We start from the raw sequence: 72089 nt of genomic DNA, 5'->3' as shown, positions 1-72089 counted from the left end.
TGAAGTTACAATAGAAGTCTGGTAATCAACTAATGCCTTGATGTCAGTGGTATCTGTATTACTGTTGATGCTCTGTTTATAAAACTTACTAACATGCATGATTAACTATTTGTGCAGAAAACTGAACACGAGAAGTTGCAGAAGCTTGCAGCAAGGTATGCAAACATACAGTTCCTTGAACCATTGAACTGTGTAGTGTCTATTGATGTTTTATTTACACAAGTCCTCTCAGAGGCTACCATTATGTGTACCAAGTACCTGTTTTTGATGGAGTTGCAACTTTGGGTCTAATAGTACTCTGGAAACCACATGGCGGTCAGTGCTGCGAATGTTTCATTCTACTGGTCAATATTTTGTTGTTGTTTTACATCAGTTTATTAAAACACACGCTTCGTGATTGCCTAACATCTCAAGCAAGAACTTGGTTTAGAAAGTTATGCGCATCTCAAATGTAGTCCCATACTCCTATGTAATGTTTTTTTGCACTGGTCCACTCACGGTCATACCTCGGGATATAATACTTGCTTGCACTTCATGCAAATAGATTTGAATTGTTGTACTTTTCTATGTTTGCTCCCAGATTTTTGTTCAAAAACACCACATTTCTTTGAAAATTGGAGCCTCAACTAATCTCATCTTCCTGCATCACCAATAGTCTATTTTACATGCTACAGTACATGTTAGATGTCTTATTTCATTTCTTCTTTAGTAGGTGTTTTCCCCTTCAAATGATCAGTCTTTTAAAGAGCAACATCAATATCCTGATGCTTCGTGTTTACTGCTTGCTTGTTGAAGCTTGTACATCATTGCTACTGAGGTTTTTTCATTGGACTGAACAGCGTGCAGGTAAAGGTTCTAGGAACTAATGGTTGGGAGATTGTACACAACTGCATTTGCTGGGAGAGACATGTATGAAAGTTGTGATGTGTTTACATGGATGATGCGTGTATGTAATGATGGTGTTCGTAATGGTGGAGTTATATTTTATGTTACTCCAATGTTGTGAATCAAACATTTGATGTTATTCAGGTCTTATGCCGTTTCATAGAAAAATGCATGGACACTACTGTTATTTAATATATGTGTAGATATGTTATTGGGCTTCACTAAAAAGGTTGTGGCCCAAATAATTCTCGACATGGATACAAGATAAAAGCTTATACTAATAAAGAGGCTGAAGCCCAAAAAAATAAATGGATGGCAAAGCTGCCATGGCCCAAAAATCAAAAAACACTAAAATTTTGGACTTGGCCCACATCTTGATGACCAAAACCGACAAAGAAAAAACTACATAGGACGAATAGTTGGGCTTGGCCCATGTATAACATTGAACTGGACTGGGCTGATTTTGATCCACGACCATTCGGTTTGGTCACATATCTGCCACGTAGGATTCACCACATCAGACCTGAGGTGGACAGTGAAGATTGCCAGTGACTAATACTTTGGTCATAGAATCTATGACCATCAATATTGGTCATTACCCTGTATGACCATTAGAAAAAAGGTCGTTGTGATCCGTCAATGACGCTCAACTGGCGACCAATAGTTATTGTTCACATCGTGGTCATAGATGGTGCACCAATATGGAGGGTCGCAAGTCACCATATTTCTTGTAGTGTGTGGGGCCAGCCATGTCCGGCTGCTCCCAATGGCGCGTCGCCGCCCTTCGGCCGACCCCATGCTCGTCGGCAGCCGTCTGCTCCGTCTGCACCCCGCTTTCCAACAGCTGCTCCGGCGCCATGTCATCCGACTGCTGCTCCGGCTCTGCCTCGGCCTCCTCCTGGATTTGGGGTGCGACCTCCTACACCACATGCCGCCGCCGGTGCGCGGCCTCCTCCTCCGACGAGCCCGCTTGCTTCCACCCCATTGTAAGCAGTCTCTATCCCTTCCTCATCTGATTGATGTGAATGTACATCGGATTGATCACAATGTAGATCCGATTGATGTCAATGTAGAACCGATTGATGTCAAAGCAGATAAGATTGATGTCAATGTGTGTTTCATGTTTGTCATAAGCATGTCAACGATGAGTAGGGTGATCTTGAGCTTGACATTGCCATGATGGACTTGAGCTTGCCATGGCCATGATGGACTTGACATTGTCATGGCCATGATTATCGTGTGATTGTCATGGCCATGATGGACTTGAGCTTGCCATGGACATGATGGACTTGAGATTGTCATTGCCATTGGAGCTGACCAGCGCAAGTATCGCTCACTCTTGTCATTCTCACTGCATCTGCAGAACTGGCTCTTCCTGGAAACCTTCCCGGAAGGGCCCATAGGGGAGGCACGGGACATTATCATCCGGGTGAAGCTTCGGGACGCGAGTGAAGGGTTCATGGAAGCCCACCGGTAGATCACCGCGCATAGGGTTCACGCCGGGTGTCCTGCTGTGCATTGGTTGTTAGAGTTGTTCGTGCAGCTGGAGAGCCAGGACCTCACTTCCCTCGCCCTGCCGCCCTACATGGAGCAGCACCTGATCAGGAAGTACAAGCTGGAGAACAATGGACCACCGGTGAAGGTGGCCTTGTACATGGTCCAACGCTGCGAGTGGAGGGTACAGATCTAGTGGAGGGCCGAGCGCGTCGGCTTCATCAAGTCATGGAGCGATTTCGCCGCCAGGTCTGACTTCCGCGTCGATGACACGATCGTCTTCACCCCTAAGGACGACAACTTCCAAGTCGACGTCTCCAGGAAGGACAATTCATGCTCCAGTATCTTCGGTTGCAGGAGGCATCGTGAGGGCCCTTATGTTGATCCTCCCTATTAAGGTAATGTGCTTGTTCTCTGTCTCTGCTGCTGTGAAGTTGTTAGTTCTTGTGCTGGCCTCAAGAGGCTGTTAAACACTTGCTATGCATATGTGCACGTAATGTCGGCCTCTACAGGTTGTTGAACATTGCTTTTGGACATGGGTAATCTGCCCCCAGGTTTAAGTAGGCGTCTTACCACTCTGATGCTAGGATTAGGTACTAAGTACTATGTTCCAAGTGTATATAATTGTGTGTTGTGCTAATAATCGTCTTTGTGCTCTTGTGTGCCGTTATGTGATGGTAAGGTCATGATGGTGCTTATCGTTACGCCGACTTCAAAATGTTGGGGACCACAAGAGGAAGGTATGATGAGCACAGTAGCAAGTTTCCCCTCAGTAAGAAACCAAGGTTTAGTCGACCAGTAGGAGAAAGGTGTGACTTCTCAAGGTGTTGCTGGCTGACTAGTGGCAGGACGCACTACCGGCGTCAGCAACAATGTAAAACCTGCACACAACACAACCACAGTACTCTGCCCCAACTTACAGTGAGGTTGTCAATCTCACTAGTTTGCTGAACACAAAGGGTTAGACGTATCGAGTGGAAAGAGATGTTTGCAGAAAGTAAATAGAACATGATTGCAGTAAAATTTATCAGTAAAGGAAACAAGACCGGGGTCCACAGTTCACTAGAGGGTGTCTCTCCATAAAGATAAATAGCATGTTGGGTGAACAAATTACAGCTGAGCAATTGACAGAATATCGACCATACATGACAAGATGATTACTATGAGATTTGATTGGGCATTACAACATAATACATAGACCGTAATCCAACTGCGTCTATTACTAATAATCCACATTCCGGTTATCGCCCGAACACCTTTCAGTATTAAGTTACAAGCAACCGATTATCGCATTAAGCAATGTGTGTAAAGTATACAATAGAATTATCCTCGGATAAAACATTTTTGTTTTCTCCCTAGTAGCAACAACACATCTACAATCTTAGGAGTTATTGTCCCTCTCCCAGAAAGCTAGAGGCATGAACCTACTATCGAGCATAAATACCCCCTCTTGGAGTCACAAGTGTCCACTTGGCCAGAGTTTCTACTAGCAACGGAGAACATGCAAGATCACAAATAACATATGACATGAATATATAATCAATCTCAACATAGTATACAATATTCATCGGATCCCAACAAACACAACATATATGATTACATAAAGATAATCTTGATCATGTAGGGCAGCTCACAAGATCTATACATGAAACACAAAGTAGAGAAGACAACCATCTAGCTACTGCTATGGATGAAGGAGATATGCCCTAGAGGCAATAATAAAGTGGTTATTATTTATATCTTTATGTTTATGATAAATGTTTATATATCATGCTAGAATTGTATTAACCGAAACATTAGTACATGTGTGATATGCAGACAAACAAGAAGTCCCTAGTATGCCTCTTAAACTAGCTTGTTGATTAATGGATGATTAGTTTCATAATCATGAACATTGGATGTTATTAATAACAAGGTTATGTCATTGTGTGAATGATGTAATGGACACACCCAATTAAGCGTAGCATAAGATCTCGTCATTAAGTTATTTGCTATAAGCTTTCGATACATAGTTACCTAGTCCTTATGACCATGAGATCATGTAAATCACTTATACCGGAAAGGTACTTTGATTACACCAAACACCACTGCGTAAATGGGTGGCTATAAAGGTGGGATTAAGTATCCGGAAAGTATGAGTTGAGGCATATGGATCAACAGTGGGATTTGTCCATCCCGATGACGGATAGATATACTCTGGGCCCTCTCGGTGGAATGTCGTCTAATGTCTTGCAAGCATATGAATGAGTTCATAAGAGACCACATACCACGGTACGAGTAAAGAGTACTTGTCAGGAGACGAGGTTGAACAAGGTATAGAGTGATACCGAAGATCAAACCTCGGACAAGTAAAATATCGCGAGACAAAGGGAATTGGTAATGTATGTGAATGGTTCATTCGATCACTAAAGTCATCGTTGAATATGTGGGAGCCATTATGGATCTCCAGATCCCGCTATTGGTTATTGGTCGGAGTGAGTACTCAACCATGTCCACATAGTTCTCGAACCGTAGGGTGACACACTTAAAGTTGGATGTTGAAATGGTAGTACTTGAATTATGGAATGGAGTTCGAATATTTGTTCGAGTCCCGGATGAGATCCCGGACATCACGAGGAGTTAGGAATGGTCCTGAGAATAAGATTCATATATAGGATGTCATTTTATGTGAAATAAAATGTCGCGGAAGGTTCTATGGAAGGTTCTAGAAAAGTCCGGAAGAAACCACCAAGGAAGGTGGAGTCCACAAGGGACTCCACCTCCATGGCCGGCCAGCCCTAGTGGGGGTGGAGTCCCAAGTGGACTCCACCATAGGGGGCCGGCCACCCCCCACATGGGAGGTGCGAACCCCACCTTTGGGTGGGAGTCCTAGTTGGGCTAGGTTTCCCCCTCCTATGGAAGGTTTTGGTTTCGGGTCTTATTCGAAGACTTGGACACCAACACTTGGGATCCACCTATATAATGAGGGGCCAAGGGAGGGGGCCGGCCACCCCAAGACCATAGCTTGGCCGCCCCCCTTGAGTGGCCGGCCACCCCCTCCCAAACCCTAGCTTTGCTCCTCCACTTCATATTTCCCGCGTAGCTTAGCGAAGCTCCGCCGGACTTCTACACCGCCACCGACACCACGCCGTCGTGCTGTCGGATTCAAGAGGAGCTACTACTTCCGCTGCCCGCTGGAACGGGGAGGTGGACGTCGTCTTCATCAACAACCGAACGTGTGACCGAGTACGGAGGTGCTGCCCGTTCGTGGCGCCGGGAACCGATCGTGATCAAGATCTTCTACGCGCTTTTGCAAGCGGCAAGTGATCGTCTACCACAGCAACAAGAGCCTCATCTTGTAGGCTTTGGAATCTCTTCAAGGGTGAGACTCGATACCCCCTCGTTGCTACCGTCTTCTAGATTGCATCTTGGCTTGGATTGCGTGTTCGCGGTAGGAAAATTTTTGTTTTCTATGCAACGTTATCCTACAGTGGTATCAGAGCCGTGTCTATGCATAGATGGTTGCACGAGTAGAACACAATGGTTTGTGGGCGTTGATGCTCTTGTTATCTTTAGTTTGAGTACTTTGCATCTTTATGGCATAGTGGGATGAAGCGGCTCGGACTAACTTTACATGACCGCGTTCATGAGACTTGTTCCTCGTTCGACATGCAACTTGTATTGCATAAGAGGCTTTATGGTGTCTGTCTCTCCTACTATAGTAAAGATTCAATTTACTCTTCTATTGACAACATTAGTATCAACGTTGTGGTTCATGTTCGTAGGTAGATTAGATCTATATCGAAACCCTAAACCACGTAAAATATGCAAACCAAATTAGAGAGCGTCTAACTTGTTTTTGCAGGGTTTGGTGATGTGATATGGCCATAATGTGATGATGAATATGTATGAGATGATCATTATTGTATTGTGGCAACCGGCAGGAGCCTTATGGTTGTCTTTAAATTTCATGTTGAGTAGTATTTCAAAGTAGTTGTAATAGTTGCTACATGGAGGACAATCATGAAGACGGCGCCATTGACCTTGACGCTACGCCGACGATGATGGAGATCATGCCCGAAGATGATGGAGATCATATCCGTGCTTTGGAGATGAAGATCAAAGGCGCAAGAACAAAAGGGCCATATCATATCACATATGAACTGCATGTGATGTTAATCCTTTTATGCATCTTATTTTGCTTAGATCGCGACGGTAGCATTATAAGATGATCTCTCACTAAAATCTCAAGATAATAAAGTGTTCATCCTTAGTAGCACCGTTATCAAGTCTTATCGTTTCAAGCATCTCGTGATGATCGGATGTGATAGATTCGATAAGTACATACAACGGGTGCAAGACAGCTTTGCACATGCGGATACTAAGGTGGCCTTGACGAGCCTAGCATGTACAGACATGGTCTCGGAACACGTGATACCGAAAGGTAGAGCATGAATCATATGGTTGATATGATGAACACTTTGAGTGTTCGCCATTGAAATCACACATTTTCTCGTGATGATCGGGTTTAGGTGCGGTGGATTTGGTTCGTGTGATCACTAAGACAATGCGAGGGATATTGTTTTGAGTGGGAGTTCACTTAGGTTTTTAATTATGTTGAATTAAAATTTGAACTCAATATGTCATAAACTTAGTCTAAACTATTGCAAATATATGTTGTAGAGATGGCGTCCCCAATCAATTTTAATCCGTTCCTAGAGAAAGAGAAACTTAAGAGCAACGGTAGCAACTTCACCGACTGGTTCCGTCATGTGAGGATCTTCCTCTCTGGCGGAAATCTGCAATTTGTGCTTGATGCACCGCTAGGTGACCCTCCTGCAGAAGATGAATCCGATGAAGTAAAAGCTGTTTACGCGACTCGGAAAACTCGGTACTCTCAAGTTCAGTGTGCCATCCTGTGCAGTCTGGAATCCGATCTTCAAAAACGTTTTGAGCACCATGATCCTCATGAGTTGATGAATGAGCTGAAAGCTATATTCGAGACTCATGCGGCCGTGGAATGCTATGAAGCATCGAAACATTTCTTCAGCTGTATGATGGAAGAAGGCAGCTCCGTTAGTGAGCACATGCTCGCCATGACCGGGCATGCGAAGAAACTCGGTGACTTGGGAATAGTGATTCCTAACAGATCGGGGATTAATCGTGTCCTTCAATCACTGCCACCAAGTTACAAGAACTTTGTGATGAACTACAATATGCAGAACATGAACAAGGAGTTACCTGAACTTTTTGGCATGCTAAAAGCTGCTGAGATTGAGATCAAGAAAGAGCACCAAGTGTTGATGGTCAACAAGACCACCAGTTTCAAGAAACAGGGCAAGTCTAAGGGAAAATTCAAGAAGGGTGGCAAGAAAGCTGCCACGCCTCCTATGAAACCTAAGAACGGCCCTAAGCCTGATGCTGAGTGCTATTACTGCAAGGAGAAGGGACACTGGAAGCGTAATTGCTCCAAGTATCTCGCTGATCTGAAGAGCGGCCTTGTCAAGAAGAAGAAAGAAGGTATATTTGATATACATGTTATAGATGTTCATTTCACTGGTTCTCGTTCTAGTACACAGGTATTTGATACTTGGTTCGGTTGCTCATATTTGTAACTCGAAACAGGAACTAAAGAATAAACGACAACCGCTGAAAGATGAAGTGACGATGCGCGTTGGAAACGGATCCAAGGTCAATGTGATCGCTTCGGCACACTTCCTCTACATCTACCTTCGGGATTAGTTTTAAGCCTAAATAATTGCTATTATGTACCTGCGTTGAGCATGAACATTATATCTGGATCTTGTTTAATGCAAGACGGTTATTCATTCAAGTCTGAGAATAATGGTTGTTCTATTTTTATGAATAATATCTTTTATGGTCGAGCACCACACAAGAATGGCTTATTTCTGTTAGATCTCGATAGTAGTGATACGCACATATAACATTGATGCTAAGCGAATTAAACTTAATGATAATTCTACTTATATGTGGCACTGTCGTCTTGGTCATATTGGAGTGAAACGCATGAAGAAACTCCATACTGATGGATTACTTGAATCACTTGACTTTGAGTCACTTGATAGATGCGAAGCATGTCTAATGGGAAAAATGACAAAGACTCCATTTTCTGGTATGATGGAGCGAGCTCCGGACGTCTTGGAAATCATACATACCGATGTATGTGGACCAATGAGCGTAGCATCGCGCGGTGGTTATCGTTATGTTCTAACCTTCACAGATGATCTGAGTAGATATGGGTATATCTATTTCATGAAACATAAATCCGAAACTTTCGAGAAGTTTAAGGAATTTCAAAGTGAAGTAGAAAATCAACGTAACAAGAAGATCAAATTTCTACGATCTGATCGTGGAGGTGAATATCTGAGTTATGAGTTTGGCATGCATTTAAAGAAATGCGGAATACTTTCACAATTGACACCGCCGGGAACACCTCAACGAAACGGTGTGTCCGAACGTCGTAATCGAACTCTCTTAGATATGGTTCGTAGTATGATGTCTCTTACTGATTTGCCGTTATCATTTTGGAGTTATGCATTAGAGACAGCCGCATTCACTTTAAATAGAGCACCATCAAAATCCGTAGAAACGACACCGTATGAATTATGGTTTAAAAAGAAACCTAAGCTGTCGTTCCTGAAAGTTTGGGGTTGCGAAGCCTATGTAAAGAAGTTACAACCGGACAAGCTAGAACCCAAAGCGGAGAAATGCTTCTTCATAGGTTACCCTAAGGAAACTATAGGGTACACTTTCTATCACAGATCCGAAGGCAAAATCTTTGTTGCTAAAAACGGAACCTTTCTTGAGAAAGAATTTCTCACTAAAGAAGTGACTGGAAGAAAAGTAGAACTCGATGAGATTGATGAATCTATACTCGTTGATCAGAGTAGCGCGATCGGAAGTTGTACCTGTACCGCCTACACCGGCAACAGAGGAAGCTAATGATAATGATCATGAAACTTCGAACGAGAAAACTACTGAACCTCGCAGATCGACAAGGGAACGTGCCACTCCTGATTGGTATGATCCTTGTCTAAATATCATGATTGTAGATAACAATGATGAGGACCCTGCGACGTATAAAGAAGCGATGATGAGCCCAGATTCCAACAAATGGCAAGAAGCCATGAAATCCGAAATGGGATCCATGTATGATAACAAAGTATGGACTTTGGTAGACTTACCTGATAGCCGAAAGGCTGTCGAGAATAAATGGATCTTCAAGAGAAAAACAGATGCTGATGGTAATATTATTGTCTATAAAGCTCGACTTGTCGCAAAGGGTTTCCGACAAATTCAAGGAGTTGACTACAATGAGACTTTCTCACCTGTAGCGAAGCTAAAATCTGTGAGGATTTTGTTAGCAATAGCTGCATTTTTCGATTATGAGATTTGGCAGATGGATGTCAAAACGGCGTTCCTTAATGGAGACATTGAGGAAGAGTTGTATATGGTACAACCCAAAGGTTTTGTCGATCCTAAAAATGCTGACAAAGTATGCAAACTTCAGCGTTCAATCTATGGACTGAAGCAAGCATCAAGAAGTTGGAACCGACGCTTTGATAAGGTGATCAAAGACTTCGGGTTTATACAGTGTCATGGAGAGGCCTGTATTTACAAGAAAGTGAGTGGGAGCTCTGTAGCATTCCTGATATTATATGTAGATGACATATTATTGATCGGGAATGATATAGAACTATTAAGCAGTGTTAAGGGATATTTGAATAATAGTTTTTCAATGAAAGACCTTGGTGAAGCATCATATATATTAGGCATCAAGATTTATAGAGATAGATCAAGACGCCTAATAGGGCTATCACAGAGTACATATCTGGACAAGATTCTAAAGAAGTTTAGAATGGACGAAAGTAAGAAAGGGTTCTTACCTATGTTACTGTGCAAGGTATTGAGTAAAACTCAAGGACCGGCTACGGCAGAAGAAAGAGAAAGGATGAGTAACATCCCCTATGCTTCGACGATGGGCTCTATTATGTATGCCATGCTATGTACAAGACCGGATATAGCACATGCTGTTAGTTTGACTAGCAGATATCAAAGTGATCCAGGAATGGAACACTGGACAGCGGTCAAGAATATCCTGAAGTACTTGAAAAGAACTAAGGATATGTTTCTTTGTTATGGAGGTGACCAAGAGCTCGTTGTAACAAGTTACACCGATGCAAGTTGGAACACCGATCCCGATGACTCTAAGTCACAATCTGGGTACGTGTTTATATTGAATGGTGCTGCAGTAGCTGGGCAAGCTCGAAGCGGTGCACGGTGGCGAAGTCTTCAACGGAATCGAGTACATAGCGGCTTCCGGAGGCTTCATCGAAGCGGTATGGATGAAGAGGTTCATTGTAGAGCTCGGTGTGGTTCCTAGTGCATTGGACCCATTAATCATTTCTTTGTGATAACATGGGTGCCATCGCCAATGCACAAGAGCCAAGGTCACACAAGAGGCTGAAGCATATCAAGCTGCGTTACCACTCGATTCGCGAGTACATCGAAGATGGAGAAGTAAAGATTTGCAAAGTACACACCGATCTGAATGTAGCAGATCCGTTGACTAAAGCTCTCCCTAGGGCAAAGCATGACCAACACCAAAATGCCATGGGTGTTAGGTATATTACAATGTAATCTAGATTATTGACTCTAGTGCAAGTGGGAGATCGAAGGAGATATGCCCTAGAGGCAATAATAAAGTGGTTATTATTTATATCTTTATGTTTATGATAAATGTTTATATATCATGCTAGAATTGTATTAACCGAAACATTAGTACATGTGTGATATGTAGACAAACAAGAAGTCCCTAGTATGCCTCTTAAACTAGCTTGTTGATTAATGGATGATTAGTTTCATAATCATGAACATTGGATGTTATTAATAACAAGGTTATGTCATTGTGTGAATGATGTAATGGACACACCCAATTAAGCGTAGCATAAGATCTCGTCATTAAGTTATTTGCTATAAGCTTTCGATACATAGTTACCTAGTCCTTATGACCATGAGATCATGTAAATCACTTATACCGGAAAGGTACTTTGATTACACCAAACACCACTTTGCGTAAATGGGTGGCTATAAAGGTGGGATTAAGTATCCGGAAAGTATGAGTTGAGGCATATGGATCAACGGTGGGATTTGTCCATCCCGATGACGGATAGATATACTCTGGGCCCTCTCGGTGGAATGTCGTCTAATGTCTTGCAAGCATATGAATGAGTTCATAAGAGACCACATACCACGGTACGAGTAAAGAGTACTTGTCGGAGACGAGGTTGAACAAGGTATAGAGTGATACCGAAGATCAAACCTCGGACAAGTAAAATATCGCGAGACAAAGGGAATTGGTAATGTATGTGAATGGTTCATTCGATCACTAAAGTCATCGTTGAATATGTGGGAGCCATTATGGATCTCCAGATCCCGCTATTGGTTATTGGTCGGAGTGAGTACTCAACCATGTCCACATAGTTCTCGAACCGTAGGGTGACACACTTAAAGTTGGATGTTGAAATGGTAGTACTTGAATTATGGAATGGAGTTCGAATATTTGTTCGGAGTCCCGGATGAGATCCCGGACATCACGAGGAGTTCGGAATGGTCCGGAGAATAAGATTCATATATAGGATGTCATTTTATGTGAAATAAAATGTCGCGGAAGGTTCTATGGAAGGTTCTAGAAGGTTCTAGAAAAGTCCGGAAGAAACCACCAAGGAAGGTGGAGTCCACAAGGGACTCCACCTCCATGGCCGGCCAGCCCTAGTGGGGGTGGAGTCCCAAGTGGACTCCACCATAGGGGGCCGGCCACCCCCCACATGGGAGGTGGGAATCCCACCTTTGGGTGGGAGTCCTAGTTGGGCTAGGTTTCCCCCTCCTATGGAAGGTTTTGGTTTCGGGTCTTATTCGAAGACTTGGACACCAACACTTGGGATCCACCTATATAATGAGGGGCCAAGGGAGGGGGCCGGCCACCCCAAGACCATAGCTTGGCCGCCCCCCTTGAGTGGCCGGCCACCCCCTCCCAAACCCTAGCTTTGCTCCTCCACTTCATATTTCCCGCGTAGCTTAGCGAAGCTCCGCCGGACTTCTACACCGCCACCGACACCACGCCGTCGTGCTGTCGGATTCAAGAGGAGCTACTACTTCCGCTGCCCGCTGGAACGGGGAGGTGGACGTCGTCTTCATCAACAACCGAACGTGTGACCGAGTACGGAGGTGCTGCCCGTTCGTGGCGCCGGAACCGATCGTGATCAAGATCTTCTACGCGCTTTTGCAAGCGGCAAGTGATCGTCTACCGCAGCAACAAGAGCCTCATCTTGTAGGCTTTGGAATCTCTTCAAGGGTGAGACTCGATACCCCCTCGTTGCTACCGTCTTCTAGATTGCATCTTGGCTTGGATTGCGTGTTCGCGGTAGGAAAATTTTTGTTTTCTATGCAACGTTATCCTACAATGGACCCATAGTATAGGGATGAACTACTCACGAATGGCGATGTAGATGACTCCGACGATGATTTCCCCCTCCGACAGGGTGCCGGGAAGAGGTTCAGAACCCCCCGAGATGGGTTCTGCGATGGCGGGCCGCGACAGAACTTTTCGTGAATGGAGGCTTGGGTATCCAGTGTTTTCCCGAGAAGATGTATAAATAGGCGGAGGATTTAGGTCGATGGGGTGCCTGGGGGCCCACACCCCCTTGGCGCGGGCTAAGGCCAGGCCGCGCCAAGGGTGGGTCTAGCCGCCCTGTGGCACCTCTTCGGCCCCCCCTCTGGACTTCGTCTTCGTTTCGGTAAAATATTGACTTCGGCTATTGTTTCGTCCAATTCCGAGAATATTTCCTGTATAACTTTTTTGAAATACAAAACAGCAGAAAACAGAGAATTGACACTGTGGCATCTTGTTAATAGATTAGTGCCGGAAATCATGGAAAAGTGCAACGAAGTGTAAGAAAAACATATATGAATTGATGTAAAATAAGCATGAAACATCAAAAATTATAGATACGTTTGAGACGTATCAAATCACCATATTTGAATATGGTGAGGAGAAGTACAACCTGGATGTCCAAAATGGCAACCAAACACATGTGTTGTGGCTGAACACAGATGACACACTTTCTCCAGACATCTAAATAACATGCACTTCTTTACGCAACACAGAAGACCAAACGATAGGCCGAATCTGGCCCGTGACCGGTCTACAACGCGCATGTACGTCCATCTTATTGCACGAGGTGCAAAAATTCGACCCATGCTACCAAACGCGCCCCTAGATATTTGTCACATTCTCTACTGTCCGGCCCACCAATAGATCTGAGAGGCAATGGAACCTAGCCGAAATTTCTATAAAAAGACTGATCTTTGAGAAGGGAAGGCAACACTCTCCGTACGCGACAAATGGCGCACTGTGGTGCTAGAAAAATTCTGGGAAGTGGTCTCCCTGCATGCTACGTGTCGCAAGAGGAAGGAAGGTGAGGACGAGGGAGGAGAGTGAAGGACAGAGAACGTGGGTTGTTTCAGTTATTCCCTTTATCTTTTAGATTCTTTTTTTAAATGAAATATCTTGAGAACCGTAAGTCCAAATTATGAACCGTTTTCAGTTTAGTGATCCTTGCGTCGAGATCTTCAAAAATAGATTCTATGTTAATAGGTTTCGAGATACTTTTTTGTACTTATAATACTAGTATGGTTATACTCGTGGTGTATACCTAATTATACTCGTGCTTGAATTTATAAGTACTTCTATTTTTAGTGTATTTGATGCAATTTTACCGTTACTCGGTAACTGTATTTGCTCTTGTGCGCGACTGTACATGTATTTGCTTGTGTGCACGATACCACTTCTCTACATGTATTTGCTCGTGTGCGTGATTGTACTTCTGTATCTGTACTTACTCGTGCGCGCGACTATACATGTGGTTGCTTGTATGTGCGATTGTACTTGTACTCGTTCATGTGTGCTGCTGAACTTGTACTTGCTCGTGTGGATAACTGTATTTGTGTTTAGTACGTAACTGTACTCGGGTTCAGTTAGTTGTGCTCCTTTTTCAATATACTTGTCACATGTATGTAACTGTACTTATGGTTTATACGTAACCGTCGTCCTTGAACATAAACTGAATTGTACTCTGATCTATATGTTGTAAAAGATCAGGTAGGTTTGATTCTACTCGGATAACCGAGATTGTATTTCTGTCTTGGTTTATATAGGAGTACAATGAGAGGGATAGAGAGAAGTCCTGGATACATACGAGTCTACAACAACCGACTCAAACTCTATTTCTAACACCCTCCCTTAATCACAACTTTCTTAAGTTGAGATTAAATCTAAACTCCTCAAAACTTCTTACAGGAAGCGGCTTTGTGAACCCATCAGCAACTTGATCTTTGGAAGGAATGAACCTTATGTCAAGCTGCTTCTTCATCACTCTTTCTCTAACAAAATGAAAATCAATCTCGATATGTTTAGCTCTTGCATGGAAAACTGGGTTTGCTGACAAATATGTGGCTCCTAAATTGTCACACCACAGACACGGCTTCTGAAACAACTTGATTCCAAGTTCTGCAAGAAGAGACTGTACCCAGATTATTTCAGCCGTTGCATTTGCCACAGACTTATATTCTGCCTCTGTACTTGACCTAGATACTGTAGCCTGTTTCTTAGCACTCCAAGAAATCAGATTTGGTCCAAAGTACATAGCAAACCCTCCAGTAGATCTTCGATCATCTATACAGCCAGCCCAGTCTGCATCTGAGAAAGCACTGACCAAAGTAGAACTAGACCGCATAAAAGTGAGACCCATGCTAAGTGTATGCTTTACATATCTCAATATACGCTTCGCAGCAGTCCAGTGCACAGTAGTAGGAGCATGCAAATACTGACATACCTTGTTGACAGCATAAGAAATATCAGGTCTAGTAAGAGTTAAGTACTGCAAAGCACCTACCATGCTGCGGTAGTTTGTGATATCTTCAGGTCCCAACATGTCTCCCTCCCTGGCTGTAATCTTCTCTGAAGAGGACAGAGGTGTAGGGGAACCTGAACAATGTGTCATGCCAACTCTACTGAGAACATCTTGAGCATACTTAGCTTGACTGAGTACAATGCCATCATCAACCTGATGAACTTCAATACCTAAGAAGTAATGAAGATTTCCAAGATCTTTTAACGCAAACTCGCCACTAAGAGCCTTCAGAAGTGCATCGGTAGCAGCAGAAGAAGAACTGGCCACTATAATATCATCCACATAGATCAACATATAGATGGTGACTCGAGACTTATGATAGATGAACAACGAAGTGTCTGACTTAGAAGCAACAAAACCATACTGAATAAGCTGAGAACTCAACCTAGAGTACCATGCTCTGGGTGCTTGCTTCAGTCCATACAACGCCTTGTCAAGTCTGCAGACATAGTTAAGTTTTCCTCGGTCTTCATAACCAGGTGGCTGTCGCATATAAACTTCCTCTTCAAGAACACCATGTAGAAACGCATTCTTGACGTCCAACTGTCGCAAACTCCATCCCCGAGATACAGCAATAGCAAGGACAAGTCTTACTGTGGCAATTTTAACAACTGGACTGAAAGTATCTTCATAGTCAATACCATATCGTTGTTTGAATCCCTTGGCAACAAGACGGGCTTTGTAACGATCAACAGACCCATCAGCTTTGCGCTTTACTTTGTAGACCCATCGACAGTCAATAACATTGGTGCCTACCCGCGGAGGAACAAGTCTCCATGTTTGATTATTCTGAAGAGCTCGAAATTCTTCATCCATGGCTGCTTTCCAGAGTGGATCATCCAGGGCAGCCTGCAAATTAACAGGTTCATCTGGAGTAGTGGACAGGAGCCATCGTACCGTGCCGTCAGTATACTGTTTAGGGCGACGAGGGCGCAGCGAAACACGTGTGGCAGGGGGACGCACAGGAGAAGGCGGCGCAGAAGATCCACTCTGGCCAGAATCGGATCCGGCCGCATGTGCTGCATCAGACGCAGCAGTTTCCGCATTTGATCCTGTAGGCGAATGTGTGCCAGACGTGGAGGAAGACGCCGGCACAGAAGATCCGGGCGACGACGCGCTGCTCCCGCTGGCGCTGGCAGTCGCAGCAGGCGACTGACGCACTGACGCAGGCGACGATTGGCGTGCAGAGCCTGGCGACGCCCGATCCGAGGGCGCAGGATCCGAGGAGGATCGCACCGATCCCGAGGAAGATCTTGTGCTGTTTGTCCCTGTGCCTGTTATTTCATGTGAAGAACCGTTTGAGCTGGTTTGAGCACCGTTTTCAGTCAAATTTTCTGGGGCATCCGAATTTGGACCTGTAGTAATCTGTGGAGCATCAAAAGGAACACTGGAACCAGGATTAGTAGTATGGTTATTATCATCATGGAGATCATCAATTGTAACGTTCCCATGCTCAAAATTATGCAAAGAAGGATCAAGTAAAAGGATGGCTTTGCGGAGCAGAGCTCCAGCATTTGGATGCAAATTCTGAAAAGGAAAAACTGCCTCGTCAAAGACAACATCTCTGGAAATATAGACACGGCCTGTGTTAACCTCAAGACATTTAACCCCTTTATGGCGAGGGCTATAACCAAGGAAGACACATTGTGTAGAACGAAAAGCGAGCTTGCGTTTATTGTAGGGACGCAAGTTGGGCCAACAAGCACAGCCAAACACACGAAGAGACTTGTAGTCTGGTTTTGTTCCTAAGAGGCGATGAACAGGTGTGTCATTGTTAATGACTTTGCTAGGCAGCATATTGATGAGATAGGTGGCAGTGAGAAAGGCTTCATCCCAAAATTTTAAGGGCATATGTGCATGAGCAAGAAGAGATAGACCAACTTCAACAATGTGACGATGCTTTCTTTCGGCAGCACCATTTTGTTGATGTGCATGAGGACAGGAGACATGGTGTGAGATGCCTTGGGATTGAAAAAGAGAATTTAACTTCTCATATTCTCCACCCCAATCTGACTGAACAGTAAGGATCTTGGTGTTAAGTTTGCGTTCAACAAGCTTTTGAAAGTTAACAAAGCCAGAATAGGCATCAGATTTTTTCTTAAGCAAATAAATCCACGTAAACTTGCTATAATCATCAATGAAGCTTACATAGTAATCATGGCGACCCACAGAGGTAGGCGCAGGACCCCATACATCAGTGAAAACTAACTGAAGGGGAGCAGTGGATACACTTGTGGATATAGGATATGGCAATTGATGACTTTTAGCTTGCTGACACGAATCACACACTGACTCTAAACTAGACTCCTTAACAATGTGAAGTTTATTCTTGCTAACAATCTGTCTAACTATGGCTAGAGACGGATGCCCTAGACGACTGTGCCACCTTGCTTGTGAGGGCTTGGCGGCAACACATGCATGCTTGGAGGATGAGGAAGACATCAATGAAGATATGAGTGGGTAAAGCCCACCCACACAGCGCCCTCTATGAAGAATTCTCCGCGTGACCTGATCCTTGATCAAAAAGAAGAAGGGGTGAAACTCAATGAACACACGATTGTCAAGGGTAAACCGATGGACAGACAAAAGATTTTTCGATGCATGTGGAACATGTAGAACATTGGTAAGATGAAAATTTTGTGCAGGGGTACGAACAATTGAATGACCAACATGTGAAATAGGCATACCATGACCACAGGCGGTGTTGACCCTATCAGTGCCACGATACTTGTCCCGGACTGTCATGTTGTTGAGTTCGCTGGTGATATGATGAGTGGCACCGCTGTCCTGGTACCAGTTGGTGTCCACACCATAGGAGGCGATATGAGCTTCCTTGTCATCGGAGTCGTCATCATCATCCTGAAAACGCCACCAGCAGTCTTTGGCGGCATGACCCTCTTTGTTGCAGATTTGACAGGTGGTGTTAACCCATGGCGTAGTGCGACGCCTTCCACGTCCACGGCCACGGCCCCCGCCAGGGGGTGCACGCCCGCCACCGCGTCCTTGACGCGGCTGTCGATCATCACGGCGATCGTCACGCCTATCCTCCCTGCGCGCGTTACGGCGATCGTAGTCACCACGATCACCGCCGTCACCGCGGTCACCATAGTCACCGCGAGATCTGTAGTTGTTGCGGCCGCGTCCGCCACGTTGAGTGTAGTTGGCAGAAGTCTCAAACTCAGAGGCAGCAGGACCACCGAGGAGCTCCTGGCGTTGATCATAAGCCCGAAGCTGGGCATAGAGCGAGGGGAGCGTGAGCGGCGTGGGGATCGGGCCGAGAGCTGCAACCAGCGCATTGTAAGGCGCTCCAAGGCCCGCCAGGATGAAGGAGATGTGCTCCCTGGTGCGGATGGGCTCGCCAGCAGCAGCAAGGGCATCAACGATGCGTTGAATCTTGGTGAGGAACGCATCAGTAGACATCTGTAATTTCTTGGTGTTTGCCAGTTCGATCCGTAAGTTCGTGACTTCGGTCTGACACTGCGAGGCAAACATCTCCTCAACCGCCTGCCAGACACCGGCGGCGGTCTCGATTCTCTGAACGTGAGGCAGAACCTCAGATCCAATCGACTGAAGGAGATACCCGAGCACAATCTGATCCCGTGAGATCCACGAGTCATAGGCCGGGTTGTTGATTTTCTTGGGAGTTTGATCCGTAGCTTCCTTGTCGGTGGGCGCGACCTCAAGCATCTCCGGCGGAGCAGCATCGCTGCCATCAAGGAGACCGAAGAGGCGAGCACCCCGGATCGGCGGAAGAACTTGGGCTCGCCACCCTATGGAGTTGGCGCGCGTCAGTTTGTCAGACGGCGGCTGTCCCAGATTGATGGATTGGGACGATGAGGACGACGCCATTGAGACGACGACCAGAGACGAGCAGGGCGGCGACGAGGTAGGGGATGGATCGTAGGGTTTTGGCGATCAGTTTCGTCGGCGAAGAGGCCGGCCTGATACCATGTAAAAGATCAGGTAGGTTTGATTCTACTCGGATAACCGAGATTGTATTTCTGTCTTGGTTTATATAGGAGTACAATGAGAGGGATAGAGAGAAGTCCTGGATACATACGAGTCTACAACAACCGACTCAAACTCTATTTCTAACATACGTAACTCGTAGTTCAAAGGTGTACTTATGCTGCGCATAGATTAATTAAACCAGAGTGAGGTAACTATGGCAATCAAGCGATGCTAGCTAATGCACTTCTGTGTATTCCCAGCGATGTCCACGAGCGAAACTAGCTAGCTGCAGTACATGTGCTGTTTGCTCACGAGAAGGAGCGCCGCATCCACACGACCGTATCCCGTTCAGAAGCGGGAGATGGTCTGTACGCGCGCAGGAAAAGTACGCAAGTGGTACCTGGGTGCGATACTGTACGCGTCGTGGAAGTCGCGCGCGGCTGTGTACGCCAGGGTCGCGAGAGAAGTATGCGTGCGGAAGCAATCCGGCTTCCTCGTTCCCTGGTTGATTTGTTCAGCGGCACGTGTCGCAAGCTGGTGTCTTGCGCGGACCTTCCTAAGGTCATATCCAACGGGGCCATGCTGAGCGACCGTTTGCGTTCCAGCGGGACGACGCATAGTGATTGGATCGTCCGCAGCGATGTAAATGTGGTCCAAATATACATCAAGTTTACGTCTCCGCGGATGCCGCAGCGGTGGTCCGCCCGGTCCTCGCACGGGCCCGCATGGCAGGGGCAGATGCTTCGTCTTTCGCAATATTACTTACGGGCGGCGCGCTACCAGGGCCACGTTAATGGCACGCCCCGGCTTCCGCGAGCGTGCGCTGCTGGGCGCCGTTGCAGTGTCAGGATATTGAAGGAGAGATGGTGTTCGAGCCTCTTAAAGGAACGCTGCCGGCGGCCATTTCCCCGACCACACCATTGCCAGAGCCCACCCTATCCACCCGATCGAAGCCATGGGGAAGAAATTCTGACCGTTCCGCAAAACCAAGAACGACCACGAGGCTAGCGGCCAGGAGCAGAGCTAGAATGAAACCATTGGTGTCAAATGACACCAATGGATTTCCAAATCCTCTTTAAAAATTAGAGAAAAAATCTTAGCAATAGGGAATGACACCAGTAGATTTTGAAGAATGACACAAATGGAGGATTTTCTTAGCTCCGCCCCTGCTAGCGGCTGACGGTCCGGTAAGAAGCCACGTGTCGGGCGGTACGTCCGCATCGAGCTCGTGTGCCGCCTTTCGAAGGAAAACCGGCCGGTGCCATGGCCGGACGCAAAGTTGCCTGGAGGAGGCTGGTACCTCAACTCCAGGCGCGTGCCGGTCCCCCCGTGCCGCGCGAGGACCGAGAGCGCCAGGACGAGGTGCGCCGCCGCCGAGCGATCTTGCCGCCGGATCTCCGAGAATATCCGGCGTACGCGCTTAACTCCTACAACTGGATCTCGTTCGGGACGTGGGAGTTCGACGCGCGCCACCGCGCTGGCTACCTCGGCGATGTCGAGTACTTCGACCGCGAGATCGCCGCGGAAGAAGAGGAGAACGACCACGAAAACACGGACGAGGACGAGGACGAGCATGCGGAGCGTGCAAACTACGACCACGACGACGGCGGGCCGGCGTGGGATCCGGAGACCCAGCCGCCGGACATTATCGAGGACGAGGCCATTGCCATAGCACTCGCCAATAGCGAGCTCGTGCCGCTAAAGCCAACCCTGATGTAAACGCGCGGTCGATTTTGACCATTTGAAACGACGCAAACAAACACGACCGTCCGTTTGCACGTCCGAAACCGTCGCCCCACTGGAGATGTCTAAAAGGTTGATCTTCAGGTAGTCGTACCCGAACCTGGCCGGCGGCATGCTGAGTTTTGTGTTGCCGGCGGCTGCAGTGTATGATATATACACGTAATCGATCACGATCTATGAGATACAACGTACTTTGATATAAGCGACTAACATGCATTTATCAAGGAACTGTAGTAATAGTAATTTTTGGCAGCCCATCACGACCATGAGACGCAACGTGTAGGGGTAGGAGAGGATGAACAATATGTTCGCGGACATGGTTGGAGAGGGAGAAGTGTCACTGTGTGTTAGCAGATTGATCCGATTACTTATGGAAAGCGGAATAGACCCGGAAGCAAAACTCTGTTGAGCACGTTGCTGATGCCGATCGGTTGGCCGCCGTCGTCCGCATTCGTGACCTGCACGCTTCCCCTACCTCCACCGCGGCCCCAGCCGCCGTCCCCATGCTTTCCTGGACCGACAACACCGAGTTCCAGCAATACAAGCCGAAGCATAAGCTCATGGCGAAACCTGATGCATTTTTCCCACCGTAGGAGAAGAAACCCACACAGATCAAACCAATAGACGGTTAACGAAAATCAGCAATGACACCCTCCAAAACTTCAAAAGTTTAATGATTTAATTCCGTGTGAAATCATATACTAATTTATTTTTAAGGTAAATCTGGAGTGGAGATTTGGTGCACACGGGCACGGGTGATCTTTTTATTCAAAAATAAAATAAAATATATTTCTAAGATTTTTAAAAATTCTGAAAAACAAAAAATGATGTACTAGCTAATAATGTATCTCACAAACATGCAAATTTTCAATTGGAATTAATATGTATTTTGGGCTACACAAAGATAACAAATATGTAGATCTAAGCATAGTGATTTCAGTCTCTAGAAAAACATCCTTTGTCATTTTTGTGTAGCGCAGAATAACAAACATTTGAAATTAATATTTTTCATGTTAGTGAGAAATATCATTAGCTAATTTTAGAATTTTATTTCATATTTTTTCAAAACTTGTAAATATAAATTTTTGAGTTTTTAATATGCCAAGAGCACTGGTTCTCGGGAGCCAAAATGACTTTCCCGTAAATCTGGTTTAATTCAAAATTGAACATGATACATAAAGTAAACTTCAATTATTGTTTGAAAACATACAAGGAGGTGCCCTAAAGGTGCTGAACCCCAAAATAATGCCAAACACGGGCCACATCCACCTAATACCAATGCTAGAGCCCACAAATTTGAGTCAAATTTGAACTCAACCTAGGGAAATTAAAAAAATCAAAGAAATGGAAAACTTATGCAGTGAGTCATAATATGTGTTGTAGTTCCCACGTAAAATACCAAACCATGTGTATCTATATTTTAGAAAGAAGTATTTCACATATTTTGGTATAATGTATGAGTCTGACCGGCTTTCAGCCCAAATGAGTATGATCATGCAAAATTCATATAGAAAAATAGTTATAATGACCCTATTTTTTGGAGACTTATGCATCTTGTCATGGAAAGCAACTATGCAAATAATAGTTTCTTTTGCAAAAAAATGATTTTTTTTATTTTATTAGGGCAAAACAAGGGCAAAGAGAGTGGATTTTTGTGAAGTGGCTACCATAAAAAGCGATCACCGCCACCATTGTATTCACATGTAGTAGACCTTGTAGGATGATCATCTCCAATGTTTCATGAGTTATCTTATTTTGCATACATATACTGACTTAGTTTTGAGAAAATCCTGCTAAATTCAAATTTAAAGGGTTACATAAACTACGAACGCTTTTACACTACCCCAAAATAACTATGGATCGTCCAATTATCCCGATCTAACGATTAATCTTACATGGTACTCCATCGTCTCCCTTCGGAGTACCACCTCACAAAACAGAGGAATACCTCGACGTTAGGGGTAAAACCATAATCAAGAACATCTTATTCTATGTGTTTCACCAATCTGTAATTTTGTTTCGAATTTATTCAAGGAAATACACGTATGGAGTCGCTGGGGGCCTGAGTTGTATATTCGCGTCAGAGCCATTGCATGTACTGTACATGGCCGGGCCGTTTCCCGGCCAGCCGCGACCTACTACATGGCTGGCCCGCTTGGAGGAGGCGATGACTACTCCAGCCAGCGGCAAGCCGCGCCGGAGAAGTCACGGCGACCATGAGCTAGGGAGTAGGAGATCATTGGCGTTCTACGTACTGCTGACATAGCTCATCACAATGGAGTTCAAATTCTTATTCGACACCTTTTTTTTATTAATGCTGATTATGTTCATTGCTAAAATTCTAGACTGACATACTCCATTGACATCTGAGTGAGGACTGGGAAAACTGTCTTGCGTTCCATGGGGTAGGACTGGGTGCGCTAGGGCATCGGGGAGCGACGGATACAGGGGTATGAGACAAAATGTCGGCGATGGCGAGTAACTACCATGCACGTCGATCAAACGATGGCGGCGGCCGGGGATGGCTTCGGGCCTTCAGCCCGATAAGTAGACCTAGTAGGATAGATAATTCTAAGATACGGAGAGCTATATATGCATTTATTTTCGAATGGTAGCCTATTAAATTCAAATTTGAATTGTAGCTAATGTTATTAATATTGGTGCCAAATTTTGGAAGAAAATATATGGAGGTGCCCTGAAAAGCGTGGTACTCAATCTTTTTTATCAATATTCAAAATTCCATCCACATTGTATGAACACCATAGTCGGCAAATATGAATTGATCCGGAGAAAACTCAAAAGAATCAAAAAGTGGAAAACTCTCACATGGAGTCATTAATTGTGATGTTATTGTAATGAAACTAACAAGCTAGACATATGGTATCATGTATGAGTTAACCTCCCTTTGTACCCAAGTGATCATGTTTCATGTAATGTCAATAAAGAACTGAGTGATAAATCACCCCATTGTTTGAACAATGTCCATCATCTCATTAGAAGCTTGTTTGCACATTGAAATAGAGTTTTCAATTTGTTTTCGTAAAGATGTTAGGTTCTTTTGTGAAGCGTATACAAAAAAAAAAAAAGCAGACTTTTATTTTGACATACGAACTGTACTACACTGATTCGAACTAGGACTAAGTTAACCTATGACACTGATAGGTCAATGGTAGGTAAGTCCTAAGCCGGTTCGGTCTCCATGTCGGTGACTCAATGCTACATGCGTGGTTCGTGTGCCACTATATTTCATCTCGTATACTTGACATCTTCTATGTTCAAATCTTTTGCAAATTTAAATGGGTACCAATTTAAATCCCAACATCAGGGAATCCCATATTCCATTCCCAATCTGAGCCCTGCTTCACGCATGATTTATTCCTATTGTATTCGTATGTTCTAGTATATTGATACATGTAAACTGCATCAATGAACTTGATATATTTGATAAGATGTTTTATGATATATGCATGATACGTGAGATTTCCTAGTTGTTTTATACATATTTATGGGGATTTGCAACATATTCTTATTTCACTGGTTTCTGACCTAACATCAGAAGAATCCCTTCTTTTGCGTATTTTTTTAAGTTTCAGGGACTTACGAATATCAAATTGAGTTAGAACTTTTGCAACTTAATATTTCGGAAATTATAAGATAAGCAAAGGAGATGGACCGGGAGGTGCATGAGCCAGGAGAAGGGGCCCGTCGCCGAGCCCACCCACTGGTCGCACCTTTGCAGCCCACCTCGGGCGTCGGGCACCCTTTTGCCTCAGTTTCAACTCCATCTGATGCGGTTTTCCATAAAAAAGCCTATATATATAATTCCATATGCGGACCCACGAGGGGTGGCCGTCAACAGAGAAAAACATAAAACAGAGAAGTTTTGCTAAAATTGAGAGGGGGAATACTGCCGGAGTTGCCCCATTCACTCCTCGTACTCCATCAACACCATCACACCTCCACCATGATGAAGAGGGAGTAGTTCACCTTGTGCTATGGGTTTGTGTTGTATCATCTCTCCCAATGTTCTTGAGTAATCAGTATCACATGAGCTTCCTACATGATTGTGACCATCTATATAAGTAATGTTTTGATAGTGGATGCAATGAAGTATTATATATTTAATGTATTGATAGATGCATATGTTATATCTTTCGTATATGCTATGTTCTGATTAAATTTGTAAGCAAAAATCTATTTGAGAGATGTGAGTATTATTGGAGTAACTTGGTGTTATGCCTGTGGAAGTGACACAAATGTATGTGCTAGTAAGATTTTTAACTTTCCATTAGTTACCTTAGTAGGATAAAAAAAAATAGTATCTATGCTATTTTTCATCTAGTGACATTTTAGGTGCCCTTCTTTGCATAAGATAGTTTTATTAAATCTTCTTCATGTCAAAATTCATAAGGAAATAATTGGTTTTGTCTTCAACTTGGTTCGAGAAGATCACTTTCGAATGGAATATTAGTGAGATGGATTGCATTATATCTATGTTATTATGTGATGCCATATTTATGTTTACAAATTACACAATTAAACTTACTATTACGTGTTGCTTGTTATTAAGTGATACTCGATACTCCCTCCGGATTGATTTACCAGGCGCACACACATTTAAAGACAACGTTTGACCATTAATTTAGTAAACAAAATATAATTATATATCTATAAAAGTATATACCATTAGGTCCGTATTTTAAAAGTTTTCCAACAATATAATTTTGATGACTCGTATTCCATAATATTTTATTGATTAAAATGATGGTCAAAATAAATAAAAAATTACGTGCACGCATGTTAAATCGGCCCAGAGAGAATATATTCCATCATATTTATGAGTAAGAGATCAAGTGAAACCTGTTAATTTGCTAGGGTTGGAACCGTACCCTCTTCCTGGGCCGGGGTGCGTGTTTATATCGGTGTGGAAAAGCCCCACACGTAGCGCTTACAAACTCTTATTACATGATGTTTAACACCCTCCCTTAATCTAAACCTCGAGAGAGGTTGAGATTACGCTTAAACTCATCTAAACTCTTAACAGCTAAAGCTTTAGTAAAACCATCAGCTACCTGATCCTTGGTGGAAATGAACTTTATGTCAAGAAGTTTTCTACTAACTCTCTCACGAACAAAATGATAGTCTATCTCTATGTGTTTGGTCCTGACATGAAAAATTGGATTTGCAGACAAATAAGTGGCACCAAGATTGTCACACCAAAGAACTGGTCTCTGATAGAATGTGACTCCCAACTCACGAGCCAAGACTTCCACCCAAATCAACTCAGTCGTTGCATTTGCAATAGCCTTATACTCTGCCTCAGTACTTGATCTTGACACAGTAGCTTGTTTCCGAGCACTCCATGATATCAAGTTAGGACCAAAGAAAATAGCAAACCCACCAGTAGATCTTCTATCATCAAGGCATCCTGCCCAGTCTGCATCTGAGAAAGCACTAAGAAGAGAGGATCTAGATCTCTGAAAAGTGAGTCCAACTTTCAGTGTACCTCGAATATACCTCAATATGCGTTTCACTGCTGTCCAATGCGCAGTAGTGGGAGCATGTAGATATTGGCATACTTTGTTCACTGAGAAAGCCAAATCTGGTCTTGTTAGTGTCAAGTACTGTAATGCTCCAACTATACTTCTATAATTAGTACTATCCTCTGTACCAAGTGGTTCTCCATCTATCAAGGACAATTTCTCTGTAATTGACAAAGGCGTAGTACAAATAGTACACTGTAGCATACCAACTTTCTTGAGTAGATCCATTGCATATTTCTCTTGAGTTAAGACAACACCACTAGAATTCCTCTTAACCTCAATACCCAGGAAGAAGTGCAAATCACCAAGATCCTTTAATGCAAAATCATGAGTTAACTTCCTTAGGAGAGCATCAGTCGCCGCATCAGAAGAGCTTGCCACAATGATATCATCAACATAAACAAGGATAAACATAGTGACATCTGATCTTCTGAACAGAAAAAGTGAAGTGTCTGCCTTTGATGCTATGAATCCAAGTTCTTGTAATTTGGCGCTTAAGCGAGAATACCAAGCTCGTGGAGCTTGTTTTAGACCATAAAGAGATTTATCAAGTTTGCAGATATAATGCGGAAAGCGAGAATCTTCATACCCAGGGGGTTGTTTCATATAGACTTCCTCCTCCAGAACGCCATGAAGAAACGCGTTCTTAACATCAAGCTGTCGAAGACTCCATCCCCTAGACACCGCAACAGAAAGAACAAGGCGAACTGTTGCAGCTTTAACAACTGGACTGAAGGTGTCTTCATAATCAAGACCATATCTCTGTTTAAAACCTTTTGCAACCAAACGAGCCTTGTACCTTTCAACTGTGCCATCTGCATGTCTCTTAATTCTATAAACCCACTTGCAATCAATAAGATTCTTAGTGGAGTTAGGAGGTACCAAATGCCAGGTTTTGTTCTGCATTAACGAGGTATGTTCTTCATTCATTGCTTGCCTCCATCTGTCATCTCCTAGTGCCTCTGTCAAATTATCAGGTTCACCTGTAGAAGAAAACAGACCATACCGAATAGTGCCGTCAGTATATGTACGAGGTTTGCGAATACCATCTTGAAGTCTGGTGCGAGGTGATGTCTACGTTCCCCCTCCTTTCCTGTAGACAGTGTTGGGCCTCCAAGAGCAGAGGTTTGTAGAACAGCAGCAAGTTTTCCCTTAAGTGGATACCCAAGGTTTATCGAACTCAGGGAGGAAGAGGTCAAAGATATCCCTCTCATGCAACCCTGCAACCACAAAGCAAGAAGTCTCTTGTGTCCCCAACACACCAAATAGGTGCACTAGTTCGGCGAAGAGATAGTGAAATACAGGTGGTATAAATATGTATGAGCAGTAGCAACGGTGCCAGAAAAGTGCTTGGCGCGTAGTTGATGGTGGTGGTATTGCAGCAGTAGTAACACAGTAAAATAGTAAACAAGTAGTAGTAACTCAGCAGTATTTAGGAACAAGGCCTAGGGATTACACTTTCACTAGTGGACACTCTCAACATTGATCACATAACAGAATAGATAAATGCATACTCTACACTTTTGTTGGATGATGAACACATTGCGTAGGATTACACGAACCCTCAATGCCGGAGTTAACAAGCTCCACAATAATGCTCATGTTTAAGTAACCTTAAGTGTAAGATAGATCAACAGACTAAACCGAGTACTAGCATAGCATGCACACTGTCACCTTCATGCATATGTAGGAGGAATAGATCACATCAATAATATCATAGCAATAGTTAACTCCATAATCTACAAGAGATCATGATCATAGCATAAACCAAGTACTAACACGGTGCACACACTGTCACCTTTACACACGTGCAGGAGGAATAGAACTACTTTAATAACACATCGCTAGAGTAGCACATAGATGAATTTGTAGGATAACGTTGCATAGAAAACAAAAATTTTCCTACCGCGAACACGCAATCCAAGCCAAGATGCAATCTAGAAGACGGTAGCAACGAGGGGGTATCGAGTCTCACCCTTGAAGAGATTCCAAAGCCTACAAGATGAGGCTCTTGTTGCTGCGGTAGACGATCACTTGCCGCTTGCAAAAGCGCGTAGAAGATCTTGATCACGATCGGTTCCGGCGCCACGAACGGGCAGCACCTCCGTACTCGGTCACACGTTCGGTTGTTGATGAAGACGACGTCCACCTCCCCGTTCCAGCGGGCAGCGGAAGTAGTAGCTCCTCTTGAATCCGACAGCACGACGGCGTGGTGTCGGTGGCGGTGTAGAAGTCCGGCGGAGCTTCGCTAAGCAAACCGGACAATATGAAGTGGAGGAGCAAAGCTAGGGTTTGGGAGGGGGTGGCCGGCCACTCAAGGGGGGCGGCCAAGCTATGGTCTTGGGGTGGCCGGCCCCCTCCCTTGGCCCCTCATTATATAGGTGGATCCCAAGTGTTGGTGTCCAAGTCTTCGAATAAGACCCGAAACCAAAACCTTCCATAGGAGGGGGCAAACCTAGCCCAACTAGGACTCCCACCCAAAGGTGGGATTCCCACCTCCCATGTGGGGGGTGGCCGGCCCCCTATGGTGGAGTCCTCTAGGGACTCCACCCCCACTAGGGCTGGCCGGCCATGGAGGTGGAGTCCCTTGTGGACTCCACCTTCCTTGGTGGTTTCTTCCGGACTTTTCTAGAACCTTCTAGAACCTTCCATAGAACCTTCCGCGACATTTTATTTCACATAAAATGACATCCTATATATGAATCTTATTCTCCGGACCATTCCGGAACTCCTCGTGATGTCCGGGATCTCATCCGGGACTCCGAACAAATATTCGAACTTCATTCCATAATTCAAGAACTACCATTTCAACATCCAACTTTAAGTGTGTCACCCTACGGTTCGAGAACTATGCGGACATGGTTGAGTACTCACTCCGACCAATAACCAATAGCGGGATCTGGAGATCCATAATGGCTCCCACATATTCAACGATGACTTTAGTGATCGAATGAACCATACACATATATTACCAATTCCCTTTGTCTCGCGATATTTTACTTGTCCGAGGTTTGATCTTCGGTATCACTCTATACCTTGTTCAACCTCGTCTCTGACAAGTACTCTTTACTCGTACCGTGGTATGTGGTCTCTTATGAACTCATTCATATGCTTGCAAGACATTAGACGACATTCCACCGAGAGGGCCCGTAGTATATCTATCCGTCATCGGGATGGACAAATCCCACTGTTGATCCATATGCCTCAACTAATACTTTCCTGATACTTTATCCCACCTTTATAGCCACCCATTTACGCAGTGGTGTTTGGTGTAATCAAAGTACCTTTCCGGTATAAGTGATTTACATGATCTCATGGTCATAAGGACTAGGTAACTATGTATCGAAAGCTTATAGCAAATAACTTAATGACGAGATCTTATGCTACGCTTAATTGGGTGTGTCCATTACATCATTCACACAATGACATAACCTTGTTATTAATAACATCCAATGTTCATGATTATGAAACTAATCATCCATTAATCAACAAGCTAGTTTAAGAGGCATACTAGGGACTTCTTGTTTGTCTACATATCACACATGTACTAATGTTTCGGTTAATACAATTCTAGCATGATATATAAACATTTATCATAAACATAAAGATATAAATAATAACCACTTTATTATTGCCTCTAGGGCATATCTCCTTCATCTCCCACTTGCACTAGAGTCAATAATCTAGATTACATTGTAATATACCTAACACCCATGGCATTCTGGTGTTGGTCATGCTTTGCCCTAGGGAGAGCTTTAGTCAACGGATCTGCTACATTCGGATCGGTGTGTACTTTGCAAATCTTTACTTCTGCATCTTCGATGTACTCGCGAATCGAGTGGTAACGCAGCTTGATATGCTTCAGCCTCTTGTGTGACCTTGGCTCTTGTGCATTGGCGATGGCACCCATGTTATCACAGAAAATGATTAATTGGTCAAATGCACTCGGAACCACACAGAGATCTAAAATGAACCTATTCATCCATACCGCTTCGATGAAGCCTCCGAAGCCGCTATGTACTCGATTCTGTTGAAGACTTCGCCACCGTGCACCGCTTCGAGCTTGCCCAGCTTCTGCAAGCACCATTCAATATAAACACGTACCCAGATTGTGACTTAGAGTCATCAGGATCAGTGTTCCAACTTGCATCGGTGTAACCGTTTACAACGAGCTCTTGGTCACCTCCATAACAAAGAAACATATCCTTAGTTCTTTTCAAGTACTTCAGGATATTCTTGACCGCTGTCCAGTGTTCCATTCCTGGATCACTTTGATATCTGCTAGTCAAACTAACAGCATGTGCTATATCCGGTCTAGTACATAGCTTGGCATACGTGAGAGATCCTACCGCCGAGGCATATGGGATGTTACACATCCTTTCTCTTTCTTCTGCCGTAGCCGGTCCTTGAGTTTTACTCAATACCTTGCCTGGTAACATAGGTAAGAACCCTTTCTTACTTTCGTCCATTCTAAACTTCTTTAGAATCTTGTCCAGATATGTACTCTGTGATAGCCCTATTAGACGTCTTGATCTATCTCTATAAATCTTGATGCCTAATATATACGATGCTTCACCAAGGTCTTTCATTGAAAAACTATTATTCAAATAACCCTTAACATCGCTTAATAGTTCTATATCATTCCCGATCAATAATATGTCATCTACATATAATATCAGGAATGCTACAGAGCTCCCACTCACTTTCTTGTAAATACAGGCCTCTCCATGACACTGTATAAACCCGAAGTCTTTGATCACCTTATCAAAGCGTCGGTTCCAACTTCTCGATGCTTGCTTCAGTCCATAGATTGAACGCTGAAGTTTGCATACTTTGTCAGCATTTTTAGGATCGACAAAACCTTTGGGTTGTACCATATACAACTCTTCCTCAATGTCTCCATTAAGGAACGCCGTTTTGACATCCATCTGCCAAATCTCATAATCGAAAAATGCAGCTATTGCTAACAAAATCCTCACAGATTTCAGCTTCGCTACAGTGAGAAAGTCTCATCGTAGTCAACTCCTTGAATTTGTCGGAAACCCTTTGCGACAAGTCGAGCTTTATAGACAGTAATATTACCATCAAGATCTGTTTTTCTCTTGAAGATCCATTTATTTTCGACAGCCTTTCGGCTATCGTAAGTCTACCAAAGTCCATACTTTGTTATCATACATGGATCCCATTTCGGATTTCATGGCTTCTTGCCATTTGTTGGAATCTGGGCTCATCATCGCTTCTTCATACGTCGCGGGGTCCTCATCATTGTTATCCACAATCATGACATTTAGACAAGGATCATACCAATCAGGAGTGGCACGTTCCCTTGTCGATCTGCGAGGTTCGGTAGTTTCCTCGTTCGAAGTTTCATGATCATTATCATTAGCTTCCTCTCGTTGCCGGTGTAGGCGGTACAGTACAACTTCCAGATCGCGCTACTCGATCAACGAGTATAGATTCATCAATCTCATCGAGTTCTACTTTTCTTCCAGTCACTTCTTTAGTGAGAAATTCTTTCTCAAGAAAGGTTCCGTTCTTAGCAACAAAGATTTTGCCTTCGGATCTGTGATAGAAAGTGTATCCTATAGTTTCCTTAGGATAACCTATGAAGACGCATTTCTCCGCTTTGGGTTCTAGCTTGTCCGGTTGTAACTTCTTTACATAGGCTTCGCAACCCCAAACTTTCAGGAACGACAGCTTAGGTTTCTTATTAAACCATAATTCATACGGTGTCGTTTCTACGGATTTTGATGGTGCTCTATTTAAAGTGAATGCGGCTGTCTCTAATGCATAACTCCAAAATGATAACGGCAAATCAGTAAGAGACATCATACTACGAACCATATCTAAGAGAGTTCGATTACGACGTTCGGACACACCGTTTCGTTGAGGTGTTCCCGGCGGTGTCAATTGTGAAAGTATTCCGCATTTCTTTAAATGCATGCCAAACTCATAACTCAGATATTCACCTCCACGATCAGATCGTAGAAATTTGATCTTCTTGTTACGTTGATTTTCTACTTCACTTTGAAATTCCTTAAACTTCTCGAAAGTTTCGGATTTATGTTTCATGAAATAGATATACCCATATCTACTCAGATCATCTGTGAAGGTTAGAACATAACGATAACCACCGCGCGATGCTACGCTCATTGGTCCACATACATCGGTATGTATGATTTCCAATAAGTCAGTAGCTCGCTCCATCATACCAGAGAATGGAGTCTTTGTCATTTTTCCCATTAGACATGCTTCGCATCTATCAAGTGACTCAAAGTCAAGTGATTCAAGTAATCCATCAGTATGGAGTTTCTTCATGCGTTTCACTCCACTATCACCAAGACAGCATTGCCACATATAAGTAGAATTATCATTTAGTTTAATTCGCTTAGCATCAATGTTATGTATATGTGTATCACTACTATCGAGATCTAACAGAAATAAGCCATTCTTTTGTGGTGCTCGACCATAAAAGATATTATTCATAAAAATAGAACAACCATTATTCTCAGACTTGAATGAATAACCGTCTTGCATTAAACAAGATCCAGATATAATGTTCATGCTCAACGCAGGTACATAATAACAATTATTTAGGCTTAAAACTAATCCCGAAGGTAGATGTAGAGGAAGTGTCCCGACTGCGATCACATTGACCTTGGATCCGTTTCCAACGCGCATCGTCACTTCATCTTTCAGCAGTTGTCGTTTACTTTTTAGTTCCTGTTTCGAGTTACAAATATGAGCAACCGAACCAGTATCAAATACCCAGGTACTAGAACGAGAACTAGTGAGATAAACATCTATAACATGTATATCAGATATACCTTCTTTCTTCTTCTTGACAAGGCCGCTCTTTAGATCAGCCGAGATACTTGGAGCAATTACGCTTCCGGTGTCCCTTCTCCTTGCGATAATAGCACTCAGCATCAGGCTTAGGGCCGTTCTTAGGTTTCATAGGAGGCGTGGCAGCTTTCTTGCCACCCTTCTTGAATTTTCCCTTAGACTTGCCCTGTTTCTTGAAACTGGTGGTCTTGTTGACCATCAACACTTGGTGCTCTTTCTTGATCTCAATCTCAGCAGCTTTTAGCATGCCAAAGAGTTCAGGTAACTCCTTGTTCATGTTCTGCATATTGTAGTTCATCACAAAGTTCTTGTAACTTGGTGGCAGTGATTGAAGGACACGATTAATCCCCAGTCTGTTAGGAATCACTATTCCCAAGTCATCGAGTTTCTTAGCATGCCCGGTCATGGCGAGCATGTGCTCACTAACGGAGCTGCCTTCTTCCATCATACAGCTGAAGAAATGTTTCGATGCTTCATAGCATTCCACTGCCGCATGAGTCTCGAATATAGCTTTCAGCTCATTCATCAACTCATGAGGATCATGGTGCTCAAAACGTTTTTGAAGATCGGATTCCAGACTGCACAGGATGGCACACTGAACTTGAGAGTACCGAGTTTTCCGAGTTGCGTAAACAGCTTTTACTTCATCGGATTCATCTTCTGCAGGAGGGTCACCTAGCGGTGCATCAAGCACAAATTGCAGATTTCCGCCAGAGAGGAAGATCCTCACATGACGGAACCAAATCGGTGAAGTTGCTACCGTTGCTCTTAAGTTTCTCTTTCCCTAGGAACTGATTAAAATTGATTGAGGACGCCATCTCTACAACATATATTTGCAATAGTTTAGACTAAGTTTATGACAAATTGAGTTCAAATTTTAATTCAACATAATTAAAAACCTAGGTGAACTCCCACTCAAAACAATATCCCTCGCATTGTCTTAGTGATCACACGAACCAAATCCACCGCACCTAAACCCGATCATCACGAGAAAAGGTGTGATTTCAATGGCGAACACTCATAGTGTTCATCATATCAACCATATGATTCATGCTCTACCTTTCGGTATCACGTGTTCCGAGACCATGTCTGTACATGCTAGGCTCGTCAAGGCCACCTTAGTATCCGCATGTGCAAAAACGTCTTGCACCCGTTGTATGTACTTATCGAATCTATCACACCCGATCATCACGAGATGCTTCGAAACGATAAGACTTAATAACGGTGCTACTAAGGATGAACACTTTATTATCTTGAGATTTTAGTGAGGGATCATCTTATAATGCTACCGTCGCGATCTAAGCAAAATAAGATGCATAAAAAGGATTAACATCACATGCGATTCATATGTGATATGATATGGCCCTTTTGTTCTTGTGCCTTTGATCTTCATCTCCAAAGCACGGATATGATCTCCATCATCTTCGGGCATGATCTCCATCATCGTCGGCGTAGCACCAAGGTCAATGGCACCGTCTTCATGTTTGTCCTCCATGTAGCAACTATTACAACTACTTTGAAATACTACTCAACATGAAATTTAAAGACAACCATAAGGCTCTGCCGGTTGCCACAATACAATAATGATCATCTCATACATATTCATCATCATATCATGGCCATATCATATCACCAAACCCTGCAAAAACAAGTTAGACGTCTCTAATTTGGTTTGCATATTTTACGTGGTTTAGGGTTTTCGAGAGAGATCTAATCTACCTACGAACATGAACCACAACGTTGATACTAATGTTTTCAATAGAAGAGTAAATTGAATCTTTACTATAGTAGGAGAGACAGACACCCGCAAAGCCTCTTATGCAATACAAGTTGCATGTCGAACGAGGAACAAGTCTCATGAACGCGGTCATGTAAAGTTAGTCCGAGCCGCTTCATCCCACTATGCCATAAAGATGCAAAGTACTCAAACTAAAGATAACAAGAGCATCAACGCCCACAAACCATTGTGTTCTACTCGTGCAACCATCTATGCATAGACACGGCTCGATACCACCGTAGGATAACGTTGCATAGAAAACAAAAATTTTCCTACCGCGAACACGCAATCCAAGCCAAGATGCAATCTAGAAGACGGTAGCAACGAGGGGGTATCGAGTCTCACCCTTGAAGAGATTCCAAAGCCTACAAGATGAGGCTCTTGTTGCTGCGGTAGACGATCACTTGCCGCTTGCAAAAGCGCGTAGAAGATCTTGATCACGATCGGTTCCGGCGCCACGAACGGGCAGCACCTCCGCACTCGGTCACACGTTCGGTTGTTGATGAAGACGACGTCCACCTCCCCGTTCCAGCGGGCAGCGGAAGTAGTAGCTCCTCTTGAATCCGACAGCACGACGGCGTGGTGTCGGTGGCGGTGTAGAAGTCCGGCGGAGCTTCGCTAAGCAAACCGGACAATATGAAGTGGAGGAGCAAAGCTAGGGTTTGGGAGGGTGGCCGGCCACTCAAGGGGGCGGCCAAGCTATGGTCTTGGGGTGGCCGGCCCCTCCCTTGGCCCCTCATTATATAGGTGGATCCCAAGTCTTGGAGTCCAAGTCTTCGAATAAGACCCGAAACCAAAACCTTCCATAGGAGGGGGCAAACCTAGCCCAACTAGGACTCCCACCCAAAGGTGGGATTCCCACCTCCCATGTGGGGCGTGGCCGGCCCCCTATGGTGGAGTCCACTTGGGACTCCACCCCCACTAGGGCTGGCCGGCCATGGAGGTGGAGTCCCTTGTGGACTCCACCTTCCTTGGTGGTTTCTTCCGGACTTTTCTAGAACCTTCTAGAACCTTCCATAGAACCTTCCGCGACATTTTATTTCACATAAAATGACATCCTATATATGAATCGTATTCTCCGACCATTCCGGAACTCCTCGTGATGTCCGGGATCTCATCCGGACTCCGAACAAATATTCGAACTTCATTCCATAATTCAAGAACTACCATTTCAACATCCAACTTTAAGTGTGTCACCCTACGGTTCGAGAACTATGCGGACATGGTTGAGTACTCACTCCGACCAATAACCAATAGCGGGATCTGGAGCTCCATAATGGCTCCCACATATTCAACGATGACTTTAGTGATCGAATGAACCATACACATATATTACCAATTCCCTTTGTCTCGCGATATTTTACTTGTCCGAGGTTTGATCTTCGGTATCACTCTATACCTTGTTCAACCTCGTCTCTGACAAGTACTCTTTACTCGTACCGTGGTATGTGGTCTCTTATGAACTCATTCATATGCTTGCAAGACATTAGACGACATTCCACCGAGAGGGCCCAGAGTATATCTATCCGTCATCGGGATGGACAAATCCCACTGTTGATCCATATGCCTCAACTAATACTTTCCGGATACTTAATCCCACCTTTATAGCCACCCATTTACGCAGTGGTGTTTGGTGTAATCAAAGTACCTTTCCGGTATAAGTGATTTACATGATCTCATGGTCATAAGGACTAGGTAACTATGTATCGAAAGCTTATAGCAAATAACTTAATGACGAGATCTTATGCTACGCTTAATTGGGTGTGTCCATTACATCATTCACACAATGACATAACCTTGTTATTAATAACATCCAATGTTCATGATTATGAAACTAATCATCCATTAATCAACAAGCTAGTTTAAGAGGCATACTAGGGACTTCTTGTTTGTCTACATATCACACATGTACTAATGTTTCGGTTAATACAATTCTAGCATGATATATAAACATTTATCATAAACATAAAGATATAAATAATAACCACTTTATTATTGCCTCTAGGGCATATCTCCTTCAGTCTCCCACTTGCACTAGAGTCAATAATCTAGATTACATTGTAATATACCTAACACCCATGGCATTCTGGTGTTGGTCATGCTTTGCCCTAGGGAGAGCTTTAGTCAACGGATCTGCTACATTCAGATCAGTGTGTACTTTGCAAATCTTTACTTCTCCATCTTCGATGTACTCGCGAATCGAGTGGTAACGCAGCTTGATATGCTTCAGCCTCTTGTGTGACCTTGGCTCTTGTGCATTGGCGATGGCACCCATGTTATCACAAGAAATGATTAATGGGTCCAATGCACTCGGAACCACACCGAGCTCTACAATGAACCTCTTCATCCATACCGCTTCGATGAAGCCTCTGAAGCCGCTATGTACTCGATTCTGTTGAAGACTTCGCCACCGTGCAATCGCTTCGAGCTTGCCCACCATCGCAGCACCATTCAATATAAACACGTACCCAGATTGTGACTTAGAGTCATCGGGATCAGTTGTTCCAACTTGCATCGGTGTAACCGTTTACAACGAGCTCTTGGTCACCTCCATAACAAAGAAACATATCCTTAGTTCTTTTCAAGTACTTCAGATATTCTTGACCGCTGTCCGATGTTCCATTCCTGGATCACTTTGATATCTCTGCTAGTCAAACTAACAAAGCATGTGCTATATCCGGTCTAGTACATAGCATGGCATACATGATAGATCCTACTGCCGAGGCATAGGGGATGTTACACATCCTTTCTCTTTCTTCTGCCGTAGCCGGTCCTTGAGTTTTACTCAATACCTTGCCTCAGTAACATAGGTAAGAACCCTTTCTTACTTTCGTCCATTCTAAACTTCTTTAGAATCTTGTCCAGATATGTACTCTGTGATAGCCCTATTAGACGTCTTGATCTATCTCTATAAATCTTGATGCCTAATATATACGATGCTTCACCAAGGTCTTTCATTGAAAAACTATTATTCAAATAACCCTTAACATTGCTTAATAGTTCTATATCATTCCCGATCAATAATATGTCATCTACATATAATATCAGGAATGCTACAGAGCTCCCACTCACTTTCTTGTAAATACAGGCCTCTCCATGACACTGTATAAACCCGAAGTCTTTGATCACCTTATCAAAGCGTCGGTTCCAACTTCTCGATGCTTGCTTCAGTCCATAGATTGAACGCTGAAGTTTGCATACTTTGCCAGCATTTTTAGGATCGACAAAACCTTTGGGTTGTACCATATACAACTCTTCCTCAATGTCTCCATTAAGGAACGCCGTTTTGACATCCATCCGCCAAATCTCATAATCGAAAAATGCAGCTATTGCTAACAAAATCCTCAGATTTCAGCTTCGCTACAGGTGAGAAAGTCTCATCGTAGTCAACTCCTTGAATTTGTCGGAAACCCTTTGCGACAAGTCGAGCTTTATAGACAGTAATATTACCATCGGCATCTGTTTTTCTCTTGAAGATCCATTTATTTTCGACAGCCTTTCGGCTATCAGGTAAGTCTACCAAAGTCCATACTTTGTTATCATACATGGATCCCATTTCGGATTTCATGGCTTCTTGCCATTTGTTGGAATCTGGGCTCATCATCGCTTCTTCATACGTCGCAGGGTCCTCATCATTGTTATCCACAATCATGACATTTAGACAAGGATCATACCAATCAGGAGTGGCACGTTCCCTTGTCGATCTGCGAGGTTCGATGGTTTCCTCGTTCGAAGTTTCATGATCATTATCATTAGCTTCCTCTCGTTGCAGTGTAGGCGGTACAGTACAACTTCCGGCACTGCGCTACTCTGATCAACGAGTATAGATTCATCAATCTCATCGAGTTCTACTTTTCTTCCAAATACTTCTTTAGTGAGAAATTCTTTCTCAAGAAAGGTTCCGTTCTTAGCAACAAAGATTTTGCCTTCGGATCTGTGATAGAAAGTGTATCCTATAGTTTCCTTAGGATAACCTATGAAGACGCATTTCTCCGCTTTGGGTTCTAGCTTGTCCGGTTGTAACTTCTTTACATAGGCTTCGCAACCCCAAACTTTCAGGAACGACAGCTTAGGTTTCTTATTAAACCATAATTCATACGGTGTCGTTTCTACGGATTTTGATGGTGCTCTATTTAAAGTGAATGCGGCTGTCTCTAATGCATAACTCCAAAATGATAACGGCAAATCAGTAAGAGACATCATACTACGAACCATATCTAAGAGAGTTCGATTACGACGTTCGGACACACCGTTTCGTTGAGGTGTTCCCGCGGTGTCAATTGTGAAAGTATTCCGCATTTCTTTAAATGCATGCCAAACTCATAACTCAGATATTCACCTCCACGATCAGATCGTAGAAATTTGATCTTCTTGTTACGTTGATTTTCTACTTCACTTTGAAATTCCTTAAACTTCTCGAAAGTTTCGGATTTATGTTTCATGAAATAGATATACCCATATCTACTCAGATCATCTGTGAAGGTTAGAACATAACGATAACCACTGCGCGATGCTACGCTCATTGGTCCACATACATCGGTATGTATGATTTCCAATAAGTCAGTAGCTCGCTCCATCATACCAGAGAATGGAGTCTTTGTCATTTTTCCCATTAGACATGCTTCGCATCTATCAAGTGACTCAAAGTCAAGTGATTCAAGTAATCCATCAGTATGGAGTTTCTTCATGCGTTTCACTCCAATATGACCAAGACGACAGTGCCACATATAAGTAGAATTATCATTTAGTTTAATTCGCTTAGCATCAATGTTATGTATATGTGTATCACTACTATCGAGATCTAACAGAAATAAGCCATTCTTTTGTGGTGCTCGACCATAAAAGATATTATTCATAAAAATAGAACAACCATTATTCTCAGACTTGAATGAATAACCGTCTTGCATTAAACAAGATCCAGATATAATGTTCATGCTCAACGCAGTACATAATAACAATTATTTAGGCTTAAAACTAATCCCGAAGGTAGATGTAGAGGAAGTGTCCCGACTGCGATCACATTGACCTTGGATCCGTTTCCAACGCGCATCGTCACTTCATCTTTCAGCAGTTGTCGTTTACTTTTTAGTTCCTGTTTCGAGTTACAAATATGAGCAACCGAACCAGTATCAAATACCAGTGTACTAGAACGAGAACTAGTGAGATAAACATCTATAACATGTATATCGGATATACCTTCTTTCTTCTTCTTGACAAGGCCGCTCTTTAGATCAGCCGCATACTTGGAGCAATTACGCTTCCGGTGTCCCTTCTCCTTGCAAAGAATAGCACTCAGCATCGTGCTTAGGGCCGTTCTTAGGTTTCATAGGAGGCGTGGCAGCTTTCTTGCCACCCTTCTTGAATTTTCCCTTAGACTTGCCCTGTTTCTTGAAACTGGTGGTCTTGTTGACCATCAACACTTGGTGCTCTTTCTTGATCTCAATCTCAGCAGCTTTTAGCATGCCAAAGAGTTCAGGTAACTCCTTGTTCATGTTCTGCATATTGTAGTTCATCACAAAGTTCTTGTAACTTGGTGGCAGTGATTGAAGGACACGATTAATCCCCAGTCTGTTAGGAATCACTATTCCCAAGTCACTGAGTTTCTTCGCATGCCCGGTCATGGCGAGCATGTGCTCACTAACGGAGCTGCCTTCTTCCATCATACAGCTGAAGAAATGTTTCGATGCTTCATAGCATTCCATCGCCGCATGAGTCTCGAATATAGCTTTCAGCTCATTCATCAACTCATGAGGATCATGGTGCTCAAAACGTTTTTGAAGATCGGATTCCAGACCGCACAGGATGGCACACTGAACTTGAGAGTACCGAGTTTTCCGAGTTGCGTAAACAGCTTTTACTTCATCGGATTCATCTTCTGCAGGAGGGTCACCTAGCGGTGCATCAAGCACAAATTGCAGATTTCCGCCAGAGAGGAAGATCCTCACATGACGGAACCAGTCGGTGAAGTTGCTACCGTTGCTCTTAAGTTTCTCTTTCCCTAGGAACTGATTAAAATTGATTGAGGACGCCATCTCTACAACATATATTTGCAATAGTTTAGACTAAGTTTATGACAAATTGAGTTCAAATTTTAATTCAACATAATTAAAAACCTAGGTGAACTCCCACTCAAAACAATATCCCTCGCATTGTCTTAGTGATCACACGAACCAAATCCACCGCACCTAAACCCGATCATCACGAGAAAAGGTGTGATTTCAATGGCGAACACTCATAGTGTTCATCATATCAACCATATGATTCATGCTCTACCTTTCGGTATCACGTGTTCCGAGACCATGTCTGTACATGCTAGGCTCGTCAAGGCCACCTTAGTATCCGCATGTGCAAAAACGTCTTGCACCCGTTGTATGTACTTATCGAATCTATCACACCCGATCATCACGAGATGCTTCGAAACGATAAGACTTAATAACGGTGCTACTAAGGATGAACACTTTATTATCTTGAGATTTTAGTGAGGGATCATCTTATAATGCTACCGTCGCGATCTAAGCAAAATAAGATGCATAAAAAGGATTAACATCACATGCAGTTCATATGTGATATGATATGGCCCTTTTGTTCTTGTGCCTTTGATCTTCATCTCCAAAGCACGGATATGATCTCCATCATCTTCGGGCATGATCTCCATCATCGTCGGCGTAGCACCAAGGTCAATGGCACCGTCTTCATGTTTGTCCTCCATGTAGCAACTATTACAACTACTTTGAAATACTACTCAACATGAAATTTAAAGACAACCATAAGGCTCCTGCCGGTTGCCACAATACAATAATGATCATCTCATACATATTCATCATCATATCATGGCCATATCATATCACCAAACCCTGCAAAAACAAGTTAGACGTCTCTAATTTGGTTTGCATATTTTACGTGGTTTAGGGTTTTCGAGAGAGATCTAATCTACCTACGAACATGAACCACAACGTTGATACTAATGTTTTCAATAGAAGAGTAAATTGAATCTTTACTATAGTAGGAGAGACAGACACCCGCAAAGCCTCTTATGCAATACAAGTTGCATGTCGAACGAGGAACAAGTCTCATGAACGCGGTCATGTAAAGTTAGTCCGAGCCGCTTCATCCCACTATGCCATAAAGATGCAAAGTACTCAAACTAAAGATAACAAGAGCATCAACGCCCACAAACCATTGTGTTCTACTCGTGCAACCATCTATGCATAGACACGGCTCGATACCACCAGTAGGATAACGTTGCATAGAAAACAAAAATTTTCCTACCGCGAACACGCAATCCAAGCCAAGATGCAATCTAGAAGACGGTAGCAACGAGGGGTATCGAGTCTCACCCTTGAAGAGATTCCAAAGCCTACAAGATGAGGCTCTTGTTGCTGCGGTAGACGATCACTTGCCGCTTGCAAAAGCGCGTAGAAGATCTTGATCACGATCGGTTCGGCGCCACGAACGGGCAGCACCTCCGTACTCGGTCACACGTTCGGTTGTTGATGAAGACGACGTCCACCTCCCGTTCCAGCGGGCAGCGGAAGTAGTAGCTCCTCTTGAATCCGACAGCACGACGGCGTGGTGTCGGTGGCGGTGTAGAAGTCCGGCGGAGCTTCGCTAAGCAAACCGGACAATATGAAGTGGAGGAGCAAAGCTAGGGTTTGGGAGGGGTGGCCGGCCACTCAAGGGGGCGGCCAAGCTATGGTCTTGGGGTGGCCGGCCCCTCCCTTGGCCCCTCATTATATAGGTGGATCCCAAGTGTTGGTGTCCAAGTCTTCGAATAAGACCCGAAACCAAAACCTTCCATAGGAGGGGGCAAACCTAGCCCAACTAGGACTCCCACCCAAAGGTGGGATTCCCACCTCCCATGTGGGGGTGGCCGGCCCCCTATGGTGGAGTCCACTTGGGACTCCACCCCCACTAGGGCTGGCCGGCCATGGAGGTGGAGTCCCTTGTGGACTCCACCTTCCTTGGTGGTTTCTTCCGGACTTTTCTAGAACCTTCTAGAACCTTCCATAGAACCTTCCGCGACATTTTATTTCACATAAAATGACATCCTATATATGAATCTTATTCTCCGGACCATTCCGGAACTCCTCGTGATGTCCGGGATCTCATCCGGGACTCCGAACAAATATTCGAACTTCATTCCATAATTCAAGAACTACCATTTCAACATCCAACTTTAAGTGTGTCACCCTACGGTTCGAGAACTATGCGGACATGGTTGAGTACTCACTCCGACCAATAACCAATAGCGGGATCTGGAGATCCATAATGGCTCCCACATATTCAACGATGACTTTAGTGATCGAATGAACCATACACATATATTACCAATTCCCTTTGTCTCGCGATATTTTACTTGTCCGAGGTTTGATCTTCGGTATCACTCTATACCTTGTTCAACCTCGTCTCCTGACAAGTACTCTTTACTCGTACCGTGGTATGTGGTCTCTTATGAACTCATTCATATGCTTGCAAGACATTAGACGACATTCCACCGAGAGGGCCCAGAGTATATCTATCCGTCATCGGGATGGACAAATCCCACTGTTGATCCATATGCCTCAACTAATACTTTCCGGATACTTAATCCCACCTTTATAGCCACCCATTTACGCAGTGGTGTTTGGTGTAATCAAAGTACCTTTCCGGTATAAGTGATTTACATGATCTCATGGTCATAAGGACTAGGTAACTATGTATCGAAAGCTTATAGCAAATAACTTAATGACGAGATCTTATGCTACGCTTAATTGGGTGTGTCCATTACATCATTCACACAATGACATAACCTTGTTATTAATAACATCCAATGTTCATGATTATGAAACTAATCATCCATTAATCAACAAGCTAGTTTAAGAGGCATACTAGGGACTTCTTGTTTGTCTACATATCACACATGTACTAATGTTTCGGTTAATACAATTCTAGCATGATATATAAACATTTATCATAAACATAAAGATATAAATAATAACCACTTTATTATTGCCTCTAGGGCATATCTCCTTCAGAATTGTGATACAAAACTCAGATGAATCTCAATCATGTAAAGCAGCTCATGAGATCATTGTATTGAAGTACATAGTAGAGAGATTAACCACATAGCTACCGGTACAGCCCCGAGCCTCGATGGAGAACTACTCCCTCCTCATGGGAGCAGCAGCGGTGATGAAGATGGCGGTGGAGATGGCAGCGGTGTCGATGGAGAAGCCTTCCGGGGTACTTCCCCGCTCCGGCAGTGGTGCCGGAACAGATCCTGTCCCCGCATCTTGGCTTCGCGATGGCGGCGGCTCTGGAAGGTTTTCGTGGGTTTCGTCAATCGGTGTAGGGTTTTCTGATCCAGGGGCTTTTTATAGGCGGAGAGGCGGCGCAGGAAGGTCGAAGGGGGGCCCACACCCTAGGGGGGCGCGCCCCCCCCCCTAGGCCGCGCCGGGGTGTGGTGTGGTGGCCCTGCCTCCCTTCTCTGGCAGTTCTCGTGTGTTCTGGATGCTTCCGGGTAAAATAGGAACCTGGGCGTTGATTTCGTCCGATTCCGAGAATATTTCGTTACTAGGATTTCTGAAACCAAAAACAGCAGAAAACAGGAACTGGCACTTCGGCATCTTGTTAATAGGTTAGTTCCAGAAAATGCACGAATATGACATAAAGTGTGCATAAAACATGTAGATAACATCAATAATGTGGCATGGAACATAAGAAATTATCGATACGTTGGAGACGTATCAGCATCCCCAAGCTTAGTTCTGCTCGTCCCGAGCAGGTAAAACGATAACAAAGATAATTTCTGGAGTGACATGCCATCATAAACTTGATCATACCATTGTAAAGCATATGAGATGAATGCAGCGATTCGAAACAATGTAAATGCAATGAGTAAACAATTGAATCATAAAGCAAAGACTTTTCATGAATAACACTTCAAGACAAGCATCAATAAGTCTTGCATAAGAGTTAACTTATAAAGCAATAATTCAAAGTAAAGGCATTGAAACAACACAAAAGAAGGTTAAGTTTCAGCGGTTGCTTTCAACTTGTAACATGTATATCTCATGGACAATTGTCAATGCAAAGCAATATAACAAATGCAATATGCAAATATGTAAGAATCAATGCACAGTTCACACAAGTGTTTGCTTCTTGAGGTGGAGAGAAATAGGTGAACTGACTCAACAATAAAAGTAAAAGAATGGTCCTTCAAAGAGGAAAGCATCGATTGCTATATTTGTGCTAGAGCTTTGGTTTTGAAAACATATAGAGAGCATAAAAAGTAAAGTTTTGAGAGGTGTTTGTTGTTGTCAACGAATGGTAATGGGTACACTAACCACCTCGCCAACCGGACTTCCAAGAGCGGCTCCCATGAATTATTTTATTTTTGGGTGGCACTCCTTCCAACCTTTCTTTCACAAACCATGGCTAACCGAATCCTCGGGTGCCTGCCAACAATCTCATACCATGAAGGAGTGCCTTTTTATTTTAGTTTTATTATGATGACACTCCTCCCAACCTTTGCTTACACAAGCCATGGCTAACCGAATCCTTCGGGTGCCGTCCAACAATCACATACCATGGAGGAGTGTCTATTTTTTGTTAATTAATTTGGGACTGGGAATCCCATTGCCAGCTCTTTTTGCAAAATTATTGGATAAGCGGATGTGCCACTAGTCCATATGAGAATCCGTCAAAAGTAAATGACAAGGTTGAAAGCTAAACACCACATACTTCCTCATGAGCTATAAAACATTGACACAAATCAGAGGTGATAAATTTTGAATTGTTTAAAGGTAGCACTCAAGCAATTTACTTTGGAATGGCAGGAAATACCACATAGTAGGTAGGTATGGTGGACACAAATGGCATAGTGTTGTTTGGCTCAGGATTTGGATGCATGAGAAGTATTCCCTCTCGATACAAGGTTTAGGCTAGCAAGGTTGTTTGAAGCAAACACAAGCACGAACTAGTACAGCAAAACTCACATAAAAGACATATTACAAGCATTATAAAACTATACATCGTCTTCCTTGTTGTTCAAACATCTTACTAGAAAATATCTAGACTCTAGAGAAACCACTCATGCAAACCAAATTTTAACAAGCTCTATGTATTTCTTCACTAATAAGTGTAAGGTATATGATGCAAGAGCTTAAACATGAGCACAACAATTGCCAAGTATCACATTACCCAAGACATTATAGCAATTACTACATGTAGCATTTTCCAATTCCAACCATATAACAATTTAACGAAGAGGAAACTTCGCCATGAATATCATGAGCTAAGAACACATGTGTTCATATGCAACAGCGGAGCGTGTCTCTCTCCCACACGAGCATGATGTAATCCAATTTATTCAAACAAAAACAAAAACAAAAGCACACAGACGCTCCAAGTAAAGCACATAAGATGTGACCGAATAAAAATATAGTTTCAAGAGAAGGAACCTGATAATTTATCGATGAAGAAGGGGATGCCTTGGGCATCCCCAAGCTTAGACGCTTGAGTCTTCTTGATATATGCAGGGGTGAACCACCGGGGCATCCCCAAGCTTAGAGCTTTCACTCTTCTTGATCATAGTATATCATCCTCCTCTCTTGACCCTTGAAAACTTCCTTCACACCAAACTTCTCATAAACTTCATTAGAGGGGTTAGTACATAATCAAAAACTCACATGTTCAGAGGTGACACAATCATTCTTAACACTTCTGGACATTGCTCAAAGCTACTGGAGTTTAATGGAACGAAGAAATCCATCCCACATAGCAAAAGAGGCAATGCGAAATAAAAGGTAGAATCTGTCAAAACAGAACAGTCCGTAAAGACGAATTTCTAATAAATACTTCCGTTGCTCAGATCGGAAAACTCAAAACTAATGAAAGTTGCGTACATATCTGAGGAACACGCACGTAAATTGGCATATTTTTCTGATTTTTCTACAGAGAGAAAATCCCAGATTCGTGACAGATAGAAATCTGTTTCTGTGCAGAAATCCAAATCTAGTATCAACCTTCGATTAGAGGCTTCACTTGGCACAACAAAACACAAAACTAAGATAAGGAGAGGTTGCTACAGTAGTAAACAACTTCCAAGACACAAATATAAAACAAAGTACTGTAGCAAAATAACACATGGGTTATCTCCCAAGAAGTTCTTTCTTTATAGACATTAAGATGGGCTCAGCAGTTTTAATAATCCATTCGTGGGAAATAGTATTTGAAGCAAAAGAGAGCTTCAAGAGGCAAATTCAAAACACATTTAAGTCTAACATGCTTCCTATGCAAAGGAATCTTGTAAATAAACAAGTTCATGAAGAGCAAAGTAACAAGCATAGGAAGATAAAACAAGTGTAGCTTCAAAAATTTCAGCACATAGAGAGGCATTTTAGTAACATGAAAATTTCTACAACCATATTTTCCTCTCTCATAATAACTTTCAGTAGTGTCATGAGAAAACTCAACAATATAACCATCACATAAAGCATTCTTATCATGAGTCTCATGCATAAAATAATTACTCTCCACATAAGCATAATCAATTTTATTAGTAATAGCGGGAGCAAATTCAACAAAGTAGCTATCATTATTATTCTCATTATCAAATATAGGATGCATATTGTAATCATAATCAAATTCACTCTCCATAGTAGGTGGCATCAAAAGACCACTATCATTATCATCATAAATAGGAGGCAAAGTATCATCAAAGAAAATTTTCTCCTCAATGCTTGGGGGACTAAAAATATCATGCAAACCAGCTTCCCCAAGCTTAGAACTTTCTATATCATTATCAACAATGGTGTTCAAAGCGTTCATACTAATATTACTACCAGCATGCAAACAAGATTTCATAGGTTTTTTAATTTTCGCATCAAACAATCCATGTTTTAAATCAGGAAATAGAATAAGAAGCTCACTGTTGTCCATTATGCCAAACTAGTGTAAACAAGAAACAACAAGATGCAATTGCAGGATCTAAAGGAAATAGCTTCGAGCACAAACACGACGGCGCCAGAAAAATACTTTACCTGGAACCGGAGTATGAGTGCCTTTTACCTTTCCTCCCCGGCAACGGCGCCAGAAAAGTGCTTGATGTCTACGTTCCCCCTCCTTTCCTGTAGACAGTGTTGGGCCTCCAAGAGCAGAGGTTTGTAGAACAGCAGCAAGTTTTCCCTTAAGTGGATACCCAAGGTTTATCGAACTCAGGGAGGAAGAGGTCAAAGATATCCCTCTCATGCAACCCTGCAACCACAAAGCAAGAAGTCTCTTGTGTCCCCAACACACCAAATAGGTGCACTAGTTCGGCGAAGAGATAGTGAAATACAGGTGGTATAAATATGTATGAGCAGTAGCAACGGTGCCAGAAAAGTGCTTGGCGCGTAGTTGATGGTGGTGGTATTGCAGCAGTAGTAACACAAGAAACAAAGAAACAAGTAGTAGTAACTCAGCAGTATTTAGGAACAAGGCCTAGGGATTACACTTTCACTAGTGGACACTCTCAACATTGATCACATAACAGAATAGATAAATGCATACTCTACACTTTTGTTGGATGATGAACACATTGCGTAGGATTACACGAACCCTCAATGCCGGAGTTAACAAGCTCCACAATAATGCTCATGTTTAAGTAACCTTAAGTGTAAGATAGATCAACAGACTAAACCGAGTACTAGCATAGCATGCACACTGTCACCTTCATGCATATGTAGGAGGAATAGATCACATCAATAATATCATAGCAATAGTTAACTCCATAATCTACAAGAGATCATGATCATAGCATAAACCAAGTACTAACACGGTGCACACACTGTCACCTTTACACACGTGCAGGAGGAATAGAACTACTTTAATAACACATCGCTAGAGTAGCACATAGATGAATTGTGATACAAAACTCAGATGAATCTCAATCATGTAAAGCAGCTCATGAGATCATTGTATTGAAGTACATAGTAGAGAGATTAACCACATAGCTACCGGTACAGCCCCGAGCCTCGATGGAGAACTACTCCCTCCTCATGGGAGCAGCAGCGGTGATGAAGATGGCGGTGGAGATGGCAGCGGTGTCGATGGAGAAGCCTTCCGGGGGCACTTCCCCGCTCCGGCAGGGTGCCGGAACAGAGATCCTGTCCCCCAGATCTTGGCTTCGCGATGGCGGCGGCTCTGGAAGGTTTTCGTGGGTTTCGTCAATCGGTGTAGGGTTTTCTGATCCAAGGGCTTTTTATAGGCGGAGAGGCGGCGCAGGAAGGTCGAAGGGGGGCCCACACCCTAGGGGGGCGCGCCCCCCCCCTAGGCCGCGCCGGGGTGTGGTGTGGTGGCCCTGCCTCCCTTCTCTGGCAGTTCTCGTGTGTTCTGGATGCTTCCGGGTAAAATAGGAACCTGGGCGTTGATTTCGTCCGATTCCGAGAATATTTCGTTACTAGGATTTCTGAAACCAAAAACAGCAGAAAACAGGAACTGGCACTTCGGCATCTTGTTAATAGGTTAGTTCCAGAAAATGCACGAATATGACATAAAGTGTGCATAAAACATGTAGATAACATCAATAATGTGGCATGGAACATAAGAAATTATCGATACGTTGGAGACGTATCACGAGGCCGTGGTAGTTCAGGTGTAGGAACAGGTGAAGAATCTCCATCAGAGTCAGAATTAGAGGCAACAGAAACAGCAGGAGAATCTCCAGCATAATCATCATGATCGTCAGCAGCATTATTTCCAGCATCATTGTTCTGATCAGCTGGGTTGTCTTCATGCACAGGTGGCGAGCCAGGAGAGGCCGGCGAAGATTCCTGGTCCTCCCTGACGCTGTCGGGTGCAGCACTGTCACTGTCAGGTGCAGCGGTCTCACGTGCGGGAGATACGCGCGCGCCAGGCGCAACGTCGGGTGCATGGGCGCGATTCCTTGCCCTGGCAGCTTCTGGCGGCGACGTGGCAGGCAAGGAGAGGCTGGATGTAGGCGCGCCAGACGAGGAGCTGGGCAACGGATCCAATACAGATCTTCTGGACAGAGAATCAGCACAGATATCTGTGCTAACAGGATTTGCACATAAATTTGTCATTTGCAAGTCAACTTGAGTAGAATTTTCACCGGGAGCTGCAGAAGTAGGACCTGCATGTTCTGTGATATCTCCAGACACTTGAAGAGCATCAGTAACAGGGACAATAGGCAAATGATCATCAACAGTTACTCCCTCATGTTCATGCAATGATGGCAAGGTTTCAGAGAACAAAAGATGTTCAGCTCTAAGGCGTGCACCGGTATTTGGATGAAGAGATTTAAATGGAAAAATGTTCTCATCAAACACTACATCACGAGAGATATAAATACGACCAGTGGAAACATCGAGACATTTAACACCTTTGTGGAGAGGACTATAGCCAAGAAAAACACATTGTTTGGATCGAAAAGAGAGTTTGTGTTTATTGTATGGGCGAAGGTTGGGCCAACAAGCACAACCAAAAACACGAAGAGCATCATAGTTTGGCTTGACACCAAGTAATTTTTCTGCAGGAGACATATGATCAAGAACTTTGGTGGGTAGCAAATTGATGAGAAAGGTAGCAGTGAGAAAGGCTTCATCCCAGAACTTAAGAGGCATAGAAGCATTGGCTAGGAGAGCAAGGCCAACCTCTACAATATGTCTATGCTTGCGTTCAGCTGACCCATTTTGTTGGTGAGCATGTGGACAAGATACATGATGAGTAATACCTACTTTTTGAAAGAAACCATGGATTTTTTCATATTCACCACCCCAATCAGTTTGCATAGTGACTATCTTTCTATTGAATTTGCGTTCAACAAGCTGCTGGAAGTTAAGGAAAACTTGATAAACATCACACCTCTTTTTCAGCAAATAGATCCATGTAAATTTACTATAATCATCAATAAAGCTTACATAGTACTGATGTTTTCCAACAGAGGCTGAAGCAGGACCCCATACATCAGAAAACACTTGTTCCAAAGGAACAGTAGACACGCTAGTGGACACAGGATATGGTAATTGATGACTTTTTGCTTGCTGACAAGGATCACACACATACGGAGTTATTTCAGGAGTGTAAGCTAAATTGTTTTTCCTAAGCACTTGTTGAACAATAAAAGAAGACGGACGCCCTAGACGACGATGCCATGTGGATGAAGACGGCTTGATGGTGATGAAGGCGTGCTTGTGGGGTTCGGCCAAGCTGGAGATGGGCACTAGAGGATAGAGACCGTCATGACAGGGACCTTTAAACAGAATTCTCTTGGTGGCCTGATCCTTGATCAAAAAGAAAAATGGGTGAATTTCAACAAAGGCATTGTTGTCTAGGGTAATTCTATGAGCTGACAACAGATTTTTAGTGGCACAAGGAACATGAAGAATATTATTCAGATGCAACAAACTATGAGGAGTATGTAATGTTGAATGACCAATATGCTGTATTGCCATACCTGTGCCACTTGCATTGTGGACTTGATCGCGGCCCTTGTAGTCATTATGAGTATGAAGCTTGTTTAACTGTCCTGTGATATGATCAGTGGCGCCAGTGTCCATATACCAATTTGTGTCCACTCCATACGCACCCTTCTCATTGCGAGATCGATCTTCATCCTCATCATCACGATCAGAGTAGCGCCACCAACAGTCGCGTGCAGGGTGGCCATATTTGGTGCAGATCTGACAGGTAGTGTCAACAAAATGAGTGGGTGTCCGTCCACGGCCACGGCCACGACCACCACCACGGCCACCTCCATCACGACGCTGCCCATCTCTATCATCTCGACGATTATATCCTCTATCATCACGACGATCTCGATACTGTCTATCATCCCTTCTGTCTCTGTCATCACGGCGGTAATTGCCACCACCGCCAAATCGATCATCGCGATGATTGTAACCATCGCGTTCATCACGCCGAGGATAATCATCTCGGCGAGGGGGTTGACTGTTGTCACGACGCTGAGAAGTATCGCCACCACCACGTGCAGCAGTATTGGCACTGCTCTGAAAAACAGTGTTACTCTGACCGGATTGAGACATAGAAGTTTGGCGATCATCAAACGCCTAAAGCTGTGAACACATATCAATACAGGTGGTGTTAGGATTGGCATTGATCGAAGTGACAAACGGTGTGTAGCGATCATCATCCAGACCGCCAAGGATGTAGCCTTTGAGTTCATCCTGATCCACTGTTTTCCCGGCAGCTGCTAGTTCTTGAACAAACCCCTGCATGGTGGCAATGTATTTCCGAGCTGTCATATCCTGCTTCTTCGTGTTGATCAACACACCACGCAGAAAATTTACGCGAGCTCGAGATTGGGAAGCAAAAAGACTCTGAATTGTTGACCATATCTCATGCGAGTGTTTCAGTCCAATCATCTGAGCCAAGAGATCTTGATCTAGAGACTTCACCAGATAACTCATCAGGGCCTGATCTCGCGCAAACCAGACAGCATAGGCTCGGCTTGGAACTTGAATCTTGTTTTTGTCCGTATCTTCTATCTCCTCGGTGGCAGGCGGTGCAGAATCGGCGCCATCCAGGAGGCCCATGGCCTGCGCACAATGAAAGGCCGGCAGAACCTGAGTCTTCCAGAAAAGATGGTTGTCCCGAGAGAGCTTCTCCGATGGTGGCGATCCAAGAGCAGCGATCAGGCTCGCTGCTGCAGTAGTTGGCGATGATGAAGTTGACGCAGACATGATGACGATGTGATTGGCGACGGCAAACGTGCAGTCGGGCTAGGGTTTTCTTGGGGTTTTTGGTTTTGTCGATCTAGGTTTTGTGACTCACGATGGCAGGAGGCGATCGGAGATCGGAGTGGTGTTTTCTTGGGCTCTCGATGGCGAGGGGCGATCGGAGCAGGTTTTGTGTATCTGTTTTTGCTGGCTATTGTTTGATGGTTTTTGGTCCTGCACCGGCGAGAGGATCACCGGCGGGTGAGGTTTCGAAGCGGCGGCTGTTCTTACGCTATGGGAGGAGGCTGCTCTGATACCATGTTAATTTGCTAGGGTTGGAACCGTACCCTCTTCCTGGGCCGGGGTGCGTGTTTATATCGGTGTGGAAATGCCCCACACGTAGCGCTTACAAACTCTTATTACATGATGTTTAACAAAACCATCAACCGGTCCAAACTCCTAGGCATCTCGATAATGGATCTCACTCGGCTCGCTAGAAGTTAGGTTTATTATGAATTCACATCACAGCATAACACAGTCAAGTGCCTTTTCTGCAGGAAAAGAAAATTTACAACACTGAACTTGTATTGAGAACTAACATGTGATTAGATGATTAGGAGGGTAGTGACACCCGAGACCACCAGGTTTCAAATCCCAGGTTTGACATTGTGGTGTCTCTTAAAGGCCAATACTCTTTCTATGGGCGTTGACATTAGTGAGACAACCGTAGTGACTTCGTCAATCTCAAGCCCCGCCAAATCACCAGTTTCACTTTTTAACGAACCAGAACATGTCTATGTCGCTCCTGGGGGCAACTGGCGAGCGGAAACCAACCCTAGTGCAGCCACCCTTCTCCTCCCTCTCCCATGTCGTCGACATCGGCGCAGGCCACCGGGCAAAGCCCACGTGATGCTGGGAGCGGCGGAGCTACCTTTCCACGCACACTTTGGAGGAGGATACAGGGCCTTCTCGTTCGGCGACGGTGTACCCAGGTCAGGGAGGGTTCCAACGGCGGCGCGTCTTCACGGGTGGCGGAGTGGTGGCATGTGTCTGCACCCGCCTAACCCTGATCTGGGCCCTTTGGGCCCATCTAGGTCAGGGGGCTCCGGGCTCGCATGTGTTGTCCTTGGTGGGTGGAGGGATTGCCCGAGCTGGGTGTGGCATTGTCGGCGGCGCGTGTACTGCAGCGCGTAGATGGGAGCTTCACGAGCCTACTTGGTCTTGGCCGGGCCAAGAGGGTCTGGTTTGCTCCGGTCGATGCGTCCGACCGATGTCCGTACGTGGCGGTGGAGGCGGTTCCCTCCAGTGTGGCTGTTGATATGATGCATCTCGCCCCCGGCTGTCCCTTCTTGATCCTCATGTCCTCATTTCGATTGCCACGGTGAGACGACGCTGGTGTCTACAAGGCCATGGTGGCGCATGGTGGTGGACGGCAAGTGTGGTGGAGCAAGATGAAGCTTCTGGAGCAGGGTTGCAAGGGGTCAGGACAAATCCCTCTTGGTTTGGCCGACAAAGACGAAGTGATGTCCGTGGGCGCCACCCTTCCTTCCTTAAGGGTGTTCGGTGAAGCCCTCCTCCCTTGCCCCTCCACAAACATGGGAAACCCTAGGATCCGTCCGGGTAGTGGCATCGTCATCGCCGCATCCCTTCCTGAAGATGTTGCTTGGTACGTGACGCTTTGGAGTGCCAGGAGCGTGGTGGGAAATCTCCGGAGGACGCAGCAACTGCGATATATCTTCATTTTCATCAATCCGACCTTTTGAACATTAGTTTCTCTTTTCTTTCTTTTATGTTTTCCTTTGGAAGTGCTTGTGTCAGTGTTGTTGGGTGTTTCAGAAAACGCAAGAAATTAACGATGCCATGTAGTAAGTATTGCCATTTAATAATGGTCAAATGGTAGTTGTGGAAAACATGCCAATCTCTATATCTAACTCCATTAAAGGAGAGGAGAGGAATAAAATATGGCAATGTCACAAAAATTATGTAGTCAATGCTTAAGGCCTACCTATTAGCATGACAATTGTTTTCATTTCAAGATTATACATCTATATTATTTCTTATCACATTATCCAATATCCATTTAATCATAATATATTTGTGTTGACCGTTTCAACACAATGAAGACGATGCCCTCGCATTTACGAGGGCCACTATGCTAGTTTAACTAAAACACAAATAAAATTTAACCTAAACATACTTAAAACTTAAACTAAGCTATAGTAGCATCTAAATGCCCAGCATCGTCGCCATTTTCGTCTAGGTCGCCGCTGTCGTTGTGCATCCTCCGCGGCGTCACTCGTACGTTGCCGCCTCCTCCCCCACGCTTTCGGGGTTGAGCCGCCAGAGATTGGCCATGTATTCCTCACCGGCACACTCGGCCTCTAGGTGTTCCCACGCCTCGTGGTCCTCCCTGATAATCTCAGTGGCTTGGCTGAACTTATCACTAAACTGAGTTCTCGAAATATTCATACCCTTGTTTATCATTGGTATTGAAATTAGGAATATATAGTTGATTTGTGATGCTTTTGTCACGTAGATATGTTAGGTTGTATTTTTGTGTTGGCCTGTATTTTTTTTATTTCATCCACCAACATATGAATTATTATACTTCCTCAACTTTAAAATAAGTGTTAAAAATATATCTCGATTTGTTTATTGTGTATATACATCTATTTTTGATAAATTATTTTAAACTGAAAGGAGTAAATATTTTAATGAATGAACAAAATCTGAGCATAGCTGAAAATGAATGAATGCAATAATCGAGCATGTATAATCCTTCCACTTCCATTACCTTTTGTATACCGAGGGGACTCTTATGCAAAATACATGGAATGAAATCACGATCTAGCTAGCTTTTTTTATGCTCACGTTCATGTGTATGTTTGAAGATTTATTTCCCATACTGGATTAAGACAACGACCGTAACTGTCGGATTTTTTTTATTGGACGTGCTTTATTTCAGGTTTTCTACGTCAGCTTCTAGAGTCTATCTTAAACACGAATTCCCTAGAAAGAATATCTTCGCACGCTTTAAACAGTTGTTGGGGTCCAAGTCCAAAAAAATGGATGCTTACCAAAACTACAAGTTATACAGTTGTACATAATCTTGAAACGTGACAACTTTTTACGTAACACTTGCTGGCTTTAAATCTCAGCCATTTAAATTAAAACAACGAAGTATATATTTTAATTCTATGTGGATTATTAACCTGATGTCTTCATTAAAACCTCTTATTTTGTTTTTAGTATACAATAGATAGATAATAGCGGTACGAAAGCCTATTTCAAAGAGAAAATCATCATTTTCATACTCAGTCTCTCGAGGTCGGGGGTGCTTATGGGATAAAGTGTGCGTATGTTTAGAGAGTTAAGTGTAGTACGTATTTGTGACGGTCTGCGTATGTACTGTTTTGAAGAAGAAAAAAGGCCGAACTTGTATTTTAGCCGTGCACGCTGCATGGATTAACCATTGGTTGACCTGTAGAAACTCATTTCTCTTACAACACTAGACACTACAAATAGATTGGTAAGGTTGTGCTGAACTGAACATATCGAACCAAGCTGCAGCCTGTTCGTCAAAGACGAGTGAGTCGATCGTCGACCCGAAGGACGAGAGATAGAGACGATGGTTGCCTTGTCTCTGGTAATGTGCGCGGCCGCGGCATCACTCCCACTCACTCTCCTAACCTCATACGCTCTACAACCGCTCGCGGACGCACGCCGCGGCCTCCCGCCCGGCCCTAGGCCACTCCCGGTCATCGGCAACCTGCTTGACATCGGCGAGAGCCCTCACCGTTCCTGCGCCAGCCTAGCCGACAAACACGGTCCGCTCATGTTCATCCGTCTTGGCACCGTCCCCGCCGTTGTTGCCACCTCACCGGCGGCCGCCCGCGAGGTGCTGCAGAAAAAGAACGCCAGCCTGGCGGCTCGCCGGGGCCTGGACGCCTGGCGCATCATGGACCATGACGCCAACTCCATGATCGCGCTCCCGCCGCGCAGCAAGTGGCGCGCCTTCAGGCAACACACAACGGCGGCGCTCCTCGGCGTTCGCCGGCTTGAAGAGGACCGGACCGTGCGGGAGGAGGAGGTACGCGAGCTGGTGCGCCGCCTGTCCGCGTCCGGCGGCGCCCCTGTGGCCGTTGCTCGCGCTTCGTTCGCGACCACGGTGGACGTGCTGTGCCGCGGGATGTTCTCGCAGACACTGGACCCGGTGGTGGTGTCCGAGCTGACGGACGTGGCGAAAGAGGCGGCCGTGCTGTCTGGCATGCCCAACGTGTCTGACTTCTTCCCGGCGCTCGCGATGCTCGACCTCCAGGGTATCCGGCGCAAGGCGGGGAAGCTGCTCGTGTGGCTGTACGCGCTCATTGACGAGCAGATCGAGCAGCGGAGGCTCCACCGGTCGGCCGGCCCCGGCCAGGCGCGCATGAACGACCTGTTGGATGTGTTGCTAGACATGGACGGCGAGGTGCAGGACGAGGAGGACGGATGGGTGATGAACCAAGAGTCCATCAGAGGTCTATTCATGGTAAGCATGCATGCGAGCGCACGACACTCGACGCACGGCGACGACATATATTTTCTCATAGTCTTGTCAACAAGTGATTAGAGATTATAATTTTGGGCATGCATTTTCAGGAATTGCTCCTGGGCGCGACCTCAATCTCAACCACGATCGAGTGGGCGATGGCAGAGCTGCTGCAACACCCACACTGCATGCGCAAGCTTCAGGAGGAGCTCAGGAACGTCCTCGGCACCACCCAAATGGAGGAGTCCGACATCTCCAGGCTCCCGTACCTCCAAGCCGTCGTCAAAGAGACGCTACGGTTCCATCCCCCCGTGCCATTCGCGACCGGCCAAGCCGAGGCGGCGGTGGAGATCCATGGCTACAGCGTCCCCAAGGGCACGGCTGCTCTGGTGAACATTTGGGGGATATGCAGAGACGCCGAGGTGTGGGAGGAACCCAACAGGTTCATGCCGGATAGGTTCTTGCACAAGGAGATCGACTATTTTGGGGCGGACTTTGAGCTCATCTCCTTCAGCGCCGGGAGGCGGATATGTCCCGGACTGCAGCTTTCCAGCAGGATGGTGCCGCTGATGCTCGGCTCGATGCTTTATCACTTTGACTGGACGCTGTCGGAAGAGGGAGGTGATCCTCGTGTAGATATGACCGAGAGGTTTGGGTTGGTATTGTCCTTGGCCGTCCCGCTATGTGCTATACCTAAGAAAGTATTCTAGTATGCCATGCAGTTTATTTTCTCAACTTACATACAATTTACTGCGCTAGATATGCCATAAAATAAAGTAAAAATGTTTGCCTAATAAAAAAATGTTGGAATTTTGGCTAAAATAGCCCCAACCCATTTAACTAAGTCCACAATTCATGAACATCTCAAAGCTCCATTGGCCCATTCATGTATGGCGAGACGTGTGACAAATGTTTAGTCTCACCTTAGTAGTTTAGAGAGAGTTGAACCTCCTTATAAGGGGGATTGTTCCATTTGCTGTACGAGTATGAGAAGAAGACTACTACATGGGCTCCTTCGCCGCTCGCCTCGCCACCCCACACCATGTGTGTCACAGGTTGCGGGAATGAGCCGAGTCAATGTCTATCTCAAAAATTATTTTGGTTGTTCGGCTTCGCTCGTTGCTTCTTCGATTTACCTCCCGTCTCTTTGTCTCATCTCCCAGCGTTGCCAGTTCGCCTCCTCTATTGTGCCTATAAAACAGAGGGTCGCTCCTCTCTTGAGATATACAACACCACATTAGCACATGCACCTTCCACCTAGTTCCAAAGCATTGAGCTGACGGTCAGGTTTTCTCCATCCCACCTTGCGGTGTGTACCCTGGGTCGGGAGAGTAGGCCTTCGAAAGCCCGCCTCTTCGATTCTTGTACGGGAGAAGGATGATAACAATTTTGGGGAGTGTTGCAGCACGACTACAGGCGTCTTCATCATGGACACTATCACATATAATGGTGACTTGTTCCCCGGCATCAACGTCCTCTTCGACGACAATGTTAACAAGAACACCAATGCCAATGTTGGTTCCTCTTCTAGACCGTATGTGTTCTTACTTTTTTGTTTATGAGATCATGCTTCAATTTCTTTTTCTAGCAATATGCTTAGGCTTGTTGGTGCGTAATATATTGCTCTTAGCAATCTGTATGGACTTCTTGTTTATATTGATTTGCATGACTAGTTTCATCTCAATTCCTTTAGTCTTGTTTTATCTATTGTTTAAATGAATTAAATCATGGGAAAAATTGCTAATAATTTCATCAATCCAAAAATGATTGTTGACCAAAGGAGCAACAAGATGCCAAGAATGATGCAAGCAAAACATAAGGCCTCATACCTATGAACATCACAGGCAAAGGAACTGTCCCCAAATTAAGTATATTGTAGAAGCAATGCTCTTTCACATTGGACTAGGTTTAGGGCCAGTCTCTTGCCTATGGTTGTGCCACAAATTAATCATTGGCCAAAGGAGCAACATGATTCGAACAATGATGCATGCAAAGCAATAAGGCATAAAATCTACAATCACCACAACTGAAGCTATGCAACGTAGTAAAAGGTACAAGGAGGGGTGTTTGTGCGTTTCTACAAGCTCGGTTAGCACCAAATGTGGTGTTATTTGGTTCACATGTTCATATCGTGGGCCATAGCATTGAACATATGACATAATAGTTGGGATCATTGAACAGATGACCACATGAATTTACATTAAGTTTGGCAGTGCAAACATTGGCGAATTATGGTGCATTAAAAGCCAGATTATCTTGCACCACTCATCACAATTTGCCCTAATCCTCTTAAGTTTGTCCCCGTTTAATAGAACCTACTTTTATCAGGTCATACACGGCATACTCTAGCTTTTTTATGTCTTGTTTTAGTAACTCAATTTCTGCCCTTAATGCATCTCTTTCTCCCTCCCACTCCTCCTTCGTAGCCCTAACTGCCTCTCTTTATCCCTCCCACTCCTCCTTCCTAGACATCAGAATTTTTGCTTGCGTTCTGTGCAAGTTCTTCAGCATTGCTATCTCGTTCTTCAAACCCTCTAATTCATCTTGGCCTCGGTTCTGAACAAACTAGGGTACAACCGGGCCTCATAAATCGTAGCACTAGCTAGTGGAAGAGATGTTTTTTTGAAACCTGTGGAAGAGATGTTTTACCCGAACCTTATGCAATATCAAACAACGGACTTCGATCATGACACTAGGTTCTGAAGAAACATCTCTCTAGTGGCTTAGCCCCTACCATGTAATCACCAGCATGAACAGTAAAACCCCAATATGCCACAATGTGAACCTAAAACCTAGATCTTGCCACAACGATATGTTCGTTGTTGCCAAATAAGGCGCAAGAACAACGCTCTACCGATTTGAAGCCAGTACAGCTAGACAAGAAAGAAGACCCAACTATAACCCCAATCGAACCAGATCTAATATACATGCGCCAAATAACTGTAGATCGAACACTGCAGAACCGTAGATCTATGAACAATCAAGCCTGAAAGCTTGTATTAGGGTCTTACCGCCATGTATGTCGTTGCCGAGCAGAGCTTGAACCAAGAGAAGAAGCGGGTCGTCTACGCGATGATGATGATGATGATGGCATCTCCGAATGTCCTGTCCTCAGGCCAACTCGCGGCGGTCTTCGATCTACCGGCCGGTGGTGAGAGGAGAGGGCGAGCCGCAAGAGTGACAAGGGAGAGTGGGCGGTGATTATATTGGAGGTGTCGCGGCGTTTCCCGCCCTTACCGCCGCGTGCAATATTCCCACCTCCCAAGCTCGCTAGCGCCTGGCCGCGAAAAAGCGGCCGAATCGAGCTGCTCTCGGGTCAAGTTTTTTTTTATGCATCTAGGCTGATTTAAGAACCGTGCTACTACGCAGAAAGTCTTACCAGAAAATCTTTATCCGTCCAGATTATGAAACGACCGATTTTTGGCCAAATTTACGCGAGGCAGGCAATCAGGCCCTTGATGGACCAAAAGTGCACAAGCACAAGGGGCGGTAGTCAAGCACTGAGCAGTGAACAGTCACCAGACGACAACGACATCACCAGCTATCCCCGGCCGCCGCAATCGCCAACAACTGCGTTCATCATCATGCCGCCGGCAACCACCACCGCCTCAGTCCCTATGCCCGCCTGGCTCCTCAACAATTCGGCATCCCTCCGGCGACCCTTCCCCGCCGGCCGCCTCCTCCCCTCGCGTGGGCCTAGGCCGCTCGTACAGGTCAACTCGGCCCCTCGTCGCCGCCCCGCCACGGCCGCGCGAGCCCAGAGCGCTTCCGCCCCAGGTCAGGAGCCCCTCTCCCTGCTTAGCCGACATGCGATGTTTACCCCTCCGTCCGTTTACTTGATCGGGCTCGCCTTATTGGATTGACGTCCGTCGGTCTCTTGCAGATTACCTGCCAGACTCGGAGTTCTACAAGATCGAGGCCATTCTTAGGTGAGTACACTACACACCGCTGGATTTAAGCTTCGTAAGTTACCTAGTTTGTTGGTACATTTGACTGATGCATAGTGAATTGTTTGTGCTGGATTGGTGCAGGCCATGGAGGGTGTCGCATGTGTCGTCGGTGAGTGAGTGCCGGATAGTGTGTTACTTGCCGGTCTGAGTTCTTGCCCGTAGGGTGTTCGGTGAAATGGGTCTATGGAATTCTCTGCAGGGTTTGCTGCAAATGGGGATCAGAGGTGTCACCGTGTCCGACGTGCGGGGTTTTGGGGCGCAAGGCGGGTCTACGGAGCGGTATGAAGGTAGTAGCTCGCCCCGTGGTTGCGACCCCTGTACTAATGCTAAGTGTTAAATCACTGTTTGGGGTTTTCAGCATGTAGTAGTCTCTGCCTCTTCATCCATTCAGTTGTGATCCTTAAATTGTAGCTAGATGTCTTTCATAGAGCTAGGTGGCATTGACGTGTGGTAGGTACGGATGCTGAGCATTGTCGATTTCATCGGTTTTTGTTTAACAAAATTAGCAAGTCATTGGCGCATGGTAGGAATGGATACTGAGAATTATTGATTTCAACGGTTTTCGTGGACAAAACGAGTAAATCATTGCTGCCACATGCTCCCTTTTGGATATTGTAATGTGGATTTCCCCCATTTGTAAAACATGTCACAATTTCGACGGCTGGACTTAACTGCTGTTGATTGTTTTCTCCCCAGGAAGCCTCTTACATCAAGTTTTCCTCCTAGGGTCACACACTAGTTTCATCTTTCATGTATTGCCGAATATTGGCTTGAAAAATCTCCCAACTCAGTTGAGGGTCACGTTATTGCAGCATTTTTGAAATAAAAATCAAACACTCCAGCAATTTGGATAGCCTGTTGATGAGTGCAAGACTGCAAGCCAAATGCAAGGACTATATTAAGGTTGAATCACTTCCAGCTTGATAGCAGAAGTAGTAAGTAGTAAAAGCCTTGAGAAATTATATTGATGCCTCTCGTTGATACCTTGATGTCTTAACTTCCTGTTCACTCCTTAGTTCCGCAATGACTCTTTCCAAAGATGGAACAACACTCTTCCATTTTCTTACTTCCAACAACTACTATTTTATCATGTTTGCTTGGGAAAGATGATACTGTGCTATTAGGGGGAAAACTCATTAGCAAAACATGACCATTAAAGGCAATTGACAAGAAGCGTGAAAACATTGAACATCTACAGGAGGAAAAGGCGGGAATAGGGAAAACATTGGGATAAAGATGCATGGATTGTTTTTTTATATTATGAATTATATCAATAATGACATGTAACAGTTTTGATTTTGGCCCAATTGATCAATTATGTTAACTATAAGGCTACTCGGAAACTAGGTTAATTCCTACAGCTATAAGTTCTTCCACTGATGCTTCCTCGTTGTTGGGTTGCAGGGTCAGAATTTTCAGAAGATACATTTATTGCTAAAGTCAAAATGGAAATAGTCGTGTGCAAGGAGCAGGTATAAGCTTGTTTACTTGATCATTAACCCTGAAAAAAGTGCACTTGAGTTCTTTCATACTCGCTTGTTGAGATAGCTGATCAATGGATCATAGTATTTAAACTGAATATGCAAATTGTTACATCCTTTCCTTATGCAAACTACAGTACGGAGTAGTATTGTGAAAGTATTTGTGCTGTGCATTCTGTGTGACTCTCTCAAGGGTTGAGGCTTTGGCTTGCATCACGTTAATGTGTTTTTGGATTATCCAGGTTGAACCAGTAATTGATAAAATAATTGAAAAGGCAAGAACTGGAGAAATTGGCGATGGGAAGATATTCTGTAAGTGTTCTTGGTGGCCATTTTTAGTTTCCAGTCACGCTGTTGGGTTTTGTTTACTCGCCTGTAGTCGCTTCTGTCCTTTTTGGATTTGTAAGTTCAGTCTCCTGGAGCCTAACAGTAGTACAAAGCTAATAGCAACAATAATCAGACCTGTCGTAACGACATACATGCCCTTTAGAAGATCTGCATGCTTTAGTCCTGACGAAGCACCGTTTCACCGTTTGACATGCGCTCGTGTTCTTATGAAATCCAGGAAGCATGACCCATTGACCTCTATCATTTAGGCCTCACCTGCTGTTTCTTTTTCCCAGTGATACCTGTCTCAGACGTTGTGAGGATACGCACCGGCGAGCGCGGAGAGCATGCCGAGAGGATGACCGGTGGTCTGTCGGACAGGCTGTCCCCGGTGATAACGATATCATGAGTAGCGTTTCGCCTGTCTTTGCTGCCTGCCAGCACGTCATTGTGTTGGCTGATATGGCCGTGTATGTGTGATGTGTCCTTCGGTGAATAATCTGTTAACTTTGCGTGCCGCGGGATCCTGTGCTGGATGTGTTTCTTGGAAACTCCCTGGTGCCTGGCGGTGAGAAAATAAAAATGTGGATGGAAATTGGAATCTGTGTGAGTTCACTCTCATATTTTATACTCCTGTTGCTATTTTTCCTGTTCACCTTGCATGTGGGCTCTGCCTCTCTTTATATTGAAGGGAGCCTATGTGACCGGTGTTTTCGCAAACCCTTTTATGCAGCCCATTCTCTCTAGGCCCAAACGCTAAGCGTGGCCCATATGGTAACTGATGACCAGCAGCAGGCTAATTGCTCGCCTGGACTGGTTAAAGCCTGGCTAGTTATCCATTGGCCAGGACGCCAACCAAATAGTTCTCGCTCCATTGAGAATTAACTTAGACCTTGATCGATTTTGGAAGAAGAAAGTCCATTTTTATCCTTGAACTCTAGTAAAAATTCACTTTTGGTTCTAGAACTTTTCGTTTGGTTTAAAATGGACCTTGAACTCTCAAAATAATCCACTTTTAATCTTTGTTCCAGTTGAGCCACGAAATATCTACCAAGAGTGTCAAAAACTCGAGGCAACGGTGCAAGGATAGAGAGGCTGGACAGTGCTGATAGACAAAGCAAGTGGGCCTCGCATGCTTCAAGTGAATTGAGAGAGAGAAATCAAGCAACAGAATGATGTAGGGACACAACGGTTTCAGAATTTTGCATTAACAATGTTAGGTTCGACATCTCAACTATCTTGGACGTGGTTTGGTCCAAAACCAATTTGATTGGTTGACTATTTCTTGTTTCCACATTAGTGATTTTCTCCTCTTAACTGAAACTGAAAAGGGATGAAAAGTGGACTATTCTGAAAGTTTAAGATTTGTTCTAAACTAAAAATAATTTTTAGATGAAAAGTGAACTTCCCCTAGACTTTCTTCATTTTGGAACCATCCCGTTTCCGACGTCTCCAACCAGGAATCCACGGGTCCCCACCTCCTCTGCTTGCCGCTCTAGTGGTGTGAGGGAGTGGGGACCTCGGACCTGTGATTAGCGCTATAGTAAGAAGGTCTATGGTGGCTATGGTGTTGTTGTGCGGGACAAGAATAAGGTATACCTAACTTGCCGCCTACCTTGTCGGCGGCGATCTCGCCGATGCCGTTGAGGAGGGCGGAAAATCATCTGGTCGGGGCTTTCATGGAGTGGTGGACCTCGTTTAATCTATGTGTGTTACAGGTTTTGTGTCACAAGATTCGAATCAATTCAAGGGTTCAATTGCAACGATATCAGCTTTGGGGCGCTAGTCCTTAATTAGGAGCACATGCACGAAGAGTTCACAGCTGCCATCAACATTGCCAGACCGGCTCAGGTAGAGGAGCTACGATAGCGACATGTCAGTAGTTGTCGTTAGGCGGTTCAAGGATCTCGATGTAATTTAGCATGGTTGCAGCGTCGGTCGCCAGTAATTACCGTGGTGCCTATTTATATTTTGGATATATATTAATATCAAGATGATGATATGGTATATCACGGTTGAGCTAGCCCCTCCCACCATGGCGGGAGCAGTGGTTGTGGGCAAGCAGGGGACATCTGACGGCGGGTTGGCTGCTCCGTCGACTTGTGCCGCCGCCGCAAAAGAGAAGCGTGACGTACGAGACGAGTAGACCGCCGCTTGTCGTGGCAGGTGCCCAAGTGTAAGTTCGCCGTACGCGGCGACGCCGCCGGCGGGCAAGGCTGCCCACGTGTGCTTGAGCGTGCTGCCTCTGCGTTGACACCGAGAGCACACCATTTCGCCACGGAAACACATCATACAGACACGGCAAGGTTTACCAGTGATACCGGTAACAGTAATCTTGGCAAGTCAACCAATCAATCAGTCATAGATGACGCAAACCTAGCAGTGGCTCCCCGCCGATCTACCTACACGGAGACTCCATGCGCGCAGGTGTCAAACCCGCCCTCGCATTGCAGTCAAGCAAGCAAAGCAGTTCAGCAAAACAGCACATTCAGTTCCAACTCAAGCGCGCGTGCGATGGCTGTAGAACACTCGTGCGTGTCACCTCTATTTTTTCTCTTCACGGTCAAATCAAAGCTCCGATCTCGGCCATCCGATCCATCTCAATCGGGGGATGGATCCTTCCCGTTCAAAAAATAACAATCGGTGAGGGATAAGGCGGGCGAGATCTTGTACGCGTCCAACTCAATTAATTACCACGACTAGGGTTGGCTCTCTATGCACAAAATCCATTACTATACGCGCGCCCGAGCTTGCTAATGACAAGAACACGGCTTGAGTGCAATAATAAATCTTGCTAAACGCCTTTCTATCTGCCACTGTGGATTGACTTTCGACAGTTGACACTTGACACCGGATCCAGCAAGGCTAGAGAAAGATGTACTTACTCATTATGCTTAGAGAGATTGCACAGCTGGTCCCATGCGGATTATGCGACGGCGCTGGTAAAAAAATGCTGGAAACTCATTATGTTGAACTGCTCCATGTCTCGAATCTCAATTGCATCATCGTGTAAAATCATGCATGGGAGCTGTTGCTCTTGGTTCCGTAACCCTTGCCGTATGGAAGAATTATGGACCGGCGGAAGTAGTACCAAATTTTCTCATAATTCCAAAATTCAAATCACGGAGCTACGGTACAAGATGACACGCGTCTTCAGACCTTTCATTGACAAACACAACTACGTATGACATGTGCAAACATGATTGGCAAACACGTTTTTTCTTTTCATTTCCACTTGATCCGAATTGTTGCTAGCTAGTGGGGCGTGAGAGAGATTGACGTGCCACTTATTAGCTCTCTTAACCTTTAGTTTTTCCAGGCCTGGATTTTAGAGCAAGGCTAATAAAAGAGCTGGCTGTTGGCTATATAGTAGTGCCACCTCACTTTATAGTCAACATAGAGCCCACTTATATAATAAACTAGCTATTAGAGCAAGTACAATAAGACTTAGTCAGCTGGCTATAAGGATTAAAATAGTATATTATTGCTTAGTTGGAGGAGAGAGAGAGAAGGAGAGTAGGCTCTTAGAGCAAGGACAATAACAAAGCTGGCTGCTGGCTACAAGCTCATGACACATCAGCTAAGGCCTTCACGAAAAAAAACATTGATAGTACAATAGGTTGGCTGTTAGACAGGCTCTATTGAGTAGTTTATTATTAAATATTTCCATGCATGGAGATGGGCCAGGTACCAAAGTTGCATGCGCCTGCTTGGCGTTGGATGGCAGGCTGCAAGTGGGCGTTAATCCCTCGTTTAGTGTGATGCAGCCGGGCGCTTCGTCCGTCGCCCGCTCTACTCTCTCTCTCTATTTCTCTTTCCTCCAGCTAAGATTTTGATGATGTGGACATGCTTATAGCCTGCTGAGTAGGATCTATTGTACTTGCTCTTATGCAAGAGCTAGCTCTAGCACGTGCTCCTAGGCACTTTGTGAGAGTGAAAGGTGGGTCATACATTGATAAAGTAGTACATTTTTATAGCTCACTATTGTATGTGTTGGCTCTAAGTTGACTATAGATAACATGGCATTTGGCTTATAGCTAGCAGCTGGCTACACTATTGGAATTGCTCTTAGGCTAGCTGTTAATGAGCTTTGTTAAAAAAACAATTATTTAATACATGCATGCTATTGGTCTTTGAAAACTTTTTGCCTCGTTGCATGCGGCGCTTGAGCTGTAGCCGGCTCCACTCTCTCACCTCCTTTCTCTTTCTTCCAACAAGGATTTTGGATGCTGTGGCAAGTACTATAGCCAGCTGAGTAGACTTATTATACTTGCTCTTACACTCTTTGTCTTTCTTTTTGCAGCTTAGCCAAAAGTCGTATCCTTGTTCATCGTGCCAACTTCAAAAAATGATTGAGCCAGCTTTCTAACGGCATGGCGCCACTAGTGAAGCAATTTCATATCTTGCCTCAGCTCAAAAGTCTTTGAATTGACCAAGCTAGCTTAGCGCCTGTCCATTTAACTGAGTCTGGTTTAACTAGCTTGATTTCTCGTAGCCACAGCGCGTGAGCGCGGCATCGTTTCAATACTTAAACCAGCATTTCGTATGATAATTCTTAGTACCTATAGATTTCGTATGATACTTCTTAGTACCTGTAGATTTTATTATTCGTTTCTGTTTTTCAGCTGTGTATTTCTTGCAATAGCACTTTTTATTTGTTCAATCCTCTTGTAGTTTTGTATCGGTGAAATTACGCTTTCACTTTATTTCATTAATTTTTTGTTTATTACAATTGGAAATTGTTATGACATTGCATTTTAAATCTGGTGCAGTTCTGTTTTCACTTTTTTCGTTATCTATATTTGTTCGATCATGTTTTGTGTTACATTTGTTTTAATTGCAGAGTTCTTTTTGTGCAATTGCACTTTTGTTTTGGTGCAATAGTATTTTTTGTTTGTGCTTGATGGAGGGGAAAAATGATCAAACTTTCAAAATTTCCAGTCACCTGCACCTTAGAAACTTCCTTCTAAAAGTGGAGAGGTCAGCGGTCGGGAGTGGAGGCCGTGCCGCCGGGTTCGGGGCGAGGGAGCGGTTGCTCGCCGACATCTACGGCGCACTCAGCGGTGGTGGTCGTGGTCTTCTCAGGGCATCGGGGCAGCCAAGGTGCGGGGCTCGATGCTCAGATCTGTTGCACGGGCGTTGGTGGTCGCTTGGCGCGGCGGCTCGCTGGCGTGCGGAGCCTAGGCAGTGTCCCCTGCCTGTGGTGGTCCTCCCCCATGTCAGTTTCATGGCGGTGGTCGTCGGGAAGTCGGCAAGGGTATGGGATGAGGGGCGGATCTGGTGCTCCATGTCCAGGTTCGGCCATGGCTTGGTGCCGGCGAGAAGTGGTGCTAGTTTGTGCGAGAGGAGGATGCCGGGGCAGCGGCCGGAACGAGGGTGGCTAGGCACGCTGGTGCAGTCTTGGCAGATGTGTGGCTGCATCCTTTGAAGCGTGAGGTGCTGCTATGGATGCCGTTTCGCGGTGTTTGGTGGTCGATGGCGGAGATGTGCAGCTATAGTTGCTGAGCTCCGAGCGAGCCTTCTCGTGGAGAAGATCTGGGTGAAAGCTTTGCCCCGACCTCGTGTTGGTGCCGATGATGGCGACGTCTACGGATGTCGTTTCCCTCCTTGGAGGCATCATCATAGGATTGTCTCTTTCGTTGAGAATGGCTTGGGCTCTCCGGGTGCAAACCCAAGCTTCTTTTATCCGGGGCGAGCAATAATGGCATCGACCGGCCTCCCTCTTGTGGGTGTCATCTTGGAGAGTCAGCTGCAGCAGTTGTCTGTGATTTTCTCTTGCATCGTGGTTGGTGGATGTCGGGGCAGCGGCTCCGGACGGTGGTTGTGCGTCGAGGCGGCGGCCTAGGGATCCATGGTGGGCATCAGCCTCATGAGGAGTGTGTAGGATAACGTTGCATAGAAAACAAAAATTTTCCTACGGCGAACACGCAATCCAAGCCAAGATGCAATCTAGAAGACGGTAGCAACGAGGGGGTATCGAGTCTCACCCTTGAAGAGATTCCAAAGCCTACAAGATGAGGCTCTTGTTGCTGCGGTAGACGATCACTTGCCGCTTGCAAAAGCGCGTAGAAGATCTTGATCACGATCGGTTCCGGCGCCACGAACGGGCAGCACCTCCGTACTCGGTCACACGTTCGGTTGTTGATGAAGACGACGTCCACCTCCCCGTTCCAGCGGGCAGCGGAAGTAGTAGCTCCTCTTGAATCCGACAGCACGACGGCGTGGTGTCGGTGGCGGTGTAGAAGTCCGGCGGAGCTTCGCTAAGCTATGCGGGCAATATGGAGGAGAGGAGCTTGGCTAGGGTTTGGGAGGGGTGGCCGGCCACTCTATGGGGGGCGGCCAACTTGTGGTCTTGGGGTGGCCGGCCCCCTCCCTTGGCCCCTCATTATATAGGTGGATCCCAAGTGTTGGTGTCCAAGTCTTCGAATAAGACCCGAAACCAAAACCTTCCATAGGAGGGGGAAACCTAGCCCAACTAGGACTCCCACCCAAAGGTGGGATTCCCACCTCCCATGTGGGGGGTGGCCGGCCCCCTATGGTGGAGTCCACTTGGGACTCCACCCCATCCAGGGCTGGCCGGCCATGGAGGTGGAGTCCCTTGTGGACTCCACCTTCCTTGGTGGTTTCTTCCGGACTTTTCTAGAACCTTCTAGAACCTTCCATAGAACCTTCCGCGACATTTTATTTCACATAAAATGACATCCTATATATGAATCTTATTCTCCGGACCATTCCGGAACTCCTCGTGATGTCCGGGATCTCATCCGGGACTCCGAACAAATATTCGAACTCCATTCCATAATTCAAGTGCTACCATTTCAACATCCAACTTTAAGTGTGTCACCCTACGGTTCGAGAACTATGCGGACATGGTTGAGTACTCACTCCGACCAATAACCAATAGCGGGATCTGGAGATCCATAATGGCTCCCACATATTCAACGATGACTTTAGTGATCGAATGAACCATACACATATATTACCAATTCCCTTTGTCTCGCGATATTTTACTTGTCCGAGGTTTGATCTTCGGTATCACTCTATACCTTGTTCAACCTCGTCTCTGACAAGTACTCTTTACTCGTACCGTGGTATGTGGTCTCTTATGAACTCATTCATATGCTTGCAAGACATTAGACGACATTCCACCGAGAGGGCCCAGAGTATATCTATCAGTCATCGGGATGGACAAATCCCACTGATGATCCATATGCCTCAACTCATACTTTCCGGATACTTAATCCCACCTTTATAGCCACCCATTTACGCAGTGGTGTTTGGTGTAATCAAAGTACCTTTCCGGTATAAGTGATTTACATGATCTCATGGTCATAAGGACTAGGTAACTATGTATCGAAAGCTTATAGCAAATAACTTAATGACGAGATCTTATGCTACGCTTAATTGGGTGTGTCCATTATATCATTCACACAATGACATAACCTTGTTATTAATAACATCCAATGTTCATGATTATGAAACTAATCATCTATTAATCAACAAGCTAGTTTAAGAGGCATACTAGGGACTTCTTGTTTGTCTACATATCACACATGTACTAATGTTACTGTTAATACAATTCTAGCATGATATATAAACATTTATCATAAACATAAAGATATAAATAATAACCACTTTATTATTGCCTCTAGGGCATATCTCCTTCAGTCTCCCACTTGCACTAGAGTCAATAATCTAGATTACATTGTAATATACCTAACACCCATGGCATTCTGGTGTTGGTCATGCTTTGCCCTAGGGAGAGTTTTAGTCAACGGATCTGCTACATTCAGATCAGTGTGTACTTTGCAAATCTTTACTTCTCCATCTTCGATGTACTCGCGAATCGAGTGGTAACGCAGCTTGATATGCTTCAGCCTCTTGTGTGACCTTGGCTCTTGTGCATTGGCGATGGCACCCATGTTATCACAAGAAATGATTAATGGGTCCAATGCACTAGGAACCACACCGAGCTCTACAATGAACCTCTTCATCCATACCGCTTCGATGAAGCCTCGAAGCCGCTTATGTACTCTGATTCTGTTGAAGACTTCGCCACCGTGCACGCTTCGAGCTTGCCCAGCTTATCGCAGCACCATTCAATATAAACACGTACCCAGATTGTGACTTAGAGTCATCGGGATCAGTGTTCCAACTTGCATCGGTGTAACCGTTTACAACGAGCTCTTGGTCACCTCCATAACAAAGAAACATATCCTTAGTTCTTTTCAAGTACTTCAGATATTCTTGACCGCTGTCCGATGTTCCATTCCTGGATCACTTTGATATCTGCTAGTCAAACTAACAAAGATGTGCTATATCCGGTCTAGTACATAGCATGGCATACATGATAGATCCTACTGCCGAGGCATAGGGGATGTTACACATCCTTTCTCTTTCTTCTGCCGTAGCCGGTCCTTGAGTTTTACTCAATACCTTGCCTGGTAACATAGGTAAGAACCCTTTCTTACTTTCGTCCATTCTAAACTTCTTTAGAATCTTGTCCAGATATGTACTCTGTGATAGCCCTATTAGGCGTCTTGATCTATCTCTATAAATCTTGATGCCTAATATATACGATGCTTCACCAAGGTCTTTCATTGAAAAACTATTATTCAAATAACCCTTAACATCGTTTAATAGTTCTATATCATTCCCGATCAATAATATGTCATCTACATATAATATCAGAATGCTACAGAGCTCCCACTCACTTTCTTGTAAATACAGGCCTCTCCATGACATTGTATAAACCCGAAGTCTTTGATCACCTTATCAAAGCGTCGGTTCCAACTTCTTGATGCTTGCTTCAGTCCATAGATTGAACGCTGAAGTTTGCATACTTTGTCAGCATTTTTAGGATCGACAAAACCTTTGGGTTGTACCATATACAACTCTTCCTCAATATCTCCATTAAGGAACGCCGTTTTGACATC

At 44.6% G+C, this 72089-nt stretch overlaps 2 protein-coding genes across 2 annotated transcripts; both read left to right on the top strand.

Moving 5' to 3' along the window:
- The first annotated feature begins 56432 nt into the window (after window positions 1–56432).
- On the top strand, window positions 56433–58291 carry LOC127345670 (geraniol 8-hydroxylase). Its single transcript, XM_051372171.2, has 2 exons — window positions 56433–57395; window positions 57506–58291. Exons 1-2 carry the CDS (start codon window positions 56496–56498, stop codon window positions 58103–58105), a joined length of 1500 nt encoding a protein of 499 aa, XP_051228131.1. The 5' UTR covers window positions 56433–56495; the 3' UTR covers window positions 58106–58291.
- A 2551-nt stretch (window positions 58292–60842) lies between these two features.
- LOC127345666 (nitrogen regulatory protein P-II homolog) lies at window positions 60843–63756 on the top strand. The gene is made up of 7 exons (XM_051372165.2): window positions 60843–61172; window positions 61279–61324; window positions 61427–61454; window positions 61545–61632; window positions 62750–62817; window positions 63069–63138; window positions 63450–63756. Exons 1-7 carry the CDS (start codon window positions 60854–60856, stop codon window positions 63560–63562), a joined length of 732 nt encoding a protein of 243 aa, XP_051228125.1. The 5' UTR covers window positions 60843–60853; the 3' UTR covers window positions 63563–63756.
- The last annotated feature ends 8333 nt before the right edge of the window (window positions 63757–72089 follow it).

This window comes from Lolium perenne, chromosome 1 (genome assembly GCF_019359855.2).
Source record: "Lolium perenne isolate Kyuss_39 chromosome 1, Kyuss_2.0, whole genome shotgun sequence".
Lineage (NCBI taxonomy): Eukaryota > Viridiplantae > Streptophyta > Magnoliopsida > Poales > Poaceae > Lolium > Lolium perenne.
Note: the sequence above shows the minus strand (reverse complement) of the source record. Positions and strands in the feature narration are given on the sequence as shown.

Coding starts and splice junctions, on each gene's coding strand:
- LOC127345670 (XM_051372171.2), top strand. CDS start 56,496: ATGGTTGCCTTGTCTCTGGTAATGTGCGCGGCCGCGGCATCACTCCCA. Junction 57,396..57,505: donor CCATCAGAGGTCTATTCATG/GTAAGCATGCAT, acceptor ATGCATTTTCAG/GAATTGCTCCTGGGCGCGAC.
- LOC127345666 (XM_051372165.2), top strand. CDS start 60,854: ATGGACCAAAAGTGCACAAGCACAAGGGGCGGTAGTCAAGCACTGAGC. Junction 61,173..61,278: donor CCAGAGCGCTTCCGCCCCAG/GTCAGGAGCCCC, acceptor GGTCTCTTGCAG/ATTACCTGCCAGACTCGGAG. Junction 62,818..63,068: donor TAGTCGTGTGCAAGGAGCAG/GTATAAGCTTGT, acceptor TGGATTATCCAG/GTTGAACCAGTAATTGATAA.